General features: G+C 37.3%; 1 protein-coding gene and 2 non-coding genes across 3 annotated transcripts; 1 reads left to right on the plus strand and 2 right to left on the minus strand.

Annotated features, from left to right (window-relative positions):
• Positions 1 to 14,372: 14,372 nt before the first annotated feature.
• On the minus strand, positions 14,373 to 14,445 carry TRNAV-AAC (transfer RNA valine (anticodon AAC)). Its single transcript has one exon. It is a non-coding gene; the product is annotated as a tRNA-Val (tRNA).
• A 25,918-nt stretch (positions 14,446 to 40,363) lies between these two features.
• On the minus strand, positions 40,364 to 46,100 carry LOC150098305 (clotting factor B-like). Its single transcript, XM_090404667.1, has 9 exons — positions 46,064 to 46,100; positions 45,562 to 45,624; positions 44,906 to 45,124; positions 44,402 to 44,461; positions 42,401 to 42,456; positions 42,175 to 42,287; positions 41,746 to 42,002; positions 41,356 to 41,519; positions 40,364 to 41,122 (listed from the first exon to the last, which is right to left on the minus strand). Exons 2-9 carry the CDS (start codon positions 45,605 to 45,607, stop codon positions 40,952 to 40,954), a joined length of 1,086 nt encoding a protein of 361 aa, XP_090260793.1. The 5' UTR covers positions 45,608 to 45,624; positions 46,064 to 46,100; the 3' UTR covers positions 40,364 to 40,951.
• Positions 46,101 to 60,373: 14,273 nt separating this feature from the next.
• Positions 60,374 to 60,446, plus strand: TRNAV-AAC (transfer RNA valine (anticodon AAC)). Its single transcript has one exon. It is a non-coding gene; the product is annotated as a tRNA-Val (tRNA).
• Positions 60,447 to 61,579: the final 1,133 nt, after the last annotated feature.

A 61,579-nucleotide genomic window follows, 5' to 3' on the forward strand; every position in this document is an offset into this window, starting at 1 on the left:
ACAACGAGCAAATGGATGTGAAGATGAGGTTCCAAAGGAGATAACAATCGAAGAACTCGATGGACTATTTCGCAGTTTAGAACCGCTTAAGTAGCAAGTAATGGATCCAGAAGTTAATCGAAGAATGCTTGTTTGCCCAGGTCTAGAGAGTCGTTTTGCTTGTTATCGTAGAATTTATGCTGATAAGAAAACCTAAAACTGTTTAAACGACTCTTGGTAACTTTTTTTTGATAAAAAGTTGCGATAACTAATGTAGATACAAGCATTTATTAAACATTTACTTTGCATTCATTTTTTATCTTTCCTAAAAGAGTACTACACAAAACGAATTATTAATACAGTAATCGATCATGGACGAATTGTAATTTTTACCACTGATTATTAGATTTGATTAACAAGAATTTGATGTACGCGGAAGCATCGAGGAATTGATTACTCGCGTTAATCAAGGGATACATAGTAGTAAAAATAAACACACAAGTAGATATATACATCATATATTTACATTTATTTTAACCTCCTTAGGAATACTGTATTACCATTTGTTACAAGAAATTCATTTTGCGAATTTACTTCTCGTAGTCTTTAACAGGGATCAGTTACGTGACATTTCAATTAGTTACATTCAGATTTAACTCTTAATACTTTTGTATTACTGTTATTATACGAATAAAAATAAATGCACTGCAGTAAAAGAGATACATCATTGACAGATGTATTCATCACATGTTTGCATATGCTTTAACCTCCTTAAGGGTGTTACCATTTGTTACAAGTAATTCACTTTGTGAAATTAATTCTCATAGCCTTTAACAGTGAACAGTTACATGACATTACATTATTAATTACATTCATTTTTAAATCTCAATACCTTTGTATTACTGTTATTAACAATTTTAATTGTTAGCTATTTTACGACACCATTATTTGATTGCATATTTCGAGTCCTTAAAGTTCACTTAGCATTCCTGATAATTGATGCCCTGCCCCTCTCCCACCCACCAGAAGAAAGACTACATATATACACATACATATATATATATATATATATATATATATATATATATATATATATATATATATATATATATATATATATATATATATATATATATATATATATATATATATATATATATATATATATATATATATATATATATATATATATACATACATATATATATATATATATATATATATATATATATGCCACTATGGATGTTTTTCCTGTACAGCTATCTGAGGGGTAGCATTAGTTAATTTGATGTAAGTGAATTCCCGAGGTTTCCCATTCCTCTGCGTTCATCCTTTTCAATTGGATAGAATTCCTCATGACATCTTGAAAGTATCTATTGAATTTTGTTTGGATGTTTTCACCGCTTGTTCTGTCATGCATATGGGCACACCTGTATGTCCAGATAGTATACATTGTTATGAGAATTATGATTGTTTGTACTCTGCTTAACTTTTTCTCATTTAGCCAAAATATTACATTTTCATTGATTATTTGATTCTGTGGCATCCATTGTTTCAGCAGACTCCAGATGTCTTCTGCTTTTTTACAATAAATCATCATGTGATAAAGTGTTTCTGGCTCTTTACAGAATTGACAGGTTGTTGCCAGACTATCGTGTGGTATTCTTCTTGCTACAACCCACATTTTGATTGGCAAACATGCACGATGAACTTTAAAGAAAAACGTTTTGTAGAACGGACTTATTGGAAGACGAAATATACTGTTTAACACTGAGCTTAGTTTGATCTCCCCTCGTTTTTGTTCTGGATGATGAGGTATTGGAAAAATGGCTCTAGTTAGTTTTGCATATTATTACTCTTGTTTTCGTACATAGTAATTTCTCAATGCGATAATTTTCTTCAATAAGCCGGTATTCTTCAGCCATTTCGGTGAACTTTCTGGGTGGTCTCTTTTTGATCGAAGGAAGAGAGCTGATGACCTCGTCAGGGAGGCACTTTTGTAGCAAAGCAATTGCATATCCATGGTATGATTTTTTATGTGCTTTAGCTGCAGTTATGGTTCTGATAATCAAGGTCTTTATTATCAGAACCATAACTGCATATCTTTATTATTTAGGTGTATGTTAACTAGGCCGAGACCTCCAGCTTCTATTTCGTGAAAGAGTATTGCACGGCGCATTGGTTCATATTGTGAACCCATATGTATGTTGCAAAGAGCCTGTGAATTTTATCCGCCCACTGCCCATGGTATGGAATGTTATGCATTCTGTACCACAATCTGGAGGCTAAGTACATATTGCAAATCCTAGCTGTGCCTCTCACAGAAAGGTGTCTATTTCGCATGTTATTAATTTTTTTTTAAATATGGCTTCGTACACTCTTTCCATTGATCTACATATGTGTCTATATCTCCAATTTTTATTCATAAGACTGGCAAGTAGTTTTTTCTCAACATTCCGGCTGGTATTTTGGTTCCTTTTTCTAGTCGCCAACCACCAAACAGCAAGACTTCACCCTAAGGGATGAAGCCTTTGCAAAGGAGGCCAATATTTTTATTGATTCCTCCATGGATTTTTCATTTTCTAGTGTGAGTGTTATGTCGTCTACATAAGATAGCAATTTTGCTTCTCTTTCTCCGTGAATATTTGTTCCTTGAATTTGTTTATTTGCGCTTATTGCTCTGATTAGTGGTTCTATTGCTAATACGAAGAGGGCCACAGAGAGAGGGTTCCCTTCTCGTACGGAACAATTGATTTGGACAGGGGCGGAGAGTTTTTTATTTATGATTATACGACTTTCTGAATTTTCATAAAATATTTTTAACCAGTTCCTAAAGTTTGCTCCAAACCCTAATACTTCTGCTACTTCAAAGATGTATTCATGGCTCAGTGGGTCAAAAGCTCTTTCGATGTCTAAACTTAGTAATAAGAATGGCCTGTTGGTGTCAAATGATGGAAGTCGTATATACATCTAAGAGGTGTTATGATATCTGTTATTTTTCTTCCTTTAACTGCACACGCTTGATTAGGCGATACAAGTTTCGGTAGACATCTCTGTATTCTGTTTGTGAAGATTTTTGAAATTATTTTATAGTCAGTGTTTAACAATGTTATACCTCTCCATTTTTTTATATTCTTCAGTTTTTCTGGATCGGAAACTTTTGGTATTAATGTGATGTATCCACCGTTGAAGTTTTCTGGTTTTGCCCGTGTTTCTAACATTTGTTTAATCATCCTCATAAACAAGTTTTCAAACTTTTGAAAGTATCTTTTGTAGAATTCGACAGTTAAACCATCTGCTCCGGGAGATTTTCCTTGCTGGAGATGCTTTATTGTATTTTTGCATTCCGATATTGTAATGGGGGGCATCAATCTCTTCATCCTCCATTTTAGTTATCTTAGGTAGAAATAACATGAATTTGTTTCGTTCAATGGTATCGCCCTCTTTTCCTGTGAATAGAGCTGTAAAGTGTTTGTGGGAAACCCTCAGTAAGTCTGCATCTTCTTGCAGTGTTTCCCCTTCATAATGTCTCTTTCAAATAGTCAGGCAGTGGATGTTTTGCCTTCATCATTTTCTACAGCGTATAAACATGCTCGTAACCACGCACCTTCTATTTCCTTGCATTGTAATTCTTTTATTTTATTTTTTAATCGATTTATTTCTGCTTTTACTAGTCTGTTTGTTCTGTCTGAGTAGTATAAGCTGGATAACTTTTTAAGAACTTCTTCCTGTTCTCTCTATTGCTGATTCTTTATTTTATTTCCTATTCGGATAGCCTTTTTGATGTTTAATTTAAATATTTCCCACGCACTCATTATATTTTCATATTTTTCAGCTTCTACTATTATATTTTCTACTTCCGTATTAAATTCACTTTCCTCTGATAGCTTTTCATTGAATTTCCATAATTGTAAGTTCCGATTAATAAATTTTTTTAGTTTTTCTTTTTGTGAAAACTGAAGTTTAGCCTCTACTAAGTGATCTGATCACTGAATACGACTGGAGTAAGCTTAACATTCTTCGCAGTTATTCCTCGATAGATCGGAAGGTAAATTCTGTGTCTTCTAGATTCATTGTCCGGAGCGAAGTGGGTGAATTCTTTCTTTCATCGGATATAAAAACCTGAAACCATCAGTAAGTCCACAGTCTTTAAAGATGTTAGTGTATTCCTTCTGTGGTACTTCAGTTATTTTCTCTTGGTCTTTTAACTTATTTTCTAGAATATTCATGTCGCCCGCAACTATGGTAATGTTTTTTTGCAATAAATAATATTTCATTTGTTTCCAAAATATTTTTTTTTCATTTTTCTTGGTCCATATACATTAATGAATGTGCATACTTTGTTTTCTACTAGTATTCTAAAACTGTATGCCTTTTGGGTACCTCATGAGAAAGTAACTGAATGTCTGCGGTGCGTTTTATTAGAGTTATCTGCCCACCACCACTATTATTATTACTTGCAGATTCGTGGGTTAAGATAGAATGGGTTCTATAGAGCAAATGTTTGTTTCTTGTAGCATTATAATATCTGGAAAGGATTTAAATATTTGGTTTCCTAATAAATTTTGAGTATCGTTAGGATTTAGACCATTACAATTTAGGCTCATCACTTTCATGCTGTGTGTTGTTTATATTATAATTTGCACAGATTTCTTTTTTTTTACTTGCTTTTTTTTTTTTTTCCTGTTCTTGTGTTATTTGGAGTGACTTTTATTTTCACCCTTCTCTGTTTTGGGTTGCAAAGGCCACTCGTTTCCACTGGGGATATATTCTTTATTTCTCTTTGCGTTTTAATGTTATCAGTGGTTTCGGGAACACCCTTCGTTTCTTCATTTTTCTCAATTATTTCCATTTCCTGTTCAGATTCTGTCTTGTCCCCACAGTAGTTATACATTTTTTGTTTTTTGTTTTTTAATATCCGAATTTTCTCAATTTCTTGTTCAGATTCTATTTCAATGTCTTTTTTATTTTGTTTTTTAACGCTTTCTTCATTTTTCATGGTTGTTTTTCAGGTTCTTTTGCCGCATCATCTTTCGGTATACTCGGACACCTTTTATCATCTTTTGCTTCAGTTTTCTCTTCATTTTCCCCAGTAGTTTCTGTCTCAGGATAAGTATTTGTTTGAATACCTTCCTGTAGCATTGCTTTCTTTTCCTGAATTCTTTCTTCTTGTGTCTGTAGATTTATTGCTGTTTCATGATCTTGCACGTCATCTTTCAGTTCTTCTATTTCATTCATTTCCTGATCATCCACTGTCCTCCTTAAAACCGATGCATATGTGCTTCCTGTACAATTGTCAGCACTATATGTGCGATGCGAAAGCAATTCTTGCATTTTGGTTCCACACGTTGCCTTCTCAGATGACTATTTTCTTACACCTGAAACATCCTGGAATCACCACAATTCCGAATATTTTCTTTACACGCGGAATTTCCTCAATTTTTCCTTCTCGTTTTAATTCTAGAATAACATTCTCTTTATCGCTGACAACATGTGTCCAATCATCATTTTTAATCGTAGCGATGTTGTCTATAAACTCTATTTTATCATATTTTTCAAAATGTGATGCAATCAATTTGTTTGGCACATGCGGTGGCATCAGTGCACGAGAATTTCTACTTTCCTGGTAAGTGTACATCAATTGGCCAAGGTGCCATACGTCACTTCCTTTCCCAAGCCCTTTATTATATCTTCTTCTGTATAAGGACCAAACTTAGGGTCACATTTCAAGATAACTGTCTTTGACCAGTCCATGTCCGACGGTAGCTTTAATGACTTTAAAAGGTCTAAATTACTAATTGCAGAATTTACCGACTTCGTTCCACTAACCTTCGATAAATTCTCTCGTCCATTACTGTTGGTTGACTTGGCCGATTTAGCTTTATTATTTTCCATTTTCATGTTTTCTGAATTTGAAGATAAATGAGATTCAAAATTACTTACTTTACTTGTTAAACTGACCTTCGCTGTTGATTGCGAATGAACCGGTGACACACTTGCATCGCCACCGATCAGCTTTAATGGTGAGGAAATCGCCATCACACCACACATTTAAAACCAGAGAGAAAGGCGTATTCAGCCTAGTCTGGCCGTTGGCTGATTTCTAACCTTCTAAAGTCCCCATACATGCATATTTTATCGTGCTAAGTTTAGACTGTAATTAAACAGAGCGATATTTGTATCAGATATAAAGTTAAACATACTATACTATCAAAATCTATAGGTACGATTACCTTGAAATTCCGAGAACCACTTCCTTTACCGCGGGCTTACTTGTTAATCCTCTCACAAGGCTATACGACAAATTAAAGCGGAGTACAAGGTAAAACGTCCTCACTCGACGGCGTCTGAAGAGCAATTACCACAAGTACGCGTAATGGATGCATCGCAGTGCCGTTTACTACCAAACAGGAAAAAGGAGAAGAAGAAGAAGAAAGTACTGCACAATTAAAGTATTCATACTCCTTTCCCCCCCCCCCCCACCTCTTAAATTTTAACATTTCATTATCGGAACTAGCTAGAAAGCAACGCATTATCTTTTAGTTCAGACAACGTTCTATTTTTTAAACAAGTTTCATTCAACTTCGGGCTGCTGACATTTTCTCCAATAAAGTTTGAATTTCCGATGCGTAAAAAATGAATATTTTTTAAAATCGAGTTGAAAAAATTAAAATCATTTCAGTGGTGCAACTCTGCGCTGTACAGACTGACTTCAGAAAGAAATCCAAAGACTGAACAAGTTTACCCAAAAATAAGAGCAATTATCGAAGATGCTGCTGAACAGCACCAAAGTGAATGACGCTGATTTATCAGGGAAGGGTGGGGGTTGTCGTCTTAAGTGGTGGCCGATAACGCCTTTTCACAATAAACAAAAAAGAAAAAACAGACCCAGGAGTCACTACCGGCTGTTTACGGTGGCGATTAGCATGAAGTAAGAAAAGGAATTGTTTGTAAAGAGATAAAAAATCTTTCCTCTCTGGATAATCAGTTAGGAGCGAAGATGGATTCTTCGATATCAACCCCAATGATTTCGCTACAAACATTACATTCACGTGCTTCTTAGAAAGCAGTGAAAGGAGCAATAAGCGAGTTTCAACTCCATTAAAATGAATGAAATAATAATGCAAAGCCGCCCCTCCGCAACTCACCAATTTCCCTTGGCGAATTCGGAATTCAATCTCAGCAATCTCAAGGTCACAAGCAAATAAATTGCCGTCAAGGGAGGGTGGTCAAGAAGTGTAACCTGTTGACATTCTTCCTGGAGAGCTGGAGGTTGTCTTCCTTGAGGAATACTTCGTTGGGAAGGCTGTTGCACAGAACTCTGGTAGATGGAATGGAAGACGACGGGGAGGAGCAGGTTCAGTGCGCCTCAAGCATTATTATTGCGATTAGGATTCGGTTTCGTCAACTCCTTCCTCGTCATAATCTTTCCTGTTTGCTTACAACATTTCCATCCGCATTTGGTTCACTCTCGTTCTAATAGGATTCAGCTACTAATATTCTCTTACACCTCCTTTCCGCGTTTCTACCTTTTGAGGTAAAATATCATCTGGTGTTCGATGTGACTACGGTTAATGGGAGAATTATTTTTAAAACCATTTGACAGGCACACCCACATCCACCCACACCCACCCACCCCCCTACACACACACACACACACACACACACACACACACACACACACACACACACACACACACACACACACACACACACACACACACACACCACAGTGGAAACCTGAAAATTTCGGGTTCTTTTCTGAGAACTACTTTTAAGAGCACGGGTACAATGAAAAAAAAAATACATTCCCAACAGCAACAAATAAATAAATATTGTGGTGAAAAAACGTAACTGTAAAATTATCCTTTACTGAAACTAAGTGGTTATAATATTCCAAGCACTTAAACTGCATTTAACCATTCACATCCAATTTTCATTTATTTATTTTTATGGGGTTCCCACCTTCCTCATCCATCCCTTAGGACTGGTTGAGCCCTCCTAATGAGGGATTAATTATGTATTTATGACTCTAAATCCGTGTGTGTGTGTGTGTGTGTGTGTGTGTGTTCATGGGTCTCCTTGACCTGTATTCTCATTCCTATGATTGGACTATTCTCTCCGTCCTTCCAATCCAAACATATGCCCCGAACGTATTACAAAGGCAATCCTTACTGGCATGGAAACGTACATTCCCCACACTACTCTGAACTCCAGTCCACTAATTAAGCCATGGTTCTCCAAAGGCTGTACAAAAGAAAAATCGAGCACACCATAATTGGTTCAGATCAAGAACTGCATCCTCCTTTACAGCTTACACTCAGGCCCAAAATAGCTGCAATAAATCTATCAGTGCATCCAAAGCAGAGCTTCAAAGAGCAAAAAAAAGCAGGAAGCACAGGCTGTCAACATAGAAGCCAAGCATTTTGCTCTCTTGCCAAAACAGTTGGTCGTAACGTTTGTCCAACTACTCCACCCTGATGCCTCTATTGCGTCATCGCCTACAGACAAATCCATTCTCCTGTCTTCACCCTTTGTCTCCAATGCAGGTGTAACTGGCCATTGTAAATTCCCCAACCATTCCAGATGCCCAACATACAATGCCCCTTATATCCTTTAACCAGAAAGAGATCAGAAAAATATTGCCCAAATCAGACACTAACAAAGACTCCTGGCCCCAGTTGCATTCCTCCAATTATCCTGAAGGTCGGTGATCCCTGCCCGATGTCGCCTGTTTATACTCTCTTACTTCCCTGATAATCGAATAGTCTGGAAAAGGTGCTGCTATGTCGTTTTTTAAAAACGAAGTTTCAATCATTTCATCTGGCTTCAGATTGCGCGAAGTCTTTTCCTAATAAATTCTGGATTTCTCTGGTGTACAAGGCGTAAAATAAATGGTTTCAGCAGCACCGAACTGTCAAATTACTATCCAGGATAAGTAGCGGGATTTATGTCAATGTTGTCTTAATTGACTTAAAGTCATTGCCAGGAACTCTGCATTCAACCGGTTGGCCGATTAACTGCGGTTTATACATGTTATCCTTCGTAGCAACCTATGGTTACTTTCAGAGAGTGTGGTGAGTAGTGTACTGTGGGCAGCACTTACATGTGACTCACTGCGCTTCCATCTCAGTATGGTATCGCCGATTGTTGATCTGCGATGAACTAACTTGCCGAACAGATAGGCCTCCCATCACAACGCCTCTTTCAAACTACATCACTTCCTTTCCCTCCAGCCATTTCACCCCGACCCAGTTGCTCTGACTTGGAAGCATCATATTCCTCGAACTATGGGCACACTTTTCTCTAAGACAAACACGTGACACATTACTTGGCACGATGCAGCTTGCCCATAATATATATATATATATATATATATATATATATATATATATATATATATATATATATATATATATATATATATATATATATATATATATATATATATATATATATATATACAGGGTGGTTCAAAATTCCAAGTACGAACTTTGAGGGGAGGTAGAGAACATCAAAATCAACCCTATTCACATAGAAAAGCATGACTGGAAACGCCACCCGAAAGTGATAGGTGGCGCTTTTCGCCAGCGTTCCAAGTGAGCAATTAGGGCTTCCTCGTTCAAGCTTTCGATGTCGTACGAAGAACATGCGTCGTTTTACGAACGCTGAGATGACAGACATGCACCTCGTTTACCATGTTATGTATCCAACTACTATTGAACTGTTCAGTTACGCCTAATCAAGTGTTTTTTACACTACTTACTGCCTCGTGCTATTTCTGTATCTTTGTGTCCCTGTTAGTACCTTCCGGTGGCGCTTCCGGTCATGCTTTCCTATGTGAATATGGTTGATATATAATTGCTTAGTATAAATTCGCATTCAGATGTATTTGCGAAGTGCCCAGAGGATCTTTATCGGATTGGAATTTATTTTCAGTTTTTCCAAGATTCAAATAATAACGAAAAACTGCGACTTAAAATCGCTTCTTCCCCTAACAGGAACGTGCACAACATTGAAATATTGGGCACGAGTAAAGTGCTCTTTTTAGAACCCAACAGTATGTAAGGATTTACTTGAAATGTTTCTATAAGTTGACTCTCAACTCAGTCTGTATTAAGCTCCATACAGTCATACACTGAAGCAATTGAGTATTGTGATCGTGGAGTTCATTGCGGCCACAGCTATCCTAACATCACCTCCACTAATATGGTGGATGCATTACTTTTGCAAGGAATGCAAAAATATATTTTGGCATTCTGAATTGTTAATTATTAAATTTGAATTTGATTGGTTCTCTGAAAAAACCTTAAGCTAGGATTTCACCTATTAAAACTAAAAAAATCCATTAGATCGAAAGGTTTTTTTTCCAGGAAATGCAAGCGAAGATGAATTATTTCAGCGTGTTGACGTACATTGACACTGCTGAATATGAAAAAGCTTCCAGGAGAATTCAGCGATGATGAATTGAACTTTTAGAAGTCGCGAAAGGAGGAAAATTGAGTGTTTGGTTAAAAGTCGCTTCTCATGTGCTATCTCACCACGGAAGTGGGAAATGCGAAGAGTAGATGAACGCAGCACTAGAATGTGAATATGATTAGGACGAGGATGAACGTCTAACTCAGTGCGGATGATGTTATAGGAAAGTAGTGACTTGAAAGATTACTGTGATGAAAGTTGGAGTCGATGAAGAAACGAATTACGATCGCAATACGCAAGATTAACCGAACCTGATACTACTAGTCGTATCTTGTTCCAACCACGGCGGGTCTTCGAAGCTGCTTTCCCCACGAAATGTTCCTCAAGGACTGCAACCTCCAGACCTTCAGGAAGAATGTCAACAGGTTACTTTGCTCTTGATCCCAGCCTACATGCGGTGTATGCTGGGGTCAAGATCAAGGTGACAAGGCAACAGTAAATAAATGCGTAGCATTTATTTACTGTTGCCTTGTCACCTCTCGTGTGCGCGAGTGATTTAAAAGAAAAAAAAAAAAAAACTAATAATATAAACAGCGGTGTATGAAGCTGAGTTGGAAATAATATTGCTGAGACTGGATCCGGGAAAAGGAATTCCACCATTTGGACACGTTATTAGTTAATTTAGTTTCATTCTAGGGGACGAAGTTGAAAATCGTTCTTTGTGGTGCCATTGCCACCCAGAAAACGTTGGAAGTTTGAAGTTAGATAAATGGACTTCGGAGAATTTCGGAGAATCCCTTACGTTAACTGATTCTCCGGTGATTTTCTCAAAAAATTCTTTTCCTTTATTCATATTCACTGCCAATACTGTAAGCAACAAGCCCTGACTTCGGGTTTGTGTCTTCTTTGTTCCGCGTGCGAACAAAATGTCATCTTAACAGCGGGGTTAAAATGACATTGTAACCCCGCTGTTTCGTGGTGGTTCACTCACTTTACTCGGCGTTCAACAGCATCTTCTTTAAAAAGGCTAAACTTTTACATAGATCTTTATTTAAACATGAACGTTTATACAAAGAAAGTTCTGAAGCCCTACTACACAGACCAAACCTAAACCGCAACGACGTTCTTACTATTCCTAAAGTATGGGAAATTATCATACAAAACTGTGTTAAATAATAATTATTATTTTTTTTTATTTTATTTTATTTATTTTTTTTGTAATACTTTAGCACGTTATGCACGTTTCATGAGATTCTATTGTAATCATGCGCTCTAACTGTATGTTATTCCTATTTTGTTTAAATACTGTACTGATGATGTCCTAAGATACTTAGGATAAAATATTTACAATTAAATAATTTTCGCTGTGGTTTATACGTGTGTTTCTTCTAATTAATTAACAGCATCTTCGTTAAATGCTCTTTTATTTTGCTCTTCTTGTTCATCTTCAGTCCTTGCTGATTTCTTTCCATTTCGTTCGAAGTCTGTCTGTACATCCGGGCGATCACTTGCGCCGCTGGTAGGCACATATTGTCGGTTTTAATTGGTCAGCTCGATGTTACCCAAATGATTTCTTTACGTGCAAAAATTCGAACTTTGTTGAAGAAAATTTCTGCAGTCCAAAGTCAAACCAGATGACGAAACCTGCTTAAAAATAATAAATAAATAAATAAAACTCTGCGTGAAAAAAAAACAAACGGATTGCTTTCCAGCTACTATCGATATTAAAATAAACAATCATTGAGCACACCGTTTTCATTTTTTCCCTGAAATGTGCACAATTTATTGTGTTAAATAGGAAAACAAAATTGCTTGCGTTGCAATTTTGGAAAATCATGTTATAAAATCACGTGATTACTTGTAAAATCTGTATGTTCATTATTCTCCTGTAACTATTTCCGAATTTATTTTTGTAACATATAAATATGTCATTAATACGAAGGTTGTCTCCAGCGGAGCAAGTTGACATACTCAGTTATTGTTTTCACAATTCATGATAATCTCAGCAGATGGCGCCATGGTGCTATGCCTGACATTATCCTGAATATTATCCTCGAAAACTGTTAGCGTTCGTATTTCATACTTAAGAAATAAACTAAAATATAAAACTGAGATCTATATAAAATCTAAAAAACTAAGATGTATATTATTCAAATTGAGTGGAAATTGAATCCAACATTATATCCAAGCCGAACAGAGAAACTACAAGAGTTTCGTGCCGAATATAGAAACTATAAAAGTTTCGGCGGGTTCAAGCGTAAGCAAACCTTTCATGACAGGGGCAACTCGTAGTAAAGGTGGAGTAAGCCCTGATCACTATCCTTAGTATTTCCCATAATGTAAAACACATCTCCTAACGGACATGTATGATGTTATACATTATGGGGGGGGTAATTACCCAGACCGGTTTCGACCTTTTTTGAGGTTTCGTCAGTGGGAGCCAGACGTAAAGCATTTTGGCTCTTTATTTCAGTAATTCTTGGTGCCTTTTGTGATGTGACACCTTTTTCGGAAACTCGTATGTAAAGCATACGAGTCTGCATCACTACAACTTGAGTACATGTGGGTCTGGCTGCCACTGACCAGACCTAAAAAATGGTCGAAACCAGTCTGCGTAGTGACCCCTCCCCCATTATGTATAACATCATACATGTTTGTTAGGAGATGTGCTTTACATTATGGGGAAATACTAAGGATAGTGATCGGTGCTTGCTCCACCTTTACTACGAGTTGCCCCTGTCATGAAAGGTTTGCTTACGCTTGGACCCGCCGAAACTTTTATAGTTTCATATTCGGCACGAAACTCTTCTAGTTTCTCTTTCAGTAACAAAGAGATTTGTTGCATTTATACAGTAAGATCTGTATAAAATATCGGCAATGCCCTAAAATTTGAGTAAAAAGCCAATGACATTATAAAAGGGGCACTCCTAAACAAAAATAGGCTAAACAGCCATAAAAATAATAAAGTAATATATTTAAAACTTCAATTATGTTGGATTTTTAAATGCAGTTTGATTGCTATATCAATGACACGAATTCTCGTATACCGGGAATGGTGTCGGGCTGAAAGTAACCAATAACAGCTTAGTATTTTGTTATTCTGTGATTTACACGCAGTTACACTTGCATGAAATATGTGTGCACCACAACATGTTGACATTTAAACATGAATGTCAGTTACAAAAATCAAGGGATATTAGATCCAGCATTATTTCAGTTGTCAGTTGTTCGAAAAAGAAAATACGTAATTCTGTTATGGTATCGATCGGGGAGAAGGAATGGGAATCAGTCGTATAAGCAAAAAGAACTATACATCTACATATTTTACTTTAATAAGCTGATGAACTGAAAAGGAAAAAAAAAAACATGAAAGATACATTGAGAAACAAAAGTGTCCAGACTGCGTCATCTGCTAGAGTCCATCAGCACGTGGAACAAATGGCTCATCTGAAACTTACCAAAGAGTTAATGATCGTGGAATAAACTTCAGTAGGAACAAATGCGCTGTTTGTTTGTTTGTTTGTTTGTTTGTTTGTTTGTTTGTTTGTTTGTCAGTTATAGAGCACTAATACACTCATTTTCCTCGGTAGCGTAAATGATTCAGTGATGAGCAGAGAACAAAAAAAATATTTCCTGACCGGCAGTTAAAGGTAACATAAATACGAATCACGTTATGAATAACAGAACTTTCTTCGTCAGCAATTCCTTTTTTTATTATATGCATTTGTTCATCCTGAACTGCTGGATTAAAGTTGTTTACTCATTCTCAGCCATGGAGACACGCGCTTTCACTCTCCACTTATGTCTTCCACCTAAAGAGAAATGACGTCCTTCATATTGAAAACCCTTACAAGAGATAGCATAAAAAATAAGTATTTTACGACCACGGAAATTCAAGTACTTCTTAGAGTAAACTTAGATCGTAATTCATTCCAAGAATTAAAATAAACCACAAGTAAAGGAAAAAAAAAACATGTACTTGCCAGGGATTGAACCTGGGACCTTCCGCGTGTTAGGCGGATGTGATAACCACTACACCACAAGTACACATTCATTACATTCCGGATCCTTAAATTATCCTCAGATAGCGATTGTCGCCATATCTTGATTTAGTAGAGCGGAATCGTAGAATTGGGAGGTTACGTAAAATTGACGTTCAAATGAAACATCTGAGCCATAAACACTTCCACACCTCACACAACCTCCACTTTCTGTAATAAAATAGTTTTATTTTGAAGGATAGAGTTTCACGTTTCCATGACAACATAGATTCTGCGTGCGCCAATCAGATGGTAAGGTACGTTTCAGTCATTCGTGAAGTAGTTTTTTATAAAATTTTGTTTTTAATTCGGTTGTTTGTTAAGTAAATAACGTTGCTGTTTCTAAACATTACACAGATGTAGAGTGCGTGCGTGCGTGATCGTGTGTTCCGATCAATAATAATAATAATAATTACATCGGCCGATCATATCTAGAATACTAACGCCATCTCCTAATCGAACTGGGTTCGTTAAAGGTGACCATCGCAACTAAAAGTGACTTCCTCCCCCCCATTTTCAGCTGGTTGATAGATAAAGCTAATTACACATTTACGAGGGTTGTTCGATAAGTCCGTGCAAAAATAAAGAAAACATACTTTTTTTCGGACACACATTTTTTATTTTTGAACATCGTCTCCTTTGAGGTGTATACACTTAGTCCAACGATGCTCGTTTTTTGATGCCGTCCAGATAGTATGATTTGCCCAACTCTTCAAAACAAGCAGTTGTTTCTAATCGAAACCATTCTAATCGAAGGTGCAGACTCACCATAATATTTATCAAGCTTAGCTTTAGTTTCCGGAGACGTTTTGCCTTATAAAAAGTAACGTTTAATCACTACACGAAATTCTTTCTCATCCATTTTTCACAAATCACGGTACTTGATCGATTCAAATGAACGCCAGACAGAGTAATAGATCGATCTGACTGAAAGTTAGTGTGCGATCCTCCAACAGTTGCCAGCAACTAAAAATAGCTTCGATACGTACTGGTGGCGCCATCTCTTTAGACTTTGCACGGACATATCGAACAGCTCTCGTATTACACGTATGAAATTACTAAGGTAAACTAATTATACACTTTTAAATGCGCTGCGCTTTTTAAAGGGTTTAGTTCTAGGAATATCTTTTATCCACTGCTATGCAAATCGTTTTGCTTTTTATACGAGAATAACCCGTTCACTCTGTTACAACATTTTAACTCGCATCTAAATGTTCTTTGCGTCAAATGTCCTGTTGAAGGTTATTTCTCGATTCTTTGAACTCTTTAACTTTTCTAACGATGAAGAGTTCCATCATCCAGAGACTCCGATAAAGGGAGCAAGTAGGTGAACTGCCCTAACTGGAGATAACCCATGGCCAGCATTCCAACCGCTTCACGCTGACAGCACTTCACTGGCCATCACGGTGAGCGACGCCCTCTTCTACGTCGATGCCTTTGATTTGCAGCTTCTCTCTCTCTCTCTCTCTCTCTCTCTCTCTCTCTCTCTCTCTCTCTCTCTCTCTCTCTCTCTTCAGCGAATTCGCTCGCGTCTTATGGAATTCTTTGCTTTATCTTCGGGAAACAGAACCTTCTTCAATTGCATTTCCTAGAGCAACTTGGAGTTAAAACGATCCGCATGCCTTTCATAAGGGCGTCCGGGACGGACAGCTACATCTACACACTTCACCTTTCACCCCTTTCTGGATGAAGCCAATTAATTCTCACTTCGGAGTAACTCACAAAACTGTAAAATCTGTTGAAATATTTCTTGCGAAGAAATACGCGTAAACAGCTTTAAAAGGTTTTAGTTCTTCGCATCAAGATAAGTCAGAATTTCTTTTGCTTTCTTAGCTGTTCTCTCCTCCTCAGTGTAGTCCAAGTAAGTGATGCTTGGACATTCTCCAATGAATTCCTTTCTCATTTTCCTTTCAAAATGTGCATTGGGACCTCGTCAGTTATTGACAGGAAACATTTGAGCCTTAAACTCAGTAGGAAATTTAAATTTTGGGTTGAACACTAAAAATGAGCGCAATAAAGATATGGAATAAAAATGAAATAAAATATTTAATAGCCTTACACAATAATTAAAAATATATTAAACACACGTCACCTATTCTCCACTTTAACATTAAATGCTTTCGTCATAAATGTTTTTATTGATTACACGGAGGCCTGTGCAGCTGGGTGGGAGCGACGCTTGTATACTCCGCGCAACCGCTCGAAGATCGCCGAACGGAGGAACTTTTTCTAAGCCTTTCTTCGACTAGTTCCTAAGTTAGTCGATCTCTGGCAGCACGGGCAAGCGGGTTTTCTCTCCAGGAAACTCGGTTTTTTCATCCCGTAAACTCCAGATAATTGATTAGACAGTAGCATATCCTGTTAGGGTTTTGTGGCCTATAATTAGTGATAGCCTTAGGCTAATTTTCTCTGATTGGCTACCAGTGGTGATTGAACTGCCCACTCAGGGTTAAAAGGCCTCCTCCAATCCCTATAAGGGAGTAAAAGCCATTAGCTGATTTTTGGCATTTTGTATGGGATTACATGAACAGATTTTATCCTTGTTTCGTCGGTAGCATGGATGCGAACTCCTTTCCAGAGAAAAACCGCTTCAAAAAAGTAAATTTATTTCCATAAGTGACTTTCACTAAAATGCATAACATTAGCTTTCACTTATATCGACAACCCCCGAAGGCTGTCAGATAAGTGCAAAATTTCTTTAAAATTTCAAATTAATCAAAAAAAGTAAAACTTTTATAAAATTTGTTCATGAAAAGGACCGTCCGTTAACACGAACTAAATATTGAATAAATAACCAATAAAAATCTTGTGAGAATTCCGAAATGAAAACAATTTTATTGCTTCGTGTTTTTTACTCTTAAACTGACGCTGCGTCAACACCCTTGAAAGAACCCCTTCTTGGTTCTTCACGTCTAAAATCTTTGACATTTTCCTCGTTTTGCGAAAAGCAGATTCTTTTACGGAGTTCCCCAGTTGTGCAAGGGGAGAGACGCCCCCTTGCTGATTATTTTTCAGTTAAGCAAAACAGACCACATTCATTTCTCACCATTACAGAAAATGCGACGTTTAAGATCTGCAGGGGTGGTCACATTTTCCCAATAAGTTACGGAGTGAATATTTAATTTCAAATCTTGTCCCTGTCTTGATCATAGCAGAAGTTCTGTATTGTAATTTTCAATGTCACCACCATCTCAGTTCTTGGCTCATCTTTTACTCGGGAGATGTGTTCTTGCTTTGTTTCTTTTCCAAAAAAAAAAAAAAAACGATCAGAAAATAATTGATCAAAACCTATGGAACGATGACTCCTGTAAGAGAGTCTTCAGAAGAAAAGTTGCGCCTTTCAAATCTCCATTTTTAGGCTGAGTGGGCTAAATTTTCCAACAGACCTTCAGCAATGTATGAAAAAATTCTGTTCTAAATTGACTCGAAAATTGCATTTTAAAATGGGAAGGGAAAGGGCACTTCCCTTACACCCCTCCTTTCAGTTTAATCCAGCGAGATGCATTTTTGCAAATACCAGAAGCAGTCCTCTTCCAAAGTCGGATGGAATCGGCTAAAGGATTAATGATAGTTGCACAAGACATAAAGCACTCTGAAATTTTCACCCCTTCCGATTTCATTGTAGTTTGAATGGATTGGTTTTTAGAAGACCTTAATTTTTAGAAGTGTCTCCCTTACATTCGCTTTTTCACAAGTCTCACACTTTCCTTTTCCCCTATCGAGCTGAAAATAAATAATAACTGAAAATTAACCGTATTTCTATATTAGTCAAAACCGGTAGTAGAAACTTTTCCAAATATTCTTCATTTAAATCCGATTAAGTGGAATTTCTTTCTCTCTCTCTCTCTCTCTCTGTGTGTGTGTGTGTGTGTGTGTGTGTGTGTGTGTGTGTGTGTGTGTGTGTGTGTGTGTGTGTGTGTGTGTGTGTGTGTGTGTGTGTGTGTGTGTGTGTGTCCCAGTTAGCAACATAAAAGTGCAGTTTCCGGCCAAGTCCTTTAGAAGGGTTAATGAGCTTTGCTCTCTCATCTCTAATTTTTGTTTAGCAGTCATACACGTGTAAGATATGAAATTTGGATGGTCAGTGTATTTAAACCAATGCTATGTCAAATATTTATGTCGCCATCTGGTGATGAATTGTTTCCCATGATGACCCACCTCATCGATGTTGATTGCAACAAACATCAATACGAATATTCAACCTACGCTTTGATCACCTAAACTAGATGCCTGTCTTATCCTTGGATAAGGTTATTATGTTACTAATGGATGCGAGAGAGAGGTGGGAACAAGGGCGTGCACGACTTGTATCGATGAAGCAAAAGCCTCCACTGCAGTCGAACAAGAGGAATACTCTTAGCAATTTCATTCGTATGAAGTCTGTTTTGAAATTTTGATTTTTTTGCATCTGTTTCGGACTGTAGCGAATAGCTGGAGCTTCTGATTTAAGGCCATCGAGCACAAGCTACATTTTTTCGCAGACTGCAGAGGCACATTGGATAAGGGTTGAGAGATCACAGTAGAGTGGAGACCTAAGGCCCTCATTCCAGTGACGACTATTTCGGCGATTAGTTCATTGCAGATGTTTGGATCACGAGAGCTCCGCAAAAAATTACAGAGATCTTCCTAGTTGACACAGTTGTAGTGCCACGAGATAAGAGGCTAAGATGCACTAGAGAAGGAAAGTTGTCAGTAGAAAGAGAAACTTGGATAAGTGTATGGTCAGACCTGCCGGAGGAGAGAAGATATCCCCAGTGAATTTGGAGGGAGAGTTAAAAAAGAGGTATTATAAGAATGATGAGGATTATCTGCAATTCTGATTGGTAGGTTAACCCTCTGTGAGAGATTGAAGGCTGATGGCGCAGATCAAGCCAAGTTACAGAAGGGAAATCAGTTTACGTTTAGGAGGTTAAAGTCTCATACAAAGATACTCTCAGGTTTCGTAATTGATTTGTTTGAAATGAACATTTAGCGATATAGACGTCAAGAAGAGAAGCATTAACCTCAGAATTAGGAGAGCAGTCTTGAGCCAGAACATATCGAAAAGCGGTAATTTTAGTTTTCACAGCATTTGTCAAGGGATTTAACAAAAGCACACGCTCCCCAGTTTTTGAGGAACGTGTCTTGCAAGGTGAAGTTTGAATGGTTCAAGTGGATTATAGTGATAGAAGATGACAGTTGAGATTCCTTTAGGACAGTTGCGCACTCAGGGTTTAATCTTGGGGGGGGGGGTTGAGTAGACGATTTGAGAATACACACTACGCATCGCATGACTGATCATTTGCAGTGATCGCTAATTCATAAGTAGTAGAGAAATAGAAGACACGACACAACATAAATTAAAAAAAAAGGAATTTTAATTAGGAAAAGATTTTTGGAAAATTTTCTAGTGTTTTTCCCTTTTTCTTTGGGAGGAAGGGCCCATTGTTCCCCCCTTCTGGCTGCGCCACTGCTTTAGGAACAGCGTGGTGGATATGATTAATGACCAAGTGCCTCAGATGTTAGTAAAACTTGTTAACAAACGGAACGTTGCTTTCCAGCTGATTCCGATGTTGAAATTTAAGAGGGAAGAAAGAGTAAAAATGCTTTCATAGACCAGCGCACTTTCATTTTCTGTCTGAAAAATGAAATCAATGAACTGTATTTCTGGTTCTAAATGATACCAGAGGACAATATACACTGAATGTGCCTTTGACTCAGCGAGTCATCGTTACCTAAATGAAGTCATCAAAGCCGCAGGTTTTGGGAAAAAATTTCAGAATCTGATTTCAAATATTTACACCACAGCAGAGTCGCGCCTAATCATAAACAAGAAAGTCTGCACCGGTGAAAATTAAATGCTCGGTCAGAGAGGGAGACAGCCTCTCTATGATCCTCTTTGCTCGCTCCTTAGAACCAGTGACACAAGAAATATCAAAACATCCCGGCATAGCGGGCACTCAACATAGGATGTGAAGGAAAAACAAAAGTGCTCGCATATGCCGACGATGTAACATTAACTGTAACTACAGCCGAGTCCTTCACACTCGCACAATCAAAAAATTTGAAAAAAGTGTCAGCACTCAAAGTAAACCTGCACAAATGCCATGCGATGTTCGTCGGCAGGTGGGTAAAAAGGCCTACTATGCCGAACGACATAAAAATAAACAAACACCTACCACTTCTGGGAATCGTCATAGGGGACCAAATCCAACACAACACACAGTGGGAGTTTGCACATACAAAAATAACCAAGAAAATTACACAGACGAGACACAGACAACTATCACTAACAAGTAAAGCTAAAATATGCAATCAATACTTACTGTCTGAGATATGGTACTTCATGAACAATAGCAACTACAACGGTCAAGAAGTAGACAGAATACACAAAGAGTGCGCAAATTTCATCTAGGGTTCCAAATACGAACCCATCAGAAGATCCACAATATTCCATGACATCGAGGCGGGAGGACTCGGCTTAATAAACGTACACGTAAAAACTTTAAGTGCGAGAGCAAAAATCATAGAGAGAGCTTACACGGAGGAAAAAGTGTGGAGCGCATATATAATATATTATATGCAGAAGATAATGCCCGACAAAGTGATATGTTCCCTTCCGCATTCGAGTGGCAAAACACCAAGAATGTTCCACGAGATTGCGGAAGGCTATAACTTTATCAATAAATACATTGGAATAAACGAATTCTTGAAGATGAGACCTAAAGCAGCACACATCAAACTCACGCGCACGGGTGTACCCCCACCACAACACCGGGAGATTGAAAGAGGGACCCTAAGACTATCAAACGCACTAAAAAAAGATTTCAATTTGCCCATAAATCCAAAATTAAAAACCTTCTACTACAAAGTACACCACGCTTGTTTGCCCACCAAAATAAGGTGCACAGCGAAAGGGATCCCTCTTCAAGGCCCCGCCAGATGTCATTTTTTCCCCCAACCAGAAACACTTTCCCACTTAATGATGTATTGCCCTCACACCTCCCAAATATGGAACACGGTTCAAACATTCATAAAACACGAACAACCCCTAACAGAACACACATTATACTGGTTAAACGAAGGAAACATTAACACAACTAAAGCAATCATTATTATAACAACCATGTACTTGATTTGGACATACAGATGCGACAAAATTTACGGAAGGGAAACAGAACCAGACATACACAGGAAAATAAACAACATATTAAAAGAAACAATCACAGAGACCATAAACAGAAACAAAATAACAAAACACCAATTGCTGAAATTAGGTCTCATCTCAGAATTCAAAGAACAACTGCAATCATAGAAATAAAGGACCCACCATAAATAAATACATAAACAAATCCATACACGACTTTTCGTAGAACGCGAAAGGATAATATATATATATATATATACATATGTTTTTTTTTTACCTTGGGAATAATGAATATTAGTGTTACCAAGTAATTTTATAAACTTCGTTATTTTACTCCTAATCCCAAGTAAGCAAAACAGTTAAGTTTGCGCCTGAACGTAGTTCAAGTCTAAAGGTGTGCAACACCAGGGAAACTCATTGTAAAGCTGGTTAAAGCTCTGATCACTATTCTTAGTATTTTCCATAATGTAAAGTACATCTCACTAAGAGATGTATACTGTTATACATTATTGGGGGGAGATCACTACCGAGACCGGTTTCAACCCTTTTTTGAGGTCTCCTCAGTGAGTAGCTAGACCCTAAATATACCAAGGTTTACCAATATATACCAATAACATTACTAACAGGATGGGTGAAGCACTAGTGCTTTTCATATTCCCCTTTATCTGCAATGAGAGTTGTTTGGGAGTGGGGGATTTGTGAGCAATTAAGCTCGCCCTCTGAGGGGAGTTGTGTTAGCTATGATCGGTTGAGAGAAGAATAGCCTTCAGTCTTTTGTGTTTGTAGTAATCAATCTCGTTGTAATTGACAGCTTGTACTATTAGTGGGTTTGAATATGAACTTGACTTCACGAAGAATTTTTCTGCACGATCACGAAGAAGGGAGGAGATGTATGGAGTGCCGGTTTCTCGGTGAATCTGTGAATTTCTGACTAACCACGGAGCATACAAGATCATCCTAAGGCATTTATTTTGGATTCTCTGTAATTTTGAAATGTTTGATCTTGAAGTGTGACTCCATGCTGGTGAGGCGTAGGTAATGACTGGACGTATTACCATCCGGTAAAGAAGCAATTTATTATGTAGGTTCAATTTGCTCTTGCGGTTGATCAATGGGTAGAGCTGAGCTATGATTTTGGAAGATTTGGAGCAAATGAGATTGATGTGTTTGTTGAAAGGGAGTTTCTTATCCATTAATACCCCAAGATATTTGGTCTCTGATTGCCATGGGATCTTTTGACCAGAGAGCAGGATGTCTTCTTTGTTGCAGATTTTTCTTTTTGAAAACATTATGGCTCAACTTTTGAGAGGGTTCACTTGAATCCTCCAGTTGGTGAACCAGTTAGCTAGCTCATTGAAACTTCCTTGGGGTCTAGTGATTGCTAGGCGAGGACTGAGTGATCTAGCTAGAATAGCGGTGTCGTCGGCATAAAGGGCCGTAGTAGTTGTTCTTGGATTGAGAGGAATATCTGCCATGTAAGTTGTGAAAAGTATTGGGGCCAGAAGAGAACCTTGAGGTACTCCCGCCAGAATTTTGCTCCTTGAAGAAAGAATTCCGTCGAGTTTTACTTGCATGTATCTTTCATTAATATATGAATATATGAGTTTCACTAGTTTAATTGGGATATTGTTTTCAATTAGTTTGAAGATAAGGCCTTGATGCCAGACCTTATCAAAGGCCTTGGCAACATCCAAAAATACAGCAGCAGTGTGAAGGTGCCAGTTAAAACCATGAGTGATATGTTCTGTTAATCGGTGAATTTGTTGCACTGTGTTGTGAGCTTTGCGAAACGCAAATTGCTCATTTGGGATTATTTTCTGTTGGTCCACTGCTGATTAGTGTCTTGATAGGATGACCTTTTCTATTACTTTGCCAAGACAGGAAAGAAGACTGATGGGCCTGTAGCTTTGGAAGAGTTGTGGGTTACTGCCAGGCTTTTACATAGGTATAATGTCCGCAATTTTCCATTCTGTGGAAAAGTACTGGAATCTTAAAATGGAATTGGTAATATTAACTAGATGAATTATGGCTTTCCGTGGGAGTAGCTTTATTATTCTATTGGTAATGCCGTCAGGGCCGTAGGCCTTTTTATTCTTCAGATGGGAAATGATATTTATTATTTCTGTTGGTGATGTGGGGGTGATGGTTTCTGAATCATCCTTAGACTGACTTAGTGCATTTCTAACTTTACGATGAACTTTGTAAATAAGATTGACATTTAAATTTGCATAAGATGGGCTGCATTGATTTTCCAGATTGTCAATTAGGGCGTCTACTTTTTCTTCATCTGTGTGTATGCAATTCCAAGATTGTTCTTTATAGGGGGAAGTGGTTGTCTTTTGGTACGAAGAGATTTTGCAAACTTCCACATGGAGTTATCTTCTGGGTTGATTTTTTTTAGTTTGGTTTCCTATTTGGAGTTCCTGTGGATCTGGAGGGCTTCTCGAACCTGTATGTTCAAAGTGTTTAAGGTTGCTTTGTCCTGCGGGGCTCTAGTATTGTGATATCGCTTTCTGGCCTTATTTTTCGCCCTGATCAGGTCCATTATCTCTTCTGGGATCCAGTTAGGAGCGTGGAAGACAGTGGTTTGAGTGACCGATGCTTTTGCTGAGTTGATTTGCCTAGTTAAATTGTTTACAGCTTGATCTATATCTTCTTTTTTACGAATGACAGGGGGCGGACCGATGTGGACTGGGAGAACCTTAGAGAGCTTGTCCCATGGTATGAAAGAATGATGGGGAGAGAGCTGATTTTGAAGTCCTAACCTGAATAGGATGGGATTATGATCTGAGTTAAGCTCTTCTACTGTCTCCAGCTGATATTGATATTTGATGTTTCTGAGGATAACTATGTCTAATACATCAGAACTTCCTGATGGGCTGTAGTGTGTGGGCTCAGTGGGTCCAGCTACTATTGATGAGTTCAGTAACGTATAGTTGAATAAGGTACGGCCTTTGGAGTTGATTGACGAACTGAACCAGGCGTATTTGGAGTTTAGGTCTCCTGCTATAATTATGGAATCCGTGGAGCCGAGGATGGAGTCTAAGTCTGCTGTCAATAGTGGAATACTGGGAGGGTTGCACGCTGCGTAGATTTTGAGTTTGCCTGCATTATTGGTGTGCACCTCCACACCCGTCACCTCAAGGTTTAGAGTTTGGGGGTTAGTCAGTGCGTTGTGGCTTAAATAATTTTTGATAAAAATAGCTGTGCCTCCTCCACTAGAGTTAAGTCTGTCTGTCTGTCCTGTATAAAATATAGCCTCTTAGTGTTGGATTGTTTGATGGTCTGAGGTGGGATACACTGATCAAGATTATGTCTGGATTGTATCTTTTTGCAAATTCTTGCAGCTCGAGAATTTTATTTGTTAAGCCATTGGCATTCCATGCTGTTATCATGAGAGAATTTGGTTTAAATTTTTTAAACATTATAGAGAGCTGTTAATATGGATTGGGTTTCTAGGTAGAATCTTTTTCTGGAAGATGGTGAGGTGCTTGCTTTGCTGAATTCATGCAGCATTGTTGCAAGTGACGAGGTTAAAGCTGATGTGAGATTAGAGCTTGTTCGCTCTTGTGATGAAAAAGTCTGGGTTCTTACCGCTTCCGCATGTGATTTGGACATGGATGAGGGTCGAGTACCTTCCTGTGTTGTCGAATGTGAGGTATTATGATCTGGAGAGCGAACTGCTTGGTTGTGTGTTGTGTCATTGCTTGTAGGAACGTGGTTAGTTCTTGTTGATCCACAGTTTTTTGGATGGAAAAGGCAACCCTTGTAATTAGAGGGATGTGGTCCTCTACAGTTGGCACAGCAAGCAGGCGTGGATCTGGGTTTGGTGCAGGAGTTAGTTTGGTGACCCTCACCGCATTTTAGGCATCTATATGCAGCTCTGCACAGTTTTACAGTTTTTGAGCATGCCCGAACCTCTGGCATCTGTGGCACTGCCCTGCCGATGCCTTCTTCCTTAGATGTTCGGTTGTAATTTTAAGCTTACAAATGTCCGTAACTTCATAGATGCTTTTTTGGGTGTTGGAGATTTCGACCAACACCAGTGGCATTGGTGTTTTATCTGACCTCAACATTCTACTGACTTTGGTTGGAGTCAATCCTTGATTGATGAGGTCAGCTGTGATCTCATCAGTTGTGATATCCTCAGCCACTCCTCTTAGAACTACTTTTAAGTTCTTCTTGCTAGCTAGAGCAAATGTGTGGAAGGGCAATTTAGAGTTGTCAAGCATTTTCGTCATCAAGCGATAATCAGTGACAGTGGTAGGGCGAATCTTTATACCCTCGTCAGTATTTCGTGCCCAGGAAAATTTGATATTTTGTTCTCCTAGGGATCTTGAGACTGAGGTCCATTTGTCTTTATCTCGAAGGATGACTGGAGAGACCTTTTCTTTTCTATCTTGGGTGATCTGATTTTGTTGAGTTGTTACATCAACTTCCAATCCGATGTTCTGAGTCTTTTATTAGAATGTTCTTCATGAGAACAATCGAACTGTCGGGGAGTCTTTGAAGATGGAGCAGGTGTAATGTCCTCTTCAATGTCCAAATCATCATCTTCAGTGTCATTTACTTGAGTGAAGAGATTCAAGCAACCAGGATAATCTGTTTCAAATTTCTTTAGGAGGAATTAATTTGAGAATGTCAAGTGACATATCTTTGTTTAACTGTTGAATGGCGTCTGTTATCGTTTACATTCTCCATTCTTGAATAGGTATAAAATATTTACAATGGCGAAGAGAACAGGCTAGGGCCAGAAAATTGTATCAAAAGTCAAAGTCTTACCTCGTATTCCGCAAACAAAGCAGATTCACAATATCTAAAACTCACTAATCACCAATGAAACAAAAAAACATTCTTCGCAACAACAACAACCATCATGCGAGACAATTGACAATTGACATTTATGTCTTTAGGGGGGAAGCAAGATGCTTTTCATATTCCCCGCTATCTGTCGTGGTTACAGTGAGGGTAAAATTTACGAGCAGTTTGCTCGCCCTGAATGGGCATGGAGATTATGTATCGCTATAGGAGGCTAATATAGTTTTTGGTCTTCTATATTTAAATATGTCCGTTGGCTCGTATGCTGCAGCTTGTTGAACCAAATCGTTGGGATGTGTGGACGTCTTTAGAAAAAATTTGGCAGCTAAGGATTGTAGATAAGAGAGAATATAAGGAACATTTGAGTCTCTGTGGAGTTGGCTGTTTCTAACATACCATGGGGCGTTCAAAATCATTCTCAAGCACTTGTTCTGCACTCGCTGTATCTTAATAATGTTAGTATTAGAGGTGTGGCTCCAGGCTGGAGAGGCATAGGTGATTATAGGACGAATCGACATCTGGTATAGCTGCAATTTGATTCTGTTGCTGAGTTTGCTATTTCTATTAATTAGCGGGTAGATCTGAGCTATGGCTTTAGATGCTTTTGCACATGCAGACTTGATATGTTGGTTGAAAGATAGCTTTTTGTCGAGGATCACACCCAGGTAATTTGTTTCTTTCTGCCAGGGAATTTTAGTATTGAATAGTAACACATCTCCAGCAGGAGACATTGGCCTTTTTGAGAAGAGAACCGCTGAGCTTTTCAGGGGATTGACTTCCAATCTCCACTTGGAGAACCAACCCTCCAGCTTTAGAAGATTTTCTTGAAGCTTTCTAGTAACGAAGTGGGGTCTGAGAGATCTGGTTAGTATTGCCGTATCGTCCGCATACAGTGCTAAAATGGAAGTCATCGGATTGTGTGGGATGTCTGACATGTATACAGAAAACAGCAATGGAGCCAGTAGAGATCCCTGCGGCACTCCAGCAAAGATATGGCGCTGGGACGATGTAGAACCGTTAATTTTAACTTGCATTGATCTATTCTGAAGATATGAACGGATTAGATGAACCATTTTTAGTGAGATACCGGCCGAGATAAGTTTGTGCAGGAGTCCAAAATGCCAGATTTTGTCAAATGCTTTAGATAGGTCTAGGAATACCGCACCTGTGCACTGGCGCCAGTTGTAGCTGGTGGTGATATATTCCACAATTCTGTGGATTTGCTGGGTAGTACTATGGTGTTGTCGAAATCCAAACTGTTCTTTAGGGAGGATGTCTAGGTCATTTACTGAGGTTTGGAGTCGTGAGAGGAATCATGCGAGACCAATAATACAGAGCCTTAACAACTTTACCTATACAAGTTGCTACAAGGTGTTTTTATTTTCAATAAGAATCTCTGGAGGAGATATAGATGTAAATAAGTTTTTTTACCTTGGGAATAATGTATATTAGGATAATCAAGTAATTTTATAAACCAAGTAAGCAAACAGTTAAATTTGCGCCTGAACGTAGTTCAAGTCTAAAGGTGGTGCAACATCAGGGCAACTCATTGTAAAGGTAGATAAAGCTCTGATCACTATTCTTAGTATTCTTAGTAGTTTCCGTAATGTAAAGCACATCTCACTAAGAGATGTATACTGCAATACATTATGGATGGGGTCACTACCCAGACCGGTTTCAACCTCATTTGAGGTCTCCTCAGTGAGTAGCTAGACCCTAAATACCAAGGTTTTAGTAATACAGAGCCTTAACAACTTTACCTACACAAGTTGCTACAAGGTGTTTTTATTTTTAATAAGAATCTCTGCAGGAGATATAGATGTAATTAATTTTTTAACTTGGGGATACTGTACATTAGGGGTTACCAAGTAATTTTATATGCTTTCTTATTAAAAATAAGAATTTTATAAAAAAATTCTTATTTTTTAATAAGAATCTCCTCCAGAGATTCTTATTAAAAATAAAAAGACCTTGTTGCAACTTCTATAGGTAAAGTTGATAAGGTTCTGTGTTACTAAAACCTTGGTATTTAGGGTCTAGCTACTCACTGAGGAGACCTCAAAAAAGGTTGAAACCGGTTTGGGTAGTGACCCCCCCACACCCATAATGCATTGCAGTATACATCTTCTAGTGAGATGTGCTTTACATTATGGGAAAATACTAAGAATAGTGATCAGAGCTTTAACCACCTTCACAATGAGTTGCCCTGGTGTTGCACCACCTTTAGACTTGAACTACGTTCAGGCGCAAACTTAATTCTTTGCATACTTGGGATTAGGAGTAAAATAAAGTTTATAAAATTACTTGCTAACCCTAATATATATATATATTTGCGACAATTTAAAAAATCTTGCAGGCGAACCGCGTAGCCTAGAAATATCGAAAATATTATGAAAAAGTTAGGTATATCATGAATTCATAAAATATATGTAAATACTAGTCTATTTTTTTATCTATCTATCTAGTCTATCTGTTTTATCATTTACTACAATAAAATATACGCAAATCTATTATGAAAAGTTAAAATTTATCAAAACTTCGCACACAAACACTTACAGGCCGTACATGGCGGGCTTCGCAGTCGAGAGAAGTGTAAAGAACCGTAGTATTAAATCATAACTGCATAAAATTAACTGTTATTAATTAGTTAAATTAATTAATTAGCATAAAATAAAAAAAATTATAACGATTCATTCATTAGTGTATAGGCTAGGCTACAGAGAAGCAATCGTATGAGTGCACTATCGACGGGGGGGGAGTAGTTGGTGCCCCTAACCCCGAGTTGTTCAAGGGTCAAGTATATATATATATATATATATATATATATATATATATATATATATATACCCTACGCTGGTTGATATCCATCTAGAGGTCACGAGAACTAAAATATGTCAGCACCACGTGTTGGCAATCTGTTAATGTGATTCTCTGCAAACCGGCTCTTCACTTGAAGCACTCAATTACTGTTTCGAAGAAACCTTGTATTCCCGCTATTGTTCCTTAAAACATCGCTAGATGGCGCCATGTTGCTGTCTGACGTTATTGTGAATATATTATCCCCGAAAACTTGATATTTCATTATTAAAAAAGTAAACACAAAAAATTAAAATCCCACTGGTTTTGTACTTTTACTTCAGGAATTTTATGACACCTAAACCAGCAACTGTGAAGGATTCATGAAAGCAACCAATACGCGTACGTGACTGAGCACACTTGTAAACGCGTGTGCCCTACATCACAATTCATATTTAAATAGAAAAACGAAATACGTAATTCTCTTACGGTGTCCTTGGGGATGAAACCAAAGAGCTTTTTAAGGCAAATATTGCGTCTCCTCTTTCTGAAATTCTTGCTGTCGTCTTCTTCATGCCTCCTACCAAGGACAATTATTGAAGCAGCTGAAAATATCCAAGGAAAGGAACGCAGTATCAATAAACCTTGGATCATCCAAGAAATTGAGGATAATCTTCGCAAGAATAAACGCACAACAGCATGCCAAATAATTAAAACTTAGCAAAGCCTTTTGTTAATTTTTAATTATTTGGTAAGAGTGGATAATTGAGGATGAGAATGAAACAAATATCACCATTCATGAAAACATATTGAAAAGTTGGAATGACTTGATTATCCTGATGGACCTGTGTTTCACTCAGGATTTCTCCATGCCTCCAACGATCTCAATCTTGAGCCTCTCTCCTCCATGTTATATCCATAGATTTCACTAGTGGATTTTCCCTTCTTGTAGGTGGTCTTCCTGCTTTTCTCTTTATTCTTGGTTGCCAGTTGAGTATTCTATATGTCCATCTGTTATCCCTGAGTCTGGCTATGCGACCTGCCCATCTCATCTTGCTTTCATGTAATGCAGTTACCACATCTTCTATGCCTGATCTCTTTCTTAGTTCCGTATTTCTAACATTAACATGTTCCATTTTGCTGATGTTACTAATCCTGCGTTCTGTTGCACTCTTAGTTATTCTGAGAGTCTCTTCTTTTCTTGTCGTGTTCCATGTTTCTGATCCATATGTGAGAGATGGAAGAATATCACTATTAAAAGTTTTGCCTTCTCAGAGATGTCAAGATTTGGATCAGTAAGTGTTTCTTTTAGTCTGTTGAAAGATAGCCATGCAGCTTTCTTTCTTTTTGCTAGTTCTTCAGATAAATCGTTATTCATTTTTATTGTTTGTCCTAAGTACTTGTATGAGTCAACTTGTTCTATAGGGATGTTATCAATACATAGGTGACTGTCACTTGTGTAGATGTTTTTGATCCATTTTGTTTCTAGATTCATTTCTAAGCCTATCTTACTGCTTTTTGTGTATATTTTTTCACCCATTTCTTCTAGGTCTTTTGAATTGTGGGATATCAGTACTAGATCATCGGTAAACATAAGGATCGGTAAACATAAGGATAAGGATAGGTTTTCACCATCTGTGTTTATTCCTCCGTTTAGGTCTATTTTTGTATTTTCAGAATGTATTCTCAAATGCTGGTAAATATATTTGGAGCGATCACATCGTCTTGGTGGACCCCTCTCATTATATGTATATTTATAGGTTGATCAAATAGGGTTATTTATGTGGTCTGATTTTTGTTAATTTCTTTTATCATATAAGCAGGGTCTACATTTATTTCCAGTAAGGCACTGATGACTGCATTGTGTTCTATAGTATCAAATGCTGTTTTAAAATCAATAAAGATGGAACGACTATTCAAGTAAAATATGCAAGATCGATGATAGCTTGGAGCAACAAAATTTAGATAGAATTGTCCCAATTCTAGCAATGAACAGCGGTTTTCTATAAGTAGAGAAAAAATATAAAAAGCTATTTTAAGATTACAAACAAGACAAATATCTGAAGGAATTGAAAAATTTTAGGACTGCTAAAGAAGGAACAGGATGATCTGCTTTCAGTGCGCTTCACAAAATTTCTCAGGTGTTAAACACCTGAGATATGGCTTAAAAAACATATGCGCAGAATTATTCTTATTCACATTTCAAACATGTTGTACCTAAAAATCCAAAAACAATATCAAGTGTCTGTGCTTTGAGCAAGAATAAAATGATGTGGCAGAAATTGCATAAAATTCTACTCTAGGATACATCAAGAGAAGACGTTATCAGTTTAAATAGCTAGGCAAAGTCTTTAATGAAGATGAAAGATCAAGAGAGAACATTAGAAAGAAATTTTGCAAAGCAACAACAGCACTTTAAAAAATAACAAGTTTACAATTACAAACAAAATATTCCTTATTGACTGGCTACGTAATTCAATGCTCATATATGGAAGTGAAAATTGAACCCTCGTAAAAGAAAACATGAAAAGAAGTGCTGCAGACGTATCCTAAAGACACTGATCATATCACAAATTCTGGAGTAAGACAAAGAATCAGTTCTTTCATAACTAAGATTCGAAGGAAACAACTCATGTAGCTAGGTTATATGTGAAGGTCTAATGTCCCCGCCCCAATGCACATTCTTGAAGGACTTATTCCAGGGAGAGGCACACCTAGAATAAACTGGATAGGTGCTTCACTACGGGTGATGAAAGCTAAATGATAATCACGATTGGAAGATCTCTGTGAGGAATATTCGCTGATATCTGCTCAATGGTGCTGCTATGAGAAAAATTTCTTCGACGTGGGTCAGCCATATAAAACCCAACCATGAATAGATTCTACTTTAATAATTCCATACACATTAGACGCTTTCGATAAGCTGACTAAAGCATAAAAATGTGAAAGATTTCGTTTTTAGTATAAAAAATTGTCGAGATTTGCACCTACAAAAGTGAACATTCCATCAATCAAACATTTCATCTTTTAAAACACACGCCAGAGTTGCGTGTAAGGGAAAGTGTTTTTTTCCTCACTGGGGTAAATCGTTCACGTTGCTGCTCATCGAGGAGTGTTCCTTGGTAGATAAAACTGAGATAAATTGCTCTCCGAACAATTCCTTCGATTTTTATTCCTTTCGTTTGTTCATCCTGTACTGCTGGGTTCCTATTAAATTTGCTAATCATTCTCAGCCAAGGAATAATTCTGCCTGTTTCTTTCTGTGGCGCGCTTTTCTGTAAGATTTTATATTCTTAGCATAAGCAATGTAAAACGTTACGTGATTTCAGATTTGTTTGGACACCGTGGAGGTATCGTCTAATAATAAATTAACTGCCCCGAATAATATTTACCCTTTTCAGTTTAATCAATTGTAACAGCATTCTTTACTACAACTTTCCCGTTTGAAGCTGTGATCTCTTCTTACGAACACACTTCTGCTCGAAGTTGATTTCTAGACGATCCGGAAGGAAAGAAGGCGCGTGGTTTCCATTGTCTTCCTTCCTGTAGAGATCTGAACTCCGATTGCTCTCCTGCTGGGAATGACCATTTCTGTTGAAAGGGAAAATCCAGTTGCTCTCAAGGAAATCAGAAGACGATACTGGCTAACATTTATTATTATTATTATTATTATTATTATTTGAGTCACCTATAACCGTAGTTATCTCGGCATAATTCCAAATGCAGAACATTCATTGCACACAATAAATGAATTTTGTCACCTGTGAAGCCACAAAACAGGGAAATTAAAAGTAAAATATTGAATATAAAATGTCGGTCATAACTCAGTAGAGCAAGTCAGCTGACGTGCTTTAGCGTAACCTAAATGCGAAACCTACAGAACGATTTTGAAGTAATTAGTCACTCATCCAATTTCTAAGATTTCTGATGTGCCTCTCTAATAACCGATGATGAAGTACGAGCAAGGACTTCATGGCAAAGATGAAAATAGAAATTCCCAACCTTTGTTCTGGACAGTAAGCATTTAAGATGACAGTTTATTATTCTCATCACATAATATTTACAAATATCCAATTGAAATATATTTCTGAAATCAACATTTTTTGTTGGTTTTTACATTTATTTCGGGCTGATTGTTTGTCATAAACAAATAAAAATATTTTCCTTGTAGGATTAAATACATTATCGGATAGTTTTCATAGTTATACAAATGTTTAAAATAAGTTAGTGAGTTTTTACAATATTTTATTTTATTTATTTTTTATGTATAACCAAGGACCGTCGCCATTCGGGTTACCAGAAAATTAAATTTGCGCGATTCAGTCACTGCAAAATCCATGGTATATACTCTTGTAATATATTAGAATTATAATTGGATATGATACGTAAGTTATAGTGATCTCCTATACTATACGTTTGAAATAAAAGGCAACATTATTTAGTCCCATGAGGTAGTCTCTCAATCCTTTTCTGAAACCGTCTTCTGAGGTTATAGATTTGATTTCATTTAGAAGTTTATTGTACCGGCTTGTCGTTAGGTATTCGAAGGATTTATGAAAAATGTTTTTGTTTGCCTTGGGATCTACCAGCAAGTTCCGACCACAGCGTAATGCACAGTCTGCATTGTATAGAGAAAAACTTGCAATGTTCTTTCTTACATATAATATGCAACCATAGAGATAGAGTTTCTGCAATGGCAAAATATTATGAATGGCAAAAAAAGATCGATCGCTGTTTGAATGTTCGTACATTCAATCAGCGATCGAACCAGTCAGTAATTGCGATAGCTCTAATTATTCTATTTTGTATTCGTATTAATGGAAGCAGATTATTGTAATAATCTCCACCCCAACAGGCGATGCCATATTGCAGTGAGGAATTTACCCAAGAATAGTATAAACATCTTAAGAATGCTCATTTAAATTTTTTTAACATAATATATTCTGTTAATTGCGAACCTCAACTTATTTGTTAAAAATGTGATGTGGAAGTTCCATTTCAGATTGCTATCGAAGTGAAGGCCCAAATACTTGACTGATTTTGTTTTTTTGACTAAGTTACAGTTGTGGATACCACTACATTTCGTTTCGTGCCATTTTATGGTTATATCGTGGTCTAGCCCATCTGTTAATGTGAAATACATATACCTCGTTTTATCGGTATTAATTTTAAGTCCATCATTGCTAAACCACTATTTAGTTTTAACATATAACGATTAATCCGATTTTCTAGATTCTCGAGGATCGTTTCGATGTATATTAATGCCGTATTATCAGCGAAGGCTATCATTTTGCCAAAAAGTTTGTATTCACACAGATCATTGACAAATATTAAAAATAGGATGGATCCTAGCACCGAACCTTGAGGGAATCCGTATTTTATTGTATTTCTTGCGCTTTTAAATGTGCCGTAGCTGGTTTATTGTTTTCTATTATTCAGATGGGATCTGAACCAGTCATTAGTAATTTCTCTGATGCCGTATTTGGACATGTTCAGTAGCAATAGGTGATGATGAACACAGTCGAACGCCTTAGATATATCAAGAAAAGGCTGCTGTGTGCATTCCTTTATTTATTCCACTACAGACCGTTTTCTGAAACTGCAATAGCGATTTTTTTGGTATTGAACCCAGATCTAAACCCGTATTGTTTCGATGCGTAAAAGGATATGGTATTTAGATAGCTATTTAATCGTTTATTGGGATTTCAATGACTTTTGAGATTGTGGATAGTATTGATATTGGCTGGTAGTTTTTGATTTAATTTCCGTTGCATCCTTCAGTTGCGCTTGTTGAAGCAGTCTTCAAGTGTTCTATGAACTTCAAATGATGTTCAAATGATTTACTAATGCTATGTGTAAGGAACTACTTCAACTCATGTTTAATCATAATATTTAATTTTTTCGACATTTATACGATCACATCCCATTACCCCTTTTTTTATACGAGTGCTTCGCTCTTTACTTCATCTTCATTTAATCCATGGAAGGTGACTCACGTACTTTGTCCTCTCTGCAGGGTCGTAATCATAACTACCGTAGTTGGTCAATTGGTGGTTGTTCATTTCGTTAAGCCTATCGGTGACGTCATTGCCCTCTGGGAATTCTCGTGTTTTCTGCTTTATATTACCAGTTACATGTTAACCAACCCTTATTCTTTACTTTTATCATTCATACAAGAAAGAAATTTCTATAGGAGATAATGTTCTTTTGTCTGCTTTATTTTTTTCCTTCAAGAGTTTAGCAAAATTTTGTGGTCATGTTCAAACATTAGATTGTGGGGATCCTTCTTATGCTTTATAACAGAGCTTTTCTTTTGTCCTTATCATGTTTTTTAGTTCACCTGTTATCCAGCGTGTGTGAACTTCCTTTTTCACAGTAACTCTTTTGTGATATTGCAATTTGTTGTTTGCGTATTTGATCATTTTGATAAATTCCTCAGATTTGAATCCAGTAGATCATTTTGAGGCAGTTGATAATTTTTAATAACTTCTCAAATGTATTATTTATATAACTTCTCAAATGTAAATGTATATAATATGTACCAATTGAGAATTTTTCATGACAACCTGCACAGATCATATTAACACAATTAGGTAATGATAGATTCAACAGCATAGAGTGATGATCTGTTATTTTGCTAAAATATATCGCAGAGGATACCTCGTAGGCTATTTTGTGTGTTACAAACATATGATCGATACAACTTACTGAGTTGTTCTCTTCTCTCGTATCGTCATCAATATATGCAAGAAACTCACGTGTAGATTTTATATTTTTATATCCTTCAATTTTACTATTATTCTTATATAAATTCAAATTAATATCCCCAACTAGTATGACATTATCGTGTTTTAAGGTTTTCAGCACATTATTTAGCTCTGATAGAAATATATCAACTAGGCCATCGAGTGCACGGTAATATCGCAAATATAAGGTATATTCATTGCTGTGTCATAAATCATCACAGTTTCAGCACTGTGCATATTTGATTCTAGTTTATGAAAATTAAAAGTATTTTTCCTAGAGTACAGAATTAATCCGCCTGAATGATTATAATCACGACGGTCATAATACGTGTCGTAATTAACGAGAGAATAACGATCAGTTTCAAGTTGATTGATCCATATTTCACTTAAGACTTTCGATTTCTAAGAAAGGTAACATTAAATTATCAAAATTTGACCTTAACGACCTAATATTTACGTGATCTTCTTCTTCCTTTTTTTTCCCTCTTTCATCTTGCGGTGTCGAGGGTTTTCTATTCATTTAACTGAAACCCTTATACGAGGATAAGGTGATAAGCTCTATGCCTCCAGGTGTGTCTGTAGAAGCGTTCAGTTCTCAAGGCCGGTTTGCCTGCTTGCGGAATGAAAACCCCCAGATAAACTTGAGAGAAAAACCCTGCTGTCCACGCCCAACACCGGCTAACTTGGCTGAGAAAGATCCTAAGCTCCTCACATCAGCGATGGGAATCGAACCCAGGATACTCCTTTCCCAGGTAATGGTTGCGAAGCGCTTTTAGCCACTCAGTTAACCGAGCGGATTTACATGATATAAATTGGCGTTCTTGGATGAATTTGAACTATTATTATTATTATTATTATTATTATTCGTGACACCGCCAAGGAGTCTGAAGACTCATCACGGGAGGACACCTAGTATACAACTGTCTCCATCACTACACCGAACTTCTATTACCACTCATCTACATCATAGGTGGCCAACAACAGGCCCGCGGGCTGCATGTAGCCAGTAACGCGATTTTGAGCCGCCCGCGGCAGGATAGAAACGATATTAAATTACATGTATTATCAATTTAGCTATTAGTTTCGACCGCAGATTTTCTGATTGATATACTAGTTATATTCATTCTTTCTGATCACGGAAACAATTTATATTCTCAACGCGGAATCAAAATTGCTTTAAAAAGTTTACTCAATTTGAAAAATCTACTGCTTCTCTGTGGGAGTGGTAGATTTCTATGCGCTGCAGAGTAACGCTTCTTTCAAAGTCACTTGCTCTGCTCTGGTTACAGTGATCAGTTTCAGAGACTCGGTTTCACAGTTAACAGTGTTACTGTTGCAGTTTGTGTCCACTGGTGTCAGTTACTTAAGCCTTTGTGTACTGTGAGTAACAAACGCAAGATCTGTGAAGAAAACAGTTCATTTCAGGAGAAATCGGAAAATGAATTTCTGTTTATAAACAATAACGACAACAAACCAGAGTGCCTTGTGTGTTTGCAAGTATTGTCTGTGCACAAGGAATATAACCTCATACAGCACCATGCCACTAAATACCAAGAATACTAAAATTGTAAGTAATTTGAAGAGAAAGGTTAGTGCTCAGAAATCTATTTCTACTAAACCAACGTCACTACAAAAAAGCTCATTCTCATTAGAGTCATTCCATAGCACAGCCAAAGGCCAAGACATTTATGATGCAGTTATGAAGGTTGTAAATGGTACTGTTGACATCAACAATCTCACAGCTACAGATGGCACCAAATCAATGCGTGGTACTCAAACAGGCTTAGTTGGCTTACTAAGGAAGGCTGGAATCAATTGCCCTGTATTGCATTGCACTGCCCATTAGGAGGCTCTGTGTGGTAAAATCCTGGAGATAGAGGATGTTATGAAAACTGTAATGAAGTGTGTGAATCTAATTAAGGGAGGAAATCAGGCCTTGACACACGACAAGTTTCTTTCTTTTCTCACAGAAATGGAGGCAGAAAATGACGATTTAGTGTTTTGCTCAGAAGTACCATGGCTAAGCAGGGGGAACTGTTTGAAACGGCTGTTTGCTTTGAGAAAGGAAATGAAACAGTTTTTAGAGGAGCAGGAGAAGACAAACAAAGAACTAATCACCAAACTATGTGATCCTCATTTTAACAACTTACTCGCCTTTCTAACAGACATCACACGCCACATGAATGAACTCAACGTGAAGTTACAGGAACGTAACCAAACCATTTCAGATTTAGTTGGACACCTAGATGGGTTCATAAGTCGACTGAAGGTTTTTTAATTCCCCCTAGTCAGAGGAAATTTGGTACATTTCCCTTCCTGCAGAGAGTTGATGGAGAAGAGCCATGACATTGACTTCAAGTTTTCTGTGCCAATGTTAGACCAACTTTTGGAGCAATTCAGTAAGCGATTTTCCTACTTCAGTGGCATGCGGCCACAACTGACATTATTTAACAACCCAATGAAATGCGACATTTCACCACCACCACAACTAGTATTTTTGTCTGTAAATTGCGTGTGTTCTGAAGGGCCGATTTGTCCGTATGCTGGATGATAAACCCGAGTTTCCAGGAGAAAAAACCCTGCTACTTCCGTAGATCGGCAAATTCACCTTCGATTGAAAAATTCTACATAGTTCCCCCGTCACGACGAGAATCGAACGTAGGCCTTTTTCCAATCGAAGGGCCCAATGTACCGTCGTTCTTCCAATTGCCCGTATCAAAAAACGTTTTTTTATAGAGGTTACAGTTGACAGCCGCACCAAGATCTAAATTGTTCATGGGCTCTCTTAAGTTCATTCAGGTCATCATTGCTCTAGTTATTCATTTAGATTTTTGTGGCATATTTAGATTTTACTGCCTTCTCTGTTAAGGTCGTTCGAGTTTTTTTATCACTTTTGTGTTGTCTTCCTTTCTCATGAAGAATTTACCGTCTCTTTCTCATACATATTTGACTGCACCACTTTCTGTGTTTTGTTTTGCTTCATAAAGAAGTTTCTCATTGAGTTTGGTCAAGTGTTCGTTTATATAGACGGGCACCGGTTTTAACTGTTCATCAAATAGTTGAGCTGTGGTCTTGTTGAGTTTTCTTGCCTCCGTCATCCATTTACTTTTAACATTATTGCTCACTAATTGGATAACAACTGACTCGATGCCTGTTTTTCTGCTGGTGGGTATTCTGTGGTCGTGCACGATGTCTTCCCTTTTAACTCCAGGGAGATTCACCAATATAGTATGCATTCCAGTTATAGTATGCATATTTTCATTAGGAGCTTCTGGTAAACCTTTTACTTCGATATCGTTCAACCTGGAGCACCGCTGAAATTCATCAACTTCCCATTTCAGTTTGTTCGTTTGAGCTTTCAGTATTTTGTTTTCATTGGTTAGTTCTGCTTTTCCATCGCACAACTCCTTGATTAGGTTTTCATTGCATTAGGATCCTGAATGCATGCAAAGCTGTACTCAGCGAAGACTTCAAATCGTATATAAATCGCTTTAAATATTCTTCCAATTCTCTTAACACCGCAACTTCATCTTCGTCTTATCGCGGAGTTATCGCCTTTAATTTCTACATTAACAGCACTTAGATCTTCTGATATCTGCTCTTTCAAGTTTCTTAGGAAAACCCTGATGTCCGCTTCCTCGTTATCTTTATTTAATGCTTTAGTTGAACCGTCCGCTAGAATTTCGTTTACTTGTAGCTTTGGTGTCATTCTTGGGAGAAGTATTATTAAAACTCTGACATTTCCGTTTTAATTTCTTGTCCTTAGACAAAAAAATTTCGAAAATCGGATTCGCAATAAAACCTCCACGTGCAGGATGATAATATTCACGACATTCCAAAGAGCGTTGCAGTAAGTCGCTTTTGCCAATCTGACCTTTGCAGTTTAAAGCGGACCTGGCTGGTTACTCTGAGGGAGGATTATTTGTCTGGTACCATTTAGGTGAAGTTGGCGGCGGTCGCAGCTCGTGGGGGATCGAAGGATTATATGACGCCAGTGAGTACGGCCTTTGTTTTCCTGGTGCAGCTTGACCAACTTGGCAATTTCTGAAGCGCTAGTTTTTCAGGAACCACTCGATCGATTTCGATCATTCAACTTTTTTAGCATTACCAAGGCGTAAATGCACTTGAGCAAATTTTAAGGTAGTTATAATAAGGCGATTACTTACATTTAAGCATGGGACAGGAGCAGAAACAGCACACCGGAGATCAATGTGCGCCCTTCGCCCTCCACGTTGTAGGTTTGAATCCTGATCTGGGCGTGGGTGCTTGCGAATGTCTTTAGACCAAAGGGCCAGTACGATGAAGAGGTCGGGTTAATTAATGAGCCAGGATTAATTAAGGGGATTAATTAACAAATCACAGAATTAATAATGAATTAATTAAAATGCTAATTTTTAAGATCAGAGTAACACTTTTACAAATTTTCAGTTAAGCACTGAACACCAAAATAAATTTATTCCGATTTCGTTGTCAACATTTTATTGGACCACATCTCGATAGTGAGGTTTGTTACACAATCCTTCTTCGAAGTCAGGCTCCGTGTATCGATTGGTGTATAGTATTTGAAGATTTTGTCTTTCACTCTATGAGTGCGATGCCGTCTATTGTAGGACCATGGATAAAAATGTTAAAATAAGAATCTGATATCCGATTATTCATAGTGAGGTAAATATTTAAGTCACTTAAATATTGTCCCAAGGAGGCTCACGAGTAGCTTCGCCCAGATGCACATTCAGTGGTAATTCTTCTGCAAGCACTGAAGGCGGAAAACTTCTGGATAATCCGGTGTAAATTGGTCCACGTGCGTTTCGATAGGATTCGTGTTCACCAACCTCAAGGAAGAAGCTGAACCATCGAGTTTTTGTTCAATCTTCCGAAATCTTTTTAAACACCCACACGTCAAAGCTGTATCCTGTTTTTATTCGTAGGGCTTCATCTGTCGTTCGTAAGAAATCATTTGGTTAAGGCACTCCGCAATTAGTCGACATTTCAGCGGCGATCTCACGAACAAGAACAAAGAAATAATTTTTCTACTGCGAAGAAGAGAGGTTCGTGTTCTCCGCGATCCATTTGAGGTATTCGCTCACTCTGGTGTAGACTCCAGGATATCCTGGCATTGCGCAGCGGTAACCAAAAGATACGATACCTACAAGGAACCAAGACGACCCCTCTAGCATCACGAGCGGTCCTCCAGAATCTCCCTGCAATTAAAACGAAGCTTTCATTAATGTACAAACTCCAATTATTAGAAATACTTCATTCTACTCAATTCGATGAAACTTAAGTTAATCTAAGTAAACCCACCCACCCACCCACCCCATCCACACACACACTCCCACCCCCACCCCCACACATACATGCATCCCAAACACATGTTGTTATTGCATAAATCAATGTCCCATAAAGCTATTGATTGAGTTATTAACGCACCCACCTGACAAGCATCTTTGCCACCTTCCGACAGCCCAGCGCACAGAAAATCTTTCCTGATTCCTTCAGGGAACGATCTGCTGCCTATTTTCCAGTACGACTCGTTGCAGTCCCTGTTGGGAACCACTGGAAACGTGGCTTCCTGTAGAACATCGCTGCTGATCCCTCCTGTGAAGCAAAGGGAGAAATTCAAAAACATTTCCTTCCAGGAAGACAAAACTTTGTCATAAGTTTAGGAGCGTTAGTTAATGGAGATTCGATAAGCGTTTGCACCCCTACTAGGAGTAGGAGAGGGATAAACTCTCAAAAATATTACTTGGAACTCCGTTTACCAAAAACCCCTAGTGTAGATATAACTCGCCCCGGATTATGTAGCCATGGGCATTTCACTTACCAAAAGTAGTGTCGCCCCATCCAGTCACCGTAACGAACCGACCGTCGATGATCTTGTCATACATGTCAGGGCTCGGAAGACAAATGGGACGAATCTTCTCATCGTATGGAGCTTCTTCTTTCAGCCTGATGACCGCGATGTCAAAGTAGTGGAAGTTTGCTGTATACTCTTCGTGCAGCTTGATGCTGTCGATGAGGTACTCCTTCCCGTCTCCCCCTGTGTGAGCCCCTAGTCGTACGGAGTATTTGGAAGCATCGCTAGAAAGGGAAGGGAAAACTCGTTTCAACAAAACATAGAAAACAAGCGCTTTATGCGCGCGCACAAGCGTCATTGAAATCGTACTCCGAATGCCACACTCCTCGCATCTCGAGCAAAGCGAATATTACAAGACAAAGCTTGAAGCCAATTGACAAAGGAATTTGTACTCACGGAAGTGACCGACCACCGAAGCAATGAGCCGCTGTCAGGATGTATTTACTGCTGATCAGAGTGGCCCCGCACAGAAAACGACTTCTCGGAAGCTTTCCTCGCATCAGAGCAACCTGCCAACGCAAAGGAAATGTTCTGATGAATAGAAATCAGATATTTCACTGGAGAGAGAGAGAGAGAGAGAGAGTAATGAATTGGTGAGAGAAAAAGAGAAAACAACGCTTACCATCCAGGGCCATGAGTGAGGGGCGACTTCCTTTCCTCCTTCCACAAACAGCTCCTCTGCACACAACAAAACTCATCATCAGCACAATATACTGGACAGTAACATCAGTACACATACGCACGCACGCGCACACACTGAGTTTCCATAAATATTGGGTTGCAAGACAATTTCCGAAAGAATTCACACGTGGACTAAGTTAGGATTACGAGTTTTAGCTCGACGTCCGACAGTTTTTTTTCTGAACTAATAAATCTCTGCTCATTCATTGCACTGTTGAGAAAAAGATGCACCCGAACAACAGCACTGAAAGCAATCCTCACTAACTCGCTTTTCCGTTAGACCTCTTTTGAAAGAGTTCCCCACGATTTCTCCACCCAATCTCATCTCTCTCTCTGTCTCTTTGTGTGTGTGTGCGTGCGTGCGCTATTATCTTATTCAAGCATATCATGCACGTATGTCAAGATATCGGAATACTTTTGTAAACACAGCATACATTCTAATAAATTGATTTGTTTTAATTTCTTCCACAATTACCTTCAATTCCTTTTGAAGGAACGCTTTGTCCTTCCAGTGAGAGCAACACGACAGGAGTTTCGAGAACTGATTTATGTTCATAGACCCCTCCCCCCAATTCATTCTAATAACAAAAGTCTGTTTCTATATTAGACTTCCTCCTAAACGGTGATAGGAGGGGTCTATGAACATAAATCAGTTCTCGAAACTCCTGAAACGGGGGCCAAGATTGGCCAGCCAGGCCAATCTTGGCCCCCGTCTCCCCCAATATATTAATCAATTCATAAAAGTAAGGTACGTTGTCATAAAAGAACAATTTATCTAACATCTAACTATTTATTTATCTATTTACAAAAAGAACTGTTCATTTAAACCGTACAGCTGTTATTACGTTAGTTTTTAACTGAGGGAAGTCATTTTGGGCAGCGTCTTACTATTGATTATCCATCGAGCCCACGCTCCTCTGATCCAAGCCTTCTCTAAAACTTGTGCGGTTTTGTGATACTTTGCATTTGCGACACCTACAGTGACCATACCTTTTTTTGGAAAAAATAAAGGGCAACTCAGATATTGTTTTATAATAAAAAAAATAGCAGGTTGCGTTTATTTGTTTCGCTAAAACTAAAAAGCTTTATAATATTTATTATAAAATATAAGCATAAAGTTTAATTTTGATACTTTTCGCAAGAATAAACATTTTTTAATAAATCAGGTTTGTGTTTTAAAAATGCATAAAACTGTTTGTGTATACAGTTCATGCCAAAGCTGCATTTGGTATAAATGCATACTTTCAACGTGTCGATTTTGAATTGGGTTTTTTCATTGGTCCAGAAAATGCTCGTTCATTGGGGCATTAGATGGACATAAGCAAAATTCAGCGATTCGTAAAATGTTTTAAAAGCTACTTGTTTACGTCCACTCACTCCTACCACAGCTTCAACACTACACACGCACAGTCAAGTACAACATGCACACCAACGACCCAGCCATATATGTCGCGCCGCTAGCGAGTGCTCATGAAATGACAGCTTCATGTTTCTATGGGCCGTGTGCTGCGCCCTAATATTCAATTTACTATTTCAATTCGCAAAATAAAGGACAAAATGGCGATTTTAGAAAAAAAAAATGAATCTCAGGACAGAGCGAAGGACTGTGTGCTTAAATAAAGAACGTATGGTCACCATAGTGATACCTCCAGAAACAATTGCTTACGTAACTCCCTTGCATGGAAGACACGCTGATAATAAAGAGTTCTTCCACTCCAATGATCCGCTATTGTACCGTCTTTGCTTCTTTGCTTGTTTAATCGAATCCAATCAAGAATGACGGAATGTGTTTTGGCCAAAAACAAGTGAAGTGCTCTTAATACGATTTAATTCCCTTTTCTATGATGATCTATTCGAAAACCCCCGTATTCCCGTCGATTTTAATCGCACTTCGTAATTACCATTTCTACTGTTCAGTTGAAAATGCAAGTAATTTACTTACTCTGTTCAGGGCTTCTGATGAACCTTATTAACGACTTCTCAAGAATGCTCAATCCGCAGTCTAAAAAGAAAAATCAAAAGCTTTCGTTAGAGAACGTTACAGCACATCGCTGAATTGTGCCGTTGCATTATGGGAAATATTCATGCAATGATATTTAAAAGTTCTGCAAGTTATGAATATGATTGCGCAGCCAACTCATGTGAGACTTGAATTTTTTACCATACATCAGAGAGATCCGAAAGAAAAGAAAAACAAATAGTTTTGTGTTCCTCTTTCACACACACACACACACACACACACACACACACACACACACACACACACACACACACACACACACACACACACACACACACACACACACACACACACACACACACGCACGCACGCCTGTTCAGTTATCGTTCTCCTAATGCTACTGAATTTTCCGACCATCCCAAGTGCTTCCCTCCAGGATCATGCGAAGCTGCTGGAGGAGATTTCAGTGTGTGAATGTGGGCTCACCTTTCACGTGCAAATCGGGAATCGAAGCCACCGTCGTTGGACAGCAAATAAAGGGCACCTCATCCTCCCAGTTACAAGGGATGGGGTTGCTCGCCATGCGATCACTCCAGTCAGGACAGTCCGTGTACTTGATGCACACCCCTTTATTGAAATCGCTGATTCCGCATTCTTCGTCATTCTCTTCAGGGATGTATAAGACAGCTGATGATCCCAAAGAACCTAGAAATAAAAGAAGAAAGAGCGCACATTTAACACTACGATGGAACCACACTTTGATGCAAGTTGAAGTGTCGTAATACAGAAAGTGTCACTTGAGTATTTACAGAAAACGATTAGCGTAGCAGTGGAATCCAAACATTGTAGAATTAAATCCGTTACAGAAACTGCAGTCGATTTAAAAAAGATAAAACTAATTTAGCAATTTTACTAATTCAGCCAACATTCTGAACAGAACTCGAGGCAGAAATGTTGCGACTCAAAAAGAATTCGTTGTTTAGTAAAGAATTAATTTTAAAATCGAGTTAATTTTAAAAAGCTGTTGCTATGTTCGAAGTGGGGTGTTTCACTTTTTTGTTCTGTTCAAGTTCTGACTTCCTGTGCTTTTTGAACTCCACGTGTAAAATAATAGACCAAAATCAAATAAAGATCGTACTCACCTCGAGACGACAACAGAACAATCAGAAAAAGCACTTCTGCTTCCATTATTGGTACACGAAATACTGCAAATGGAAAATAATATTATTGGGATTATTAACGAGGTTTAAGGGACAGCACTTTAATAATTACGCCTAGTCTTGTTGGTGAGGAATGATCCCATTAAATTAAAACTATTCCTAAAGTACAGGGGGTTTCAAAAAGAATGTCGGCATGAATTCAGTCGGCTTAATGTCGACCGTGCAGCAGGTGGAGGGCACACATTGAGCATTTGTAATTGTGGTGAGTGAAACTTTAGGCCTTACTTCATACTTGGTAATTTAGTTTGTAACTGTACCACGTTTTCATTATTAAATATAATTATTTGAAATCGGGTCATTCTGTTTGAAACACACTGTATTTTTGTGACTCTAAAATCCCAGTTGCTTTCAATCTACTGCTTATGTCAGTACCTCCTTCGTTCCTGCTGAAGTCATTCAGCAACTTATGTGTAAGTGGACTTACCTCGTTTGCTGCATCCCCGCTTCTTCCTTAACCACAACTTTCGCGTCAGTGCATGCTTTCTTACAGTAAAACTCTCCAGGAAGTGTTGGGCGGTTTCTGAGATAGTGTGACAAGGAGAACGCGGAAAAGTGTACATGTGTGTGTTCCAATAAGACGTCAGCGTCCAAAAGATTGTTTTACAATTCAATCGTATCCATTTTCCTTTACACCGAACCACTTTGCTCTCAGCTTTCGTAGGCAAACCATTTCTATGAGTTTCACCTGCAAATAAATGCACACGAAATACTTCGTTTTGAATCCTGAATTCGTCTATGAGTAAATAAAGCCTTCACTTGAATTAAAAGCAAAACCAACAATATTCGATGATTCTGAGATCCCAAATCTTTCCACTATAACTTGAGGTAATGTCGCAATAACCAAAGGCACTAAAGAAGCCTTGAACGGCTTTAAACGACGCTGTACGCTATTAAACCTTTAAAAATCTAAATATGTGCGATAAGCGCAACTGTGAAAACTATAGAGGAATAAGTATTATAAATACTGGTTAGAAGTCACGAATATTAACTTCAAAACTTAAATCAGATGTAGAAAACAAACCTTGCGAAGAACAAAATGGTTTTCGAAAAAGGACGATCTTGTACTTACCCAACTTTTACATTAAGAATCTTAATGGAAATTTGTAGACTAGCAAGAAGCCTTTTTTAGAGTCTTAAGGAACAAATTGTGGACCATATCCAAAAATCTCAACACTCCAGATCAGCTGCTTGCTGCAATAACTAACATGTATCAGAATCAGAACAACCAAATAGCTGTAAGAATCAATGAAAACGTTACAGAATGGAAAGCAATAAACAGAGGGATCCGTCAAGGATATCCAATTTCACCACTGTTATTTAATATCTGTATAGATGAATTGGTAAAGAAATGGAAGGAAAATATAAAGTCCGGCATTTAAACTGGATCGTGGAACTATACTTAACCCCCTTTTGCTTGCAGATAATCAAATTATCATAGCAGAAAGTGACGATGAACCCCAGAAATCCATACACGCCTTAAAACATAAGTGTATAAAATTTGGAGTACAAAAATCAACAGACAAAACCAAAATCATGGTTTTTAAAGGACCATTTCCAATCAGAAACAAAATCGTGATTGGAAATAAAATTTTCCAACAAATTAACTGCTTCAAATACCTTAGATGTGCTGTATCATATACAAAAGAAGCTGAGATCGACATCAAAATTTCAGTTTCTTAAAGATGAAAGGGATGACCAAATAATATTTGCACATCTAACCAAGTTCAAAAGCACACAAGAAAGAGGTTATAAAGTTATAAGTGGTTTATAAGTGGTTTATAATAGGTTATAAAGTTTTGGAAAGATCATCTCTACTTTATGGAGGTGAATTATGGACCATAAAAACTGCAGAAGAAAAAAAATAGAAACTCGAAAAGAAATTCCTTCAAATGACGTTTGCAGGAATTTCATTTCTCTTTTATTTTGTTTACATTTCTGGGGCAAAAAATAGAAGCACAGAAATATGTAAAGAACTGAAAATAGACTCAGTACTGGAGAAAGTATATGAATACGGAAAGAAGTGGATTGAACATATTGAACGAATGCACAGTTCAAGACTACCCAAAAAATTCTGATACCACCCCTTTGGAGGATGTACAGGGTGTCCCAAAATTCACGCAAGAAGTAATTTTGATAGAAAACACAGGTTTTTAATTAAAATTGTAATTTCTTATTGATTCATAAAGTATACAATATAGGGTTATGCATGGAATAGCATATCGGGTAAATGGAATCCACGACTTTGCTGGCACATACTTACTCGAAATTTTCCATAACCGTTTTGCATAAATGTGGCTGAATTTCGTTGATACAGCGCTCAATTTCCTCCTTCAAGGCGTGGGTGGTCGTGGGCTTGTTGGCATAAACCTTAGACTTCAAAAAACTCCACAGAAAAAAGTCCAACGGCGTTAAGTCACATGATCTGGGCGGCCAATTCTGATCACCAAAACGGGAAATTACACGACCAGGAAATGACTCATGCAGTAATTGAATTGTTTCTCGGGCTGTATGGCATGTGGCACCGTCTTGTTGAAGCCACATGTCGTCCACATCCATATCTTGCAATTTAGGCACAAAACACTGGATTATCATGTCGCGATAGCGAGCACCATTAAATGTTATTGCCTTACCAGCCTCATTTTCGAAGAAGAATGGACCGATGATGCCTTCCGCCCAAAATCCGCACCAAACAGTGACACGTTGTGGATGTATTTGTTTCTCAACAATCACTCGTGGATTTTCTGACCCCCAAATGTGACAATTTTGTTGATTAACGAAGCCATCAAGATGAAAATGTGCCTCATCGCTGAAGATGATTTTGTTCGAAAAATAAGCATCCACTTGTTGTTCCATAATCCATTCAACGAACTCTCTTCACTGTGTGTGATCAGTAGGCTTCAGTTCTCGAGTCAATTGAACTTTGTAAGCATAAAGATGCAAATCTTTCGTGAGAATACGCTGTAGAGAGCTTCTCGAAATGCACAATTCAAGACCAGGGTGCCGAATTGATGTTCCTCCTGGACTCTCAGCAACACTCTCACGAACTGCTTCGATGTTTTCTGTTGAACGACTTGTTGAAGGACGGCCAGAGTGTATAAGATCACTAATTGATCCAGTTTCTTTGAATTTTTTTAATTAATCTTTTCACAGTTGATGAAGTTAAATCACTATTCCGACCATATTTTGTAAGAAAATTGCGAACTGTAGCTGCCAAACCTTCTTTATTTTTAAAATATTGCTCATCAATGAAAATGCGTTGTTCTTTCGTGTAGCGCTCCATTTTTAATAACCCTGAACTGTCAGCTGTCACGTTGTCTTTTTTTTCTCGTTGGCAACACTTTACCGCACAAATGGCGCTAAATTTAAATCTTGCGTGAATTTTGGAACACCCTGTAGAAGTTAGGGACTGCCAAGGAAAACATGGAAAGAGAAAGGAACAGACCACTGGGCCACATCATCCCTGAAAGGATGATGATGATCTGAGTTTAAAGTGCAGGTCTGCGTATATTACATGAATTTCGCGAAAATAAGCTGACGCATCTTGTTACATGCAGAATTTCTCCTTAAATATTAAAAGAAATAACAAACAAAATTCAATCTGATTCATCAGTAATTTTTTCTCATTTAGAAATTGAAGACATCTTTCCTGTCATTTTCTTATTTCATTCTTATTCACTTTTGATGATTTGAACCTCAGTATCTTTTATTATTATTATTATTATTATTATTATTATTATTATTATTATTATTATTATTATTATTATTATTATTCTACTCATCTACAAGTAATCCTTATAAACAAATGAAAAATTTGTTTGTATAATCACTCTTTCTTAAACTTTGAAAAAAAAAATTATACAAAAAAGTTGGTTCTTTTCAGAAAGTATTCGAAACGTGGGCTTTTCCTCTTATGCCTAACGCGTCGATTATTGTTATTATTATTATTAAAAATTATACAAACAATTCTGTATAATCTTCATTGTTAATATTAGAAGAACATGTGTTGTAAATACATAATATAAAGGCAAAAAAGTATTACTAAACATTTTAATTGAAATCCAATGTACGAAATGCAGCACTTAGTGTTGAACTCTGTAAAATTATAAGGTGCAATGTCACACAAGATGTTTATTGTATGTGTAAATATTTTAGCAATCAACAAAAAAATAATAAAATGTTATTATTATTATTATTATTATTTCATTCACAAAATTGATACACAGTCAAAACTAGATATCATTTAAACAAAAATTTGACTGGTGAAACAGAAAATTCAGATTCCACCCAAGAACCTAAGAACAGTCCGTCAGGTAGCGTCGTAAAATATGGACTATTCCAAGTAATGCTGTTTTTTGTAGGTCATATGGAGTCACTTTGGTGATGTTTAATTACTGTAAACAGTTGGATAGCTTCTTTGAAGTTGCACCAAGTGCACCGATAACTATTGGGATGACTTTGGTGTGTTTAAGCCACAGCCGGCCAACTTCGATTGCCAGATATCGATATTTAGTAATTTTTTCCAGTTCTTTGTTGTTAATGTTGTTATCACTGGGTGCTTCGATATCGATAATCCAAACCTGTCGATGTTCGATAATTGTGATGTCAGGTCTATTGTGTTCCAAATGCCGATCAGTTTGTATTCAAAAGTCCCAGAGAATTTTTGCTGTTTCGTTTTCCATTGCTGTCTCTTTTTTATGCTGCCACCAGTTATCAGATGTAGGAAAGCCATATTTTTTTGCATACATGCCAATGAACTATTTTGGCCACTTGATGATGGCGTTATTTATAGTCAGTTTGAGCTATTTTGCTGCAGGCACTGATTAGATGTCCTACAGTCTCATCTTTCTGATCGCATAATCTGCATTTGCTGTTATTATTGATGTTGAAAATTTTTGCTTGGATTGTATTAGTTTGTAATGCCTGTTCTTGAGCTGCTAAAATAAATGCTTCTGTTTCTTTTTTAATGTATCCCTGTTGAAGCCATTCCCATGTCTTGTTTAGGTCAATTTTGTCCTATGTATCTCGAAGAAATTGGCCATGCAAGGGGTTTATTTTTTCACCGCACATATCGGATATTTTATTGTTCCTTTTTGTAATCGGATTTGTTTCCTGTTGCTTTTAGAAGGCCCTCTTGTGTAATTGCTTGAGGCATTGCCTGAGAGCTATTATCAGTGTAATTTCTTAAACCAATTTCTTCTTCTTCCACAGCCTGTCTTACTTGCAGCAGACCCCGTCCAACTATTCTCCTCGGTAGGTACAACCGGTCAACCTCACTTCGTGGATGTAATGCATGATGCACAGTCATTAGTTTTATAGTTTTGCGGTCCAGTTTGTCCAGGCCTTCTTTTATCCAATCTATTATGCCAGCTGTGTATCGGATCACTGGTATAGCCCAAGAATTCATTGATCTAATTGTGTTTAATCCATTTAGTTTTGTTTTCAGAATATTTCTAACTCTTTTGATGTATTCTGATGCTGCCTGTTGTTTAACTTTCGAGTGGAGAATATCATTGGCTTCTAATATTCCTAGGTATTTATAGTGTTCGTCAGCTGAAATTGCTTTTGTATATTTCTCTTGATCAAAATTAAAACTGCTAGTGTCATTAATTTTTCCTCATTTAATAGATAAAATTGCGCATTTATCTAAACAAAATTTCATTGTGATGTCCAGACTGAAAATACGAACTGTGTTCAATAAAGAATCTATTTGCTGGGCCGATTTTCCATATAGCTTCAAGTCATCCATATACAACAGATGGGAAATTTTAATATTACATTTAGGAATTTCATATCCAAGTTTTGTTTTCTTCAGAATCATAGACAAAGGTATCAAGGAAATGTTGAAGAGCAATAGCGACAAGGAATCACCTTGGAAAATTCCACGTTTAATGCTGATATATCCAACTCGTTCATTATTTACTATTAAAGTTGTTTTCCATGATTTCATAGCAGCTGCCAGAAAGGAACATATGTTTTTGCTATTTCCAAATATTTTTTGTGATTTTAGGATCCAGGAGTGTGGGAGGGAATCGAATGCTTTCTCGTAGTCTATCCATGCCATGTTTAAATTAGTTTTCCGTCTTTTTGAGTTTCTGAGAATCATTTTATTAATAAGGATCTGGTCTTTTGTTCCTCTAGATTTTTGAAAATTTCCTTTTGTTCAATCGGATAAATCTGATTATCTGATAAGTAGTGGTATATGGAATTTGCTATGATTGCAGTGAACAGCTTACACATAATTGGTAGGCATTGGACGATAGTTACTTGGGTCTGCACCTTTACCCATATCTTTCAAAAGAAAGTGCGCCCAGATATCACCCAGTCTTCCGCTGAGCTTTACTGCAGCAACAGATGGCAGAACAATAATTAATTAAATTGTTCTGCTATTCGATTTTAGCTCTTCGGTAACTTCAGCAATTGTTTTGTTGGCCAAATTATATGTGTTAATCAGTTTGTGTTTGATGTTATTATTTTTCATCTGTCCTTGTTTAAAACTCTTTAAGTTGCTTAGATCAGTACTTCCCAAACTTCTGGATGTCAGGGCCCCCCCCCCTTTGGAAAATAAAAATATTTCACGCCCCCCCTCAAAAGAAAATCGTAATATAGACATATATTATTATAATATTTATTGTATTTATATTCAATACAAAACATACACAGCGAATATTGCAAAAATCAAATGCATATATTACATTTTTAGCATCTTACATACACATTTGACATGGCATATGATCTCATATTTTTATATGGATAAGTATATTGTTATTGTGCATTTGCAGTACAAGCACATGAAACGTAAAACGATTAGTAATAAAAAGAAAGAATTAAAAACATAAAAGAAGTTTAATAACAATTTAATGTGATGGATGTGTTTCAATATTGCTACACAAAAAAGTCAATATCAGGTGAAATATTTGAAACTGCAATTCATTCTTAGATTTCTGCTTTTAAATGAAACTTATATGAATAAGCATATATTTACTAATATTGATTAAGCGCCGAAATACGCAGGAAGAAAATTTGTTAACCCACACCAATGTGTGAATTTTTTTCCATTAAAATATAAAAAATAACAAAAAATAAATAATAAAAATTAAATACGTTTCTTTTAAGATAAGAAAAATTCTACTTAGGTAAAATATTTTAAATTTGTTTTCATTATTTCACGGCCCCCTCAACAAAACCTACGGCCCTCAAGGGGGCCGCAGCCCACAGTTTGGGAAGCTCTGGCTTAGATCAGCTTGAAGCCTGTTGACCTTTCGTTCTAACCGGATTTTCCATGGTGAAGATTGTTTCATCCTCTGCTTTTGCTCTTTCGGTTTGCAACCAAGCTTCACTGAAATGATATCGGCTGTGCTGTATAGGAGCTGATTTGTTTCCTTTATACTGTTGGTTGTGACGGTTTCAATTACAGCATTTGCGTCTAAGAGGAGCTGTTTTAGCTCAGCTTGTTGTAAAGCTTTTAATGGTGGTAGGCTTACGGTCATTTATGATGTTCATATGTTCTAATATCTCTGACTTCATTTCACTGCCCTTCTGTCAAAACATTCTGAGGTATGTCGTCAGCTTGATGTTTACTGAGTTGAATTACAAAGTTTGATGTAGCTACCTCCTGATGATTTTCTGTTACTGGAGTTGTTGGTTTATTACGTAACTCTTGCAGCTCAAGTTCAGTAAATATTTTGTTACGGAAAATGAAATTCTTTTGGTCCATAAGCCTTTGTTCTGTTATTGCATATTCTGGGAATTTTTGTTTCCAAATTAAATGCATACGCTTTCTGAAACCTCGTTTTTCTGGTGTTGATCTGTAAAACCATTTTGTAATTTCTCTGTTTTCTTCTGCAGTCCAATTTTTACGCTTGGTTTCTTCCAGTAGGTTTTTAGCTTCCTGCCCTGATGCCCAGGATCCCCAACATCTGACGCAGTCCTTGAGGACCCGGGCGTAGAATGATCCGGTATGGATCTCTTCTTCCTTTTCAACATTAAGATGGGGGATGGAACGCTGTTAGTCTGGCTATTCAATTGAGACCTGTCTGACAAGGGTGGCCCTGCTGGCAGCTATGCAACCGCCAGCATAGCTCTCAACATCACTGAAGCATGCAAGCCCCACCGCCACGACAAGGCCGTGTTCCTTCGGGGGATTATTATTATTATTATTATTATTATTATTATTATTATTATTATTATTATTATTATTATTATTATTATTATTATTATTATTATTATCTCAATTAGTATGTTTGTGCGAAATAGAAAATATAATATTTCAATTGTGTATGTGTAGCTGTGTATAATCACACTTTCTCAAACTTCGAAGAAAAAAAAAAAGTGAACCGTAACATGTAATATTATTTAAGTTGAACAACTGTGAATTATATAATTGTAAATTATTACTATGATTATTATTTATAAAAAAAGAAAAAATTATGTTATCATCATCATTATTATTGAAATCTCATCATTGTAGAAAATGAAGTATATATGTGCAACGCTTAGTGCTGAACCTTGTTAAATAATATATTGAATGTTACTCAAGATGATTATTTTAAATATGTAAATATTTGAGAGATCAATAAAAATATTATTATTATTATTATTATTATTATTATTATTATTATTATTATTATTATTATTATTATTAATAGACAGAGGGCGCTTTAGCAGCAAGCAGTCGGAAGCACGCTATTTCGATGCTCCCATATTTTAAGTTGCAAAGTAGATCTTTTCCTGTGAATTAAAATTTAAAGTACATCAGTGAACTCCGTTCTTCAAGACGAACATATAGCTGTAAAAACTGTAAGTATCTGTTAAGTAATAAGTAAAATATAAGTATTCAAAGTTCGAAGTATACGTTGCGCGCTTCAACTATGCGAGAAGAGAACAAAGGAAGACACCATATTAGAAATTACAGCAAGATCGTCAAACAAGAAATATGAAGTGCTACAAATGCCAAGAAGATCTAACGGGGGAAGAAAACCACGTAACATGTAGGAACTGCCAAAGAAACATGCATTTTTTATGTTCAGGATTGTCTGAGACTAATTGGCAGCGAAAATCAAACAAGAATCGTGACGAGTGGAAGTGTCCCCATTGCAGAGACAACAAAGGAATGTCGCCTTCGACCGCAAGCGGAAAACAGCCAATGCAGAAAACAACCGCAGGCAGTAAACAGCTATCAACAACAGAGGGAATTAAAAACAAAGAAAACAACAACGGAAACCCAGGTGAGCCAACTTTAAATGCATTACTTGAAAATAGATTACAAAACCTAAAAGACTGTTTAATCGATTTTGTTGGAGAAATATTTAAAAAACATACCGCACAAATTACAGAAAAATTCAACCAATATGAGGAGTTTATTAAATTTAATAATAACTCGGTAGAAGGTATGTTACACGTTAGAGAAATTAAAAACTGCGTCAAAGAGCTAACTGAAAGACAGCATAATTTAATTAAAGAGACAACGGACCTACGGCAAGAACTAAACTCTTTAAAGCAACAGTACGAGCTCTCAAACTAACAGCAGCACAAAAATGATCTCCTCATAAATGGTCTCCCAGAAATAGCTACGGAACATCTAAGAGACACTGTAATACAACTAAGCCAAAAAATCGGCTCTCCCATTGAATCAAGAGACATCCAGTCAGTGCATCGGTTACCACAAAAAAGGAAAAGAGAAAATAATACCCGTCCTTCTCCCGTCGTAGTGCGACTCACCAACAGCCTAACAAAAACTACACTAATAAAAGCTAGCAGGATTAAAAAACCAATAGTCAAGGATCTGAAAGGAGACCACGACAATACCCCAATATACTTGTCTGAATACCTTACGCCGTATTATCAGAAAATATTCTACCAAGCAAGGAAAGTAAAAACAGAAAACAATTACCAATTTATATGGATAAGAGACAGCAAAATATTCCTTACAAAGACACAAGACGCAAAACCAATCGAAATGAAATCCGTAGAAGACCTCAACAGGCTGTCACATTGAAAGGAATATTGACAACTTGTAAAGAAGGAACAGCACACCAACCAACATGAATGCAGACCATCAAGCAGACGTAATCACCCCGGAACATGATAATTGCCACATTCTGAAATCAATAACAGAATGGAAACAACTGACAATCCCCAAAAAAGGACTCTCTATTCTCCACATCACATCAGAAGCATTAAAAAATACTGGCTGATCCTGCAAGCTTATCTGAAGGAAGATATAGACGAAATAGACATTTTAATACTGACTGAAGTATCTACGACAAACCAAGAGGCATCCTCCTACCAAATGCCACACTTCCAACAACACAAACACTGCAGACAAACAAAACGAGGCGGTGGTATAATAATATTTACCAAACATAAATTAGAAGTAACAGAAATAAACTATAAATTAGAATACGCAGAAAACATATGCATCGAAATGAAAAACATCAAACAAGAAAACTCCCTGATATTAAACGCAATATACAGACCACTCAACTTAAGCACCACAAAATTCCTAGAAGAACTAACCAGATGGCTTTCAGCCACGAAAGTAGGCACCTCAAAATACTTGATAATAATAGGAGACATGAATATCAACATTAGGAACATAAATAACAACACAGAACAATACCTAGACCTATTATCGGCATATAACATAACCCCATCCATTTCCGACTATCTCTTCTCGTATACACGAGAAGAGATAGTCGGAAACACAACAACCTCAACCTGCATTGATCATATCAATATAAGGGCCCCTCCAAACAGCCACACAGCAGCCGTCATAACATGCAAACTAGCAGACCATTATTTCACAGCATTGAAGTTACACACTGAACCAGAACCCGTAAAAATCACTGAGACTACAAAACAGTATTTTAGCATTCTAAACGGAACAATAGTGAACGATGAAATCAGAAAAACAGACTGGATGCAGATGGCATCTTTAGACTCTGCTGAAGCTGTATATAATAATCTTAAACTTGCATTTAACAAAATATATAACAAAGCATTAACAAAAATAAAAAATAAAAATACGCCCCCAAACGAAACAAAATCCATGGATAACAGACAACATATTAACAGACATACAAAGGAAAGATGCCCTATGGAAACAACTTAAAAAGTCGCCGAACAATATCGCTTTAAAAGCTAAATACAAAAGAAAACGGAATCTCCAAACAACACAGATTAGAACGGCAAAATGAAACTATTACAGCAACAAATTAACAACAGCTCAGAATGACATAAAGGAAACCTGGCACCTGATTAATGAAATGCTGGACAATATATACAGAACCACTGCCTCAGAAACCTGCGATCCGAAATCCCTCAAACAGTTTGCAAACAACTTTAATGAGCACTTCGTGAACTCTGTCCAAAAGCTACAAGAAACAACCTTTCCTCACACAAACGAACATTCTCCACTTGGTCCACGAGCAACCCAGTCGATGTGGTTCCCACAGTAACAAAAGAAGAACTATCACTGGCAATTCAACAAATTAATCCTAACAAAGGACGGGGGATAGACGGAATCAGACCAAAAGACATCAAGAAACACTCAACCGACCTACTTCCAGTTATACAAAAACTGTTAAATAAACTCTTCGAAACGGGACACATACCTGAAACACTGAAGACTGCATTAATCACATCCATACACAAACAGGGAAAAAGAAACATAATAAGTACTTACAGACCTATCGCCACGCTGCCTGTAATCAACCAAATCATGGAGCGCATTGTACATCAGAAACTCTCCACATACGTTGAAAAATTTCAAATCATACCCAAAACACAATATGGCTTTCAAAAAAAATAAAGGAACAGCAACACTCCTGGAAGATTTCACAGATCTAATAAACGCTGCATTGGATAAAAACAGAATAACATTAGTGGTATTCATTGACCTAACAAAAGCATTTGACACACTGACACATAAAACCTTGTTAACGAAACTTACCCATATCGGAATTGGAGGTCGTCTTCTCCAGTGGTTTAAAGCATACACAAAAAACAGAAAGCACATCACACGTATAGGATCAGCATACAGCAAAAAGGTACATGTAACCTGTGGAGTACCTCAAGGGGCTGTCCTATCTCCAATTCTATTTGAAATGTACACACACGACATGAGCCACCTTCCCCTAAAAAGTAAAATCTTCCAGTACGCAGACGACACGGCCATAGTATCCATTCACAACAACGCAAATATGCAACACGACATCAATCAAATCACTAACTGGTTAACCGAAAACGGCATATATATAAATCCTGGATAAACAAAGCTAATGATATTCAAAAACTCCCAAACCCTGCCCATAGAAACTAAACAACTCACTATCAGACATTCATCCTCCTATACACACAGCACAGAACCTAAAATCACAACCATCACACAGGTGAAAACAACACGCTATCTTGCACTTCACTTCGATGCTGATCAAAGTTGGAATAGCCATACAAACTACCTGCATACCAAGCTTAGGATAATAGCAAGCAAACTATACAGATTAAAAGACATTGCCCCAACCCACATAAAAGTACTAATGTATAAAGCATTATGTGAAAACATTTTAAGATATGCAATCACATCATACGCATTCTGCGCAGACTACAGACTTAACAGGCTACAATGGTTGCAAGATAAAATGATAAAACTGATATTCTGGGACAACCCACTCTTATGCAGGAAGCACGGACAAAACACAAAATATTTAAGGTGAAACACTTATACCACTACACAGTCATATTAAAACACTACTACAGCCCAACATATAGAGTAACCAGAACAACATATCAAATAACAAGACCACAGTCAACAAACTACATAACATATAAGTACAACAATCATCACGGCAAAGCCACCCGAAACTTCTACGTACCTGACATGATAAACAAACTGCCGTTCGACAGCAGAAACCTAGGAACATACAGAGAGCTGAAACAGGCACTATATAAATATTATAGCAAGAATGAAAATTAGAGAATTCCTGTTTCTCCCTCCCCCACCACACATGCACACACACACAAACCTGTGACAACCCCCCTCTCAAAAACTATCACTACAGGAACACAAAGAAACAAACACACCATGTCTAAATCCAATCCTATTTGCACAATAAAAAGAAAAAAAGAAAAAAAAAGTTAAACTGTAATAGCCATCGAAGTCTTCCAAGCACGTACCAACAAACAGTAAAATCAACACCTGGCTTTTGACCAGTATAGGAACACAACCATGAAACCACCACCCCTCTGTCATCTATTATCTTCCTCAGATAAGCTCAGCTAAGCTTCGAGGAAGAAAATTACTAACTTGCAAGTATCTGTTATACACAATGGTAATGCGTTATAAATATTATATATATATAATTACTACAGCAACTATGTATGCAATTCATCTGAGATATTAAAAAAATAATAAATAACTAAATAAAATAAATAAATTATTATTATTATTATTATTATTATTATTATTATTATTATTATGTATATTCTAAATTCAAAAATTCTGTATAATCCTTATTGTAAATATTGTAAATATTATTATTGTATGTAATTTATACTGAGACATAATAAAATGTTTAAAAAAAAAATTAGAGACAGACAGAGAGAAAAAGAAAGAAAAACCTTTCAGCGCCTTTTAGGTACGACACACACACGCTTGTATAGTTTATTTGATTATGTGCAATCGAAGAATAAACAAAAATCCGTTTTTCACCACTGTTATTTTGTTTAAACAACTTTTGTTAGTTAAATTTGATTACTGTGTAATAATAATAATAATAATAATAGTAGTAAGAAGAAGAAGAAGAAGAAGAGAGACCTCAAGGGAGCTAGGGACTCATTGAGAAGACCACATTTCACTTGTATCAGCTGTCATCCCTGCTCTTGAATTCATTCACACTATCTGTAATCCATCAAAATTCCATCTGCCGATATCCTGTATAACCCTTTAATCATAGCCTTCTATGATATCATTCCTCTGTCTCCTGTTTACTAGATCTGCTGTCTAGAAATTCTCAATCTATCTTCATAATCTCTATTCCACAATCTTGATATCATTTTTAACACTCTCCTTTTCACAGTGAGGTTATATCGAAGTCTTGTAAAGAGGCAAAATGACTTCCTTATCTTTACATGTCAAGACTGCAATTATCCTCGAAGATCCATGTCCTGATCAATTTCTTCTAGCATAATCCACCGATATAATACGACATTAGCTATCTAATCACACCGAGGTGCATGACTTTACATCTACTAACATTGGTCGATAGCTTTTCTTTTCCCATGCCTACAATTTCGGCCTATTCAGATCACTCAAGAAGCACTTGATGTCACTTGCATTCCTGATTACTCGGCCTATCTTCCAATTATCAGCAATTAGTTGTATGTCACTTGTCAAATCCTTCCCAATATCATTCGTCTAAAGGCTAACAATTGATTGGACTGATCTCTGAGGTCCACTACTGGTCACGTTAAATCTCGCAGATTCACATCCCTTGTATACCACTTTTTACTATCTGTCAGTCAGCCATCCTCTAATCCACACAAATATTCTATAATCCATCTCATATTCTCTATTTTATGCAATGGCTTTCCGTGTTGTATTCTGCCAAAAGCCTTAGCAAAGTTCGAAAGGTGCAAATATGTCCAACCACAAAACAATTTTTCTACGCTAAACCTCGATATCTATTCAATATCCCTGTGCTAAAACGATTAAAGAAGAAAGATAAAGCGTAGACAGGTACTTGTGGTGTAGTGGTTATCACATCCGCCTAACACGCGGAAGGTCCCAGGTTCGATACCTGGCAAGTACAGTCAGTTTTTTCACTTTCGAAAACATTGTTCGTATTTTTAAATGTTTAAAGAAATTGCAGTTCAGGCATTTAGTAGAAAGTACTTTTTACTAAACTTTCTACGTGAAATAGATGTAAAGTAATTCTTGGATTACTTTACAGATCTTTGGATCATGCGAGTGCGTGTTTGATCTGCTGTGAGCAAGCACAGCATCAATCTTGCTCATTCGCTTTTTCATTTGCAATTCTTCATGCAAAATATATCCAACACGTTCTTTTGAAATGCCTATAGTCTCAGCAATTTCACGCATTTTGTCGGTGTCATCCAACACCATATCGTGTTGGAATTCGTATTGAATTTTATAACCAATACTCAATTTTATCCATTTCAAGGGATACAAACAACACTTTTGCTTCAGACAGCTGTACAAAACAAGCTACTTGATAGAATGACTTGCAATTTCACATGGATGCTTGCGACAGATGTACCAACTTAGAAAAAAAAAATCTTGCCGATAGTTTTGCCATCCACGGCGAGGCCGAGAACATCTCAGCCTACCCTCGTATATTGGTTGTTATTTTATTTTATTTTTTGGGAGGGGAGATGTGTACATAAGTGTGCGTGTTTTGGGTGGAACAGTAACGTCTGCGTGTTTTATTGGAGAGAAACAAGTGTGTGTGTGTGTGTATACGTTGATATGTTTGTTATTCAGATTTATGAGTATTTATAAGACTTTAACTCCCTTAATTCAACCTTTTCTCTGTCTTTCGAATGGCATTCATTTAGCGCTAAATCTCTTCAGTTAAACACTGACGTCAGAAGCGCGATTGGTTCATCCAAGTGATTTTCATGTAAACATATCCAACTGTTCTCATGCTCAGAGAGCTCCTTGTGGAGCTCTTAGAGGGTAGTTGATTTATTAATAAAGCAACCACTAGATAATTTATTAATACTTAAATACATCTTTAAATCTCTAACTGAGACAAATAGCAAATGAAATAATACATACAAGGGTTCATAAGTCTGTTAATTTGACAGTTTTATTCATTTGAAGTGTAAGCCTCGGTTTATTAATGCAATCCGAAGCCAGTGTATTTGATAATAAATTTATTAAATCAAACGTCTCTTGACAGCAGACGAAATTGCAACCGAC

Source organism: Typopeltis vanoorti, chromosome 15 (genome assembly GCF_054136105.1).
Source record: "Typopeltis vanoorti isolate ZY-2024b chromosome 15, IOZ_Tvanoo_1.0, whole genome shotgun sequence".
NCBI classification, from domain to species: Eukaryota; Metazoa; Arthropoda; class Arachnida; order Uropygi; family Thelyphonidae; genus Typopeltis; species Typopeltis vanoorti.

What these genes read in the sequence shown, in the direction of transcription:
- LOC150098305 (XM_090404667.1), bottom strand. Translation starts at nt 45,607, where the DNA reads ATGGAAGCAGAAGTGCTTTTTCTGATTGTTCTGTTGTCGTCTCGAG. An exon ending in TTCGGTGGTCGGTCACTTCC is followed by an intron (nt 42,003 to 42,174) that starts GTGAGTACAAAT and finishes TTCCCTTTCTAG; the next exon opens with CGATGCTTCCAAATACTCCG. An exon ending in GTGGCAAAGATGCTTGTCAG is followed by an intron (nt 41,123 to 41,355) that starts GTGGGTGCGTTA and finishes TTTTAATTGCAG; the next exon opens with GGAGATTCTGGAGGACCGCT.